The 70,938-nt window shown below is 50.6% G+C and overlaps 3 protein-coding genes across 3 annotated transcripts; all 3 read left to right on the forward strand.

Moving 5' to 3' along the window:
* Nucleotides 1-8,417: 8,417 nt before the first annotated feature.
* On the forward strand, nt 8,418-10,379 carry LOC311164975 (avidin-like; the record flags this gene model as incomplete). The annotated part of the gene is made up of 4 exons (XM_084224682.1): nt 8,418-8,514; nt 8,610-8,817; nt 9,205-9,325; nt 10,334-10,379. The coding sequence occupies exons 1-4, from the start codon at nt 8,440-8,442 to the stop codon at nt 10,377-10,379; spliced, it is 450 nt and encodes a 149-aa protein (XP_084080808.1). The 5' UTR covers nt 8,418-8,439.
* Nucleotides 10,380-36,005: 25,626 nt separating this feature from the next.
* LOC311165556 (avidin-like) lies at nt 36,006-38,044 on the forward strand. The gene is made up of 4 exons (XM_084225632.1): nt 36,006-36,096; nt 36,192-36,399; nt 36,777-36,897; nt 37,909-38,044. Exons 1-4 carry the CDS (start codon nt 36,022-36,024, stop codon nt 37,952-37,954), a joined length of 450 nt encoding a protein of 149 aa, XP_084081758.1. The 5' UTR covers nt 36,006-36,021; the 3' UTR covers nt 37,955-38,044.
* A 25,126-nt stretch (nt 38,045-63,170) lies between these two features.
* On the forward strand, nt 63,171-65,115 carry LOC311164976 (avidin-related protein 7-like; the record flags this gene model as incomplete). Its single annotated transcript, XM_084224683.1, has 4 exons — nt 63,171-63,245; nt 63,341-63,548; nt 63,936-64,056; nt 65,070-65,115. 4 exons carry the CDS (start codon nt 63,171-63,173, stop codon nt 65,113-65,115), a joined length of 450 nt encoding a protein of 149 aa, XP_084080809.1.
* Nucleotides 65,116-70,938: the final 5,823 nt, after the last annotated feature.

The raw sequence follows: 70,938 nt of genomic DNA on the forward strand, positions 1-70,938 counted from the left end.
CCCCCCTGCTTCCAACCATCCACTATCCGGAAGCTTCAACAGACCAGGATATCAGCACAGGGCCTGCAATGCCTCTCTGGCATTCAGAAGCCTAAGACAGAAAAGCCTAGTCACGATGAATGGACCTAAGAAGCTCCTCTTCTGCTTTCAGACCCTTGCTTATCTCTCTCTCAAACTAAAGGTCATTTTCCCATCGACTTCCACCGCTGGGCAATTTCTAAAACTCCTGTACGCAATATAAAGAGCTACTTTTGTCCAGTTCGACAGAAGAACTCTCCCTGAGAATCTTTACCGGAGACTTCAATAAAGACATCCCTATGGAAACTCATACAGCTTTCTCCTCTCTCTTCCTGCGTCCCATTGAGGCACTTAGCATGCTAAAGAGCTGAAATCACAAATGAGCTGATAATTTCTAAAGAGCTGATCTCACTAAAGAGCTGAGCTTGCTAAGGTTGCCTGTGGGCTGGGAGCTGCCTGGGAGCCCAGGCAGGCTGTGTGAACAGGACTGCACTATCCAGACCTGCAACTGCCAGCCAGGGACACCCTTAAACCCAGGTGAGGCACGCTTTAGGTTGGCATTCCCAGTTGGATGCTGGAACTCTGGCACTTCAGAAGAGAAGAATTCATTGTGAAAAGTCTCTGCCTCGCTTCACCAATACCCTGTGAAGGAAAGTCCTCTGTTATAAAAGAACTTCTCTGAAGGGCCATCAGTCGGCCCTCACAGCTGACATCTGGATGAGTGTTCGAGGAGACTGACAAGGCAGACCACCCCACCAGGAGGCCTTTGACCCACATCTGGCTGAAGAAATATAAGTTTTAAACCAGCCTTTATTGCGCGCATTTACCTTGAGTCCTTTTTTTGGTTTTTTTTTCTTTTTTATCTTTTTTCTGCAGGCAGGGAATTGGGAAATATGGGGTCAAAAACCAGTATATTAAATTGATTGCAGAACAAGAGACTTACATTTACTAATCCTAGAGCTCCCATCTCCTAACAACATTTCTTCCTCTAAAGGCAACCTCTCAAAAACTAACTTGAAAAAATTTATAAACTGGATTCTTTCCCACTTTTCAGATACTTACACACACACACACTATTACTTTAGACTCCTTTTGGGATACAGGTGGGACCAGGATATAGACCCTCCAAACTAATCAAGATTTTTCTCTGCACCCTGTGGGGATAGTTGGTCCGCCTATTCCCCGTCCCCCCTCTCGGACACAGCAAGCACGAATTCCGTTCCACCGGTTGTGCAACCCGCGGTATCCTGTGAGCACGCTTCCCCAGCGCTCTCTCCCAGTGTAACTGCGCCGGTTTCTATTGCGTCAGTGACACCCACCAGCCCTGCTGTCACTGCCCCCACCCCTGTCACAACCACCCCCATCCCTGCCAGCCTGCTCCAGCTCCAGTAAAGTGCACCGTGCACCCCGTACTGCCCGCCGTTGCAGGGGCACCCCATGCCAATCCCACCGCCTCCTCTACCCCACTTCTCCCTTGCCCCCATCCCCAGGCTTTGCAGCCACACGCCCACCCTCAGAGTCTCCTGAACGGAACCTCCAAGGTCCCGTACCGTGACACCCCACTTCCCTACGCACCTCAATATTAAAGACTGTTTCTTCAGCATTCAACTGCACCCCCAGGATGCTCCACAGTTTGCTTTCTTTGTTCCCTCTCTTAAAAGAGAGGCTTCACTCAAAAGAGATCATTGGCGTTTTCTTTCCCAAGGACCAGAGAACAGTCCCACAATATGCCTGTGGTGTGTTGCTCACATCCTGTCTCCTGTTTGGCACCTATTCCCAAATGCAATCATCCACCACTATAAGGATGATATCCTGCTCTGTGCATCAGAAAAACCTTACTTGAACAAAACAGTTCAAAAGACCATCAAAACCATAGAAAGGCCAGATTTGAGGACAAAATACCTTACCTTGGACTTACCTTGGAGCCCAGATCTGGGAAAGGACCATCGTACCCCAGCAGCTCGCCATCCAAGACCACCCAAAAACCCTGAGAGACTTACACAGTCTGTGCGCATCCATCAGCTGGGTACATGTCCTGCTAGGACTTACAATTGAGGACCTTGCTCCCCTGTTCAACCTTCTTTGTGGCAAGGAAGACGTGGACTCTCCATGCACTCTCAGAACAGAAGCCCGAGATGCCATCACCAAGGTCCAAGAGAAGCCCTGTCTTCATGCAAAGCCCATCGCTCTGAGCCCAGATGCCTTTCCAGTTGGTCATTCTGCAAAACACCTCGACTGTCTGGACTGATTTTCCAAAGGGACATTTAGCTTTGAGACCCTTTACTAGTACTGGAATGGATCTTTAGCAGCAACCAACCTACACAGACAGTTACTACCTTCCAAGAAATCATGGCACATCTGATAAAAAAAGCTAGAACTTGCCTCTGCTCTCTTGCAGGGTGTGAGTTCACATGCATATACTTGCCACTGACCTCTGGGGATCTGCAGCATTTGCTCCAGACCAATGAAAATCTCCAGTTTGCCCTAGGTAGCTACACAGGTCAAATTTCAAATTTCAACCCACAAGTCAGTAGTGACATGGAAGGAACCTAAGACCCAAAAATGGGAACCTAGCATCCAAATAGTGGAGGGATCTCCACAGATTGCAGAACTAGCAGCTGTTGTCAGAGCCTTTGAGAAATTCAAAGACGAGCCCTTTCATCTGGCCACAGATTCAGCTTACGTTGCTGGTATAGCTCTGAGAGCAGAAGGTGCTCTTCTCAAAGAGGTTTCCAATCCAAAGTTATACAATTGATTTCTACATTAACACGATCCATCTCCCACAGAAAGCAACCTTACCGTATAATGCATGTGAGGTCACACACTGGCCTCCCAGGTATTATCACAGACGGGAACAGGAAAGCAAATGCATTGGCCATGGCAATAGAAACTGCTAATGTCCCTAACATCTTGGCCCAGGCAAAGTTGTCACATGCATTTTTTCATTTCAAAATGTGCCTGCCCTTATCAGAGGGTTCAAGCTCTCAGAAGACCAAGCAAAAGCTCTTGTCGCCACATGCCTGAACTGTCCAAACTACCAGATACCATCTATGGGGATTGGAGTCAATCCCCGAGGTTTGAACAGCTGCCAGCTGTGGCAGACAGATGTGACTTGTCAGAACCCAGGACATCCCTCTGGCTGTCCTGAGCAGCCAAGACCCCTGCCAGGTGTCTCAGAGACCCAGGCACAGAGCCCAAGATGCCTGTGGTTTTGATTATGACCCATGGAGCAGGTTACCAATCTTAGATGAAGATGTGCAAGCCACAGCAAATTAAGTAGAATGATGTTGAATTTATCCCTGGGTGAAAAAGTAGATTTTGGGATTTCTAGAATGGGGGTTCAGAGGGCAAGATGGAGAGGTCTGGGCGTGTCCTGCCTTTCTCCTTCTTCTTCTTGGCCTCTGTCTTCTGCTGTGATGTTGGCACTTTTGGATTGGTTTAGAGTAGAAGCTCACTGTCTAGAAAGGGTGATAGGTATTGGAAAGTAATTGTAAATATTGTATATGTAGTTTTTAGTATAAAGACATAACAGCACGCCGGGGGCAGGCAGAGTGCCATGGACTGTCTAGCTGAATGGACCTCAGCTGGACAGGAGAAAAAATTTTATAAATAAGGAACAATAAACAACCTTGAGACCGAGATCTGCATAGCTCTGACTCCATCTTCGAGCACCGGGCTGGGAAAAGGGACTTTCTAACTTTTCTTGGAGTCACTCTGACCATTGGGAGGCCCTGAGACAGTGACTCACTTCCCACTTTTTGGGAGATCAAAATATGTGCACGTATCAGTCGACATGTTTTCTGGGGCAGTATTTGCATCATCACATCCAGGAGAAACTACACAGCACTCATAGAATATTTCCTCCTTGCCTTTGCTACCTTAGGAGTCCCTGAGGAGGTCAAACCAGATAATAGATGTGCCTATACCTCTCGTAAGTTAGAAGAGTTCTTCATTGAGTGGGGAATAGAACACAAGAAAGGCATGCCTGCAAATCCCACCGAACAATCCATCGTAGAAAGGACATATCAAACCCTCAAAAGAGTCCTCAATCAGCAGTTAAATCGTCTTGGTTTGGAACGACAGATACCTGCTAAAGGAGACAGGACCGTCCCCTAAAATGGAGAATGCAAACCTTCCCCACCCCTCCAAATTGCTATGAATATTAAAAAAGGGGCTCTCAGGCAAAAATATGGGAGCAGGAAATAACAGTTCTTTAATATGGAAGGGGAAAAAAATAAAAGGATAAAACGATGCAATATACTAGAACAACACTGTCAGAGTCAGAGCTCAACCTGACACCCTGTGGGTCAGGGTGTTGGTAGCAGTCCAGTTGGAAAAGATCTGCAGTCCTCCTGGAGTGTCAGGCGTGGTTCTGTTGGAGCAGGGGAGTCCTGTAGGAAAGGGGCGTATTCTTCCTCCGCAGATCCGTGGAAGTAGAAGCAGCTGCTGTTCCTCTGGGGAGTCCAGTGGAGAAGAGCCGTGTTGGTGTGTCAGAATCTTCCAGGCTATATCTGGGTAGGAAAGCTTGGCTCCTCCCTCTGGGTGGAGCATCTCACAATGGGATGCTATAGTTCCTATCAGTCATGTGGTGACATTCAATAGCCCCTTATCAGCAGATGTCCCCCTGTTGATTATGATCACTCAGGAAGAGAGATAAGGAGAATTGCCCACTTGACAGCAGACACTGCCATACAGATGGCAATAGAATACATCTTGCCTTGCAATCTGGAACACCATCTCAGTGTCAGCTACACTTATGGATGATGAATACTGGAGAACTCCAAGGACAATTCGTGGGGGTGATGTGATCTTGCTGTATTTGTTCCTTTACCAATCTTTTAAGGATATTTAATTTTTTCTCTGTTAAAGGCCAATGATCAATTAATATAGGATAAGCAGTTTTCCAGTTCAGCTTTCATGTGGCAGGTTTCAGTGTGGTTTCCATCACAGGCCCACTTCCAGTTCTGCTCCCCTTGGGACAGGGTGTCTCTCCCGCAGACGGTGAGAGGCTTCTGAACAACAAAAGGACGCACTCTTGCTGTCTTTCCTTCAGGACCTCTGATTTAGATTGTCTTTTGCTTTTCCCTCTCATCACTCCTGTGTCTGATACAGAAGAACAGGTATTGTTGTCACAGTCACCAGGCGTGCCAGGAACCCTGCCAAGAAGTTCCAGGTTCTCCTTGGCAGAAGTGTGGTGGCAGCAACAAACTTTCCTGGGAGCCCTGCCAGGGAGGGCTGAGGAAGAGAGCTCCACATCCCTAAGAACCAAACCCCCCTCCTCCACTGGAGGTAGTGGCTGAGGGATGTGTTGTATTGGTTACAGGAAGAAAGCCAGAGCCTGACAAATCACATCTCAATTGGGTTTTATTAGAATCATACAAATCGGGCTGATCTGGAGCTGCAGATCCCAAATTTGTATTTGGGACACTTTCCAATGGACTGTTACAGGTTCCACGCCTTATCCCTGCCCACGGGGATACAGCTGGAAAATTCTCAGCTCCAAGCTGTGATTTCAACACGCCGTTTTTCCCTCCCAGGAGCAAATGAGACAGGCTTACAAGGCTCCTAAATGATCTGTGTCTCCACAGAAACTTTCCTGAGCTCTCCCGCCTCCACCCCATGTATCTCTCTGGGCAGAGCCACCCTGGCCCCACTCATCTCCTGGCTGCCGCCCGCTGCCTCTGTCCTCCCCCCTTCCCGCTCCTCTGCAGGCAGACCCCAATCCAAAGCCCCTCCACCACCTGTAACCACAGGCTGGTGAACCAAAAGCAGTAAATCCCTGGAAGAGGCTTGGCGGTGGAATCTATACAAAATGAATTCTCAGAGCTACAAAGCAAATGGCCTGCCTGAGCCCGATCCAAGGGGGTGACTTCCTGGGAAGGGAAAACCGTGGCAGGGTGGACCCCACAGCCCCTCAGCCAGGCAGAGTGGATCCAGAATCCCCCAAAGCAGAACACCCCTGCACAACTTCAGAACAGATCCAGCCGCATCTTGTTTGGAAGAGGAACAAGGCACAGAAAGGGCAGCCCTTGTTTTGCACAGCCTCCCCAAGCTCTCATCTCTCACATCTGTTCAAATCCCAGGCTCCCCAGAACACAACCCCTGACCCCCCAGATTCTCGGGACAGAACGAAAATCCCAAACGCTTACCTGGGAAATCCGGGGCTGGGTGATTCCACGGAAGAATGGGAGGACGCCCGGCTGCAGCATCAATGACGCAGGGAATCTCAGAAGAACCAGAGGACACGACCAAAGCTCGATGCTGACCTGAATCCCCCTTCCCAGGGATTGAGGTGCTGTCCACACTGCCTGGAGAAACTCTGGACGTGCCAGAAGGGAAGGAACCCCAAACAAAACCCAAGATCCCCCCAGAAGAAGACGAAGGCCCAGCACCATTTAGATTTAAAGTCTCACAACCACATGTTCTGTTCTGGTAATCAAGAAAGTCTCTATTACAATCACTCTGTTTAAAACTCTCCATTAAAGCTCTGGAGATAGGCATTAGTTTGACCAAAGTCTCTTCCTTTTTGAGAGAGACTAGATGATCAATTTTCCAGGTTATCTGGAAAATCAAAGGTAAAAGCAGATTTCAAGTCTATATTTTGAGTATTCACTTTTATCCAGATTAATAAGTATTTCAGTTCCTGTTTTGAGATGTCAGAGCCTTCTTTATCCTGTAAAATTGTCTCAAAAAAGGTAAAAAAGGTCCCATTCTGATTTAGACAGATGATTTCCCACCTCATTGCCCAGGAGCACCTGAAGCTGCTACTTATTACTTACAGGGATATCAGCTACAGATGATGAAGGGGATGATCCATTCCTCCTATCAACAGCCTGGGCCTCCAGCAATGGCACTGTCCACTGCTTTCTTTTTTATTCTTCTAGTCTAACAATCTCCCTCACAGAGGGGCACCATTTATCGCCGGCCACGGGCTATGTACAAATCACAAACGGGATGGGACTGCTAGGAACAAGTCTTGAGCTGTTTTGGTTTTCAGCATCAGTCTCATTACACGGTTATGAGAATGGGAAGCTGCCATCAGCTCACATCCCAGGCAGCAGACCAAGAACTTCATGTTACAACTTACTTGAAGTTTTCTGACCAATCACAGAAAGCAAAAGCACATTGACAGTAGTTCCATCCAATCACTATAAGCACACATACCTCTTGTTAAAACAATCCTTGCTTGTTTCAAGTACAATACTTGCTTGTAAGCCTTACAACACAATGCACAGAGCTCCATTATTAAGCTTAGAACTTCCTAATATCATGCTAGATATACTTTTCTGCAGCTTAGGCAGTTATTCTAGACAAGCGTTAATACACAGACCATTGTTCTATTTGTCCTACTTTTCTACTTCTTACACAATGTTTCTGCTGACTTATCTTATGGCTACTGCTTAGCTCTAATCACAGTTCTGCTGGCTTTGAGGCCGGCCTTTTGCAGCTTTCCCAAAGCCTTCAGATTTTAAGGATTCCCACAGAAGAGCTAACCGTACCTTGCAAGACTGTCCAGTGTCAGCAGGCTGCTCAGGATTCATGGGGTCCTAGAGGCTGTCCTGCGGCTCCACAAAGGGTCTCCAGACACTTCCCGAGAGGATTCAACAGATCCTCGCGTGTTCACCCTCGGCTGGGAACTCCACCCCATTTCAGGGTCTTGGTTCTTCAGCTCCAGGCTGCAGCCAACGTCTGGGGTCACCACTTATTGTATTAGCGGTGACCATTGTGACAGGAAGGAATGATGAATCTGACTCCGTGTTCTCAGAAGGCTAATTTATTACTTTAGGATACCATATTAATAATTTATAATTTTAAGGTACGCTATTTTATGAAAGACTACACTAAACTCTACTAAAGCATACAGAAAGAATCCTTAGAGAATGCTGAAGAGATAATACTGAAAACTCGTGACTCTTTCCAGAGTCTCGTCACACCTTGCCACTGGTTGACCAATTAGTCAAAACTACTGACACCAGAAACCCAATGTAACGATCACTTGTTGGTGAACAATCCCCAACCACATTCCAAAGGAGCAAAACACAGGAAGAGCAAATGAGATAATTATTAGGTTCATTTTTCTCTGAGCCTTCTCAACTTCCCAGGAGAAATATCCTTGAAAAAGGGACTTTTCAGAAACTAGGAATGTGACACTGGAGGGGTACTGTGGCACCACATTACTGGAGCATCTCACCTGGACTGTCCACCTGCATTTATCTTGGAACAAAGGCATTCTGGGAATATCAGCTGTCACCAGCCCCTCTGATAGCTGATAAATTTGGGAACACCCAGATTGCACAACATCCTGTCCAGAGCTGCCATGCACCCATCTGGCAGCAATAAAAAGGAGAGGGAGCAGGAGCCTCAGCAGTGGCCTGCAAGGAGCACATCCCCAGGTTCATCAGCTGTCTGCCTGCTGCAGAGATGGTGCAAGCAACTCCCTTGCTCCTCGCGCTCTTCCTGGCCCTGGGGGCTCACGGCCTCCAGGGTACAGAGCAGGTACCATCAGGGCTGGGATGCACAGGGTGGGGTGGGCAGGGGGCTGCGGCTGCAGGCTGTGCTGTGCCACAAGTGCTGACTTCTTTCCTCTCCAGTGTAAGCTGACTGGGCAATGGGAGAATGACCTGGGCTCCAACATGACCATTTATGAAGTAGATGGAAACGGTGACTTCGCTGGCAAGTACCTCACAGCCGTGTCAGCTTCCACATTAAAGATCGAGGAATCACCACTGCTGGGATCCCAGCAGCTCCCATATCTGAGCCAGCCCACCTTTGGTTTCACAGTTCATTGGACCTTTTCAGGTACTTAAAATTAGCATCCTTGTTGTGTCCCCAGACCTCCCTTCTGCCCTCCCTGCAGTGTCCTTGCTGATTCCCTGCCTTCCCCTGTACTGTCCCCACTGCTCTCCCTTTCCTCCCCCTGGAGCTCCCTCATCCCTGTCCCTGGAGCTCCTCGGTTGCTGTCAGCTCCCAGTGCCAGGCTGCAGGAGAGGCAGCAGGGGCTGAGGCCTGCACTGCCTGCCCATGTCTGTGTGACACCCCAGCCCTCTGAGCCCTCCTGCTGCTTTCCCCATCCCCGCTGTCTCCAGAGGCCGGGGACAGCAGGGGTCTACTGTCCCCTGTGCTGGGGCAGCCACTGACCTGCCACCTCAGCCACGCTTCCCTCCACCTCCTGTCCTGTCCCCACAGCCTCCATCAGTGTTTTCACGGGCCAATGCTTTGTGGATGAGTATGGAAAGGAGGTTTTGAAGACCATGTGGCTGCTGAGATCACACGCAGGGAACCGTGGAGACGACTGGAAAGCCACCTTGTGAGCTCTCTGTCCCCTGTGCACTCCTGAGGGCTTGGGGCTGTCACAAATGAGTGGTTTAGGTCACTTAGGAGTCCTTCTCACAGGTGTTGGCAAAAGGAAGTTTAATATCTGTTTGCAAACACAGGACTTAGCAAAGCTCCATGCCAAGGTTCACTTGTTTGCTTTGTGCAGGGATAAAACAGAGGAAGGAAAAAATGGGTTAAAATCAATCTAGAATGATTTATATGGGGGCTGGAGATGGAAAAGGAGAAGAGAGACCCTTCAGATGAATCACAAAGTTCAGGGAGATACCCACTGCTTTCTAAACTACTGATGGATCTGAGCCGGGCCTGATTCCACTCTCAGACCTGCTCAATGGTTTCTGTCTAAAGGACGTGGCAGCACTTAACCATTGACTAATTTAACATTTGTAAGGTGATTAGGGAGGGTTTACCACAATTCCAGCAGAGATTTAATTATAGATCCAGGCTGGCACTGATGGGCCTCTCTTAGGAACGCTGTGGTAAAGTCATGGGATGATTGACCTTAGTCATCAGTCAGTCTCCATCCTGGATGTAGCTGAGATGATAATTACAGGAATTTTTCACAGTTCCAGTAATGATAACATTGTTGCACTTGGACTGTGGTTCAGGCAAGTAATTCCCCAAGCATTTTGAAGTATTGGTTTCCTTGATAAGATACCCGAAGGACTTGGTGTGCAAAGTGTGTGTGACAAGCTCAAGGGAAGCTTCACCTCCTGAGAGGCATTTCCAAAGCCAAAGGCCTAAGAAGGAATCCTGAATGGCCCGAGGGTGGGGATGAAGGCTGGTGCTCCCAGCCTGTGGTGCTCAGCACCTGGCAGAGCTGCTGCCAGTGTGAAAGTCAGGGAGGACAGGGTGCTTGTGCACAGCTTCCCTGGGTGTCCTGACAAGGTGCAAATGTTTTGGAAGGATACAGGACTGCTGGGTGGGCATTGGGCCACTCCCATGTCCCACCCTTACATTTCCTCTCTCTGTGTCCCCTCAGGGTTGGCTACAACACATTCTGGCGCAAGCAAGAGCTCATGGATTGAGGGCTGGTAGCACTGGAGCTCCCAGAGAAGAGGCAGTGCCAGGCTGTAGCCCATCCTCCTACTTCAGCACCTGCTTCAGCACCTCCTTAACACCTCCTTTAGCACCTCCCTTAGAACCTCCTTTAGTGCCTCCTCCAGCACCTGCTTCAGCACCTTCAGCACCTTTATTCTCCCAATAAAGCTTTTCTGCAAGCACACACTGTCTCCTCTCTTTCACAGATCAGTGCCCCTCTTCCCTTTCCTCAGTACTGGCCTCTCTGGCCACTGTCCCTGAAGGCCATTGTGTGACCCCTGCTGTGACCCTCCATGGCTTGGGCTCCTCTTTGTCAGCCCAGCCATCACATGGAGCTCCTTGGGACCCCAGCTGCTGCAGGCCAGCAGGACCCTGCTCAGCCTGGAGGCATGGCCCGTGGCCCATCTCCCACTGGGAGTCTGCAAACAGCTCCGTGTATGCTCTGCAAGGGGCAAGGACAGAGCTGGGAAGACCAGGGGCTTCCCCAGGGCAGGCAGAGCCAGCTGGGCACACCCAGCACAGCAAGAAGGCACCCCCAGGGCTGGGCACAGAGCTGCTGGGGCAGCGACATTGCAGGGCTGCAAGTGCTGGGCACAGCAGAGCGGCTGGAGGGGGATGCTGGCCCCAAGGCACACATCTCTGCAGCAGCAGCAGCAGCTGTCCCAAAGGCTCTGTCTCTCCCTGAGGTGAAGGCCTGAGCAGGCACCAAGGCAGGGCTCTGGGGACACTCACCAATGTCATACTGCAGGCTGATCTGCAGCTTGGGCCACAGCATGATGAGGGCAAAGGAGGCGTAGAAATGGACATCGTAGGTGTTGTACATCCGGTACTCCTGGCCTGGCAGGACAGGGCAGGTGGTGAGGGAAAGGAGACTGCCATGGGGAGGGGAGAAGGGGCAAAGCTCTACCCTGCACAGGGCCCTGCACAGGGTCATCTTTCCCAGCCCAGGCAGGGGCTCCCACTCAAAGAGGTTTTCATTCTCTACACCGAGCACCAGGCATGTGGGGAACACTCCGTGCCCTATCCTTCAGGGCTGCAAGGGCTTTTCCTGGGAACAGAACTGCTCCCTACGCACACTGGAGTGTGGAAAACATCCCCAAGGCAGGTTCAAAACACACCATGGCTACAGTAATGGGAGGGCTTGAGGCTGGAGAATGCCCCACATCCTTGTGAGTTACCTTCCAAATAAGCAAACCTTCCGTACTCCCGCAGGACAGGGAGGAGGTGGGAGAGCCCCGCCCCCGCCGGCCCCTGCAGGTCCTGGGCACAGCAATCAGGGGGCACCTCCATCCAGATGGTCCCTCCATCCGTCAGGAAGTAGAGCTCGTTGAACAGGGCTGACTTGTACCAGGAAGGCAGCTGGCTGCGGGAAAGAGGGAAGCTCAGCCTCGGAGGCCGAGGGCGTGATGCTCCTGTGGCAGCCAAGCCCAGGACGCCACTGGGAAGGTGCTCTCATCTGCCCTACCTGTTCTCCAGGATGGGATTCTGCCACGCTTCGATCTTCCTCTCCCACTCCTCGTAGTGTGTCATGCCATCACTGTCAAGAACAGCCCCAAAGCGGAATGAAAAACTTTCCAAGAACCACTGCAAGGACAAGTGTTGCATTGTGGTAATTTTCTAATAGACAAGCAATGGGAAGTTTGGATACAGCCTAAATTTGGGAACAAGCCACAGCATCCTGGGGAAATTCTGAACATCCAGGGAGGCTGGAGGAAAGAGCTCTGCTGTGGCTTCGGCGCCCAGAAGCAGCATGGCCACCCACTTGTCCTGCTCCCCCTGCAGCCACCCCAGGGTGGATGGAGGCACTCACCAGGGGGTGAATCCAGCCTGCCATCCTGCAGGAGGTCCTGCCACACCTCTCGACCCAATCCCGTGGGATTGAATGCCGTCACATGGGTGACTCCTGTGACAGCCTGAACAAGGCAAGAGCATCATCAGGGGCTGCTCCTTTGGAGGAGAAGATTCATGCTCTCCCCTCCCCAATACCACCAGCAGGACATGACACTCACTTCTCATGTGCTGCCCAGCAACTCTCAACTCCTTGCCTCAGCTGCTCTCCTGACACCATCCCCAAAGAGGGTGCCCTCAGGGAAGTCATGTCCCCACTCCTGGCGTCAGGCAAGTGCTGAGGAACGGTGCCAACCCCAAGCCCTTGCACCCCCATCCTCTGCCAGCTGCCTGCAGGCAGCACCCCACCATGCAGCAGGGCTGCACAGCCTCCCCAGCAGGAGCCACGGCAGTAGGGCCAGCCCTTTCCCTTCTCCCTGGCAGAGATGGCCAGGGTGAAGGGGTTCACGAGTGGGCAGTGGTGCAGCAGGACCCCAGCAACCCGCTGGCCGTCCTGCTGGAAGGTGAAGGGCTCGTTCCAGTGCCCGCCGCTGCCGGCCTCCTTCGCTCCCGGGCCGTTCTGCAGGCTGAACACGATGGACACCTCCACGTCCTCATCCCTCTCGTTCTCCACCTCCCAGATGAACACTCCCACTGGCAAGCTGGAGTCCTGGCACAGAAGCAGAATGCTGCCTACAGGGCTGCTGCTCCCCAGGCAGCTGTCCCAGCATCATTTCTCCCCTGATGGGGACACCATGCAGGATGCAGCGGCATCAAGAGCATCAGCAATAATAACTTGGTTTTGCAGTCTCTTGCCAAGCTGAGGAGCAGCAGCAGGAGCAGAGGAATTTGGGAGGAAGGCAAGAGAAAATTCCAAAGAGAAGCAGCCCTGGGCTGGCAAGCACCAGGCCGGGCAGCAGAGGGATGGAAAGCGCCCTGTAGGGCTCAGCCGGGTGTCTCATCACTCATCTGCTCGGCAGGCTGATATCGGCTCACGTGCTGCTGCAACGCCGGGGTAAGAGGAAGGTCAGATGTGTCAGCAGCACAGCTGCCACCCTCGCCTGGGGCTGGCAGCCGGCACGGGCAGCGCTGAGCCATCCCTTGCTGCAATGCCGAGCTCCCGCACGGCTGCGGGGCTTTCCCCGCCCGGAGCGCTGCTGAGTGCGGCCGTGGGGACACGCTGGGAAAGCGGCGAGCGAGCAGCTCTGCCCTCGGGAGCGGGGAAATGCTGGGAAAGGGGCTCACAAGCAGCTCTGCCCTCGGGAGCGGGGAAATGCTGGCAAAGGTGCTCACATGCAGCTCTGCCCTCGGGGATGCCGTCCCCGCCTTACCTTATAGTCATGGGGGATGACTGGCGAGACCTGCCGGCAGGTGAGCACCACCTGCTGCCCCGGCAGCTCGTAGACCAGCCAGGCACGGGGGTACAGGTCATGGTAAAAGGCGCAGTGGCCGCAGTAGCCCCAGTTCCAGCCCTGCAGGCTGCCGGTCTCTCCACCGACAAGACTTGCTGGTGAATGGTCTGCCCCTTGCACCGCAGGCACACTGTGAACTGTGGGGGAGAGGAGCACGGCAGGGGATGAGAGGAGCCCTGGGGCAGATGTTCCAAGCACTCAGGCTGCTGCAGTGACTGGCACTCCCCTCACAGACCTTGCTGCACGCTGTGCTTTGCAATGATTCCATTGTGGCAAAGGCCAGGGTTCAGCTGCCAGTCGCACAACACATCCCACCAACACTTTATCTTTTAGAACAGAAGAAAAAGTGATTGCAACTTTACACATGATATTTGCTGTCTTAAAAAGTCCTGTATGAATAGGTAAGTCAGCTGAGACTCGTTCAGTAAGTTCAAGGCTGTTGCTCTTCAGTGGCAAGAGGAGAATTGGCTGCAGACTCCTCGTGTCAGCTGGGATGCTCAGAGCAGCCGCTGGTGCTGCAACAGCTTAAAGGGAGAGGGGCAGTGCAGAACCATTGAGTTATTTACACCCCGTGGGCTGCTGTCACTGCAAAGCTTTCTGGTGGACATAGGCAGGCAAAGGCCTCAGCTGAGTGAAGGGAGGAGTGGCTTTGTCTGTTGGAAGGTAACAAACCACTTCACTGTGTGTTGGGAAATGAGAGGGGAGCTTCAGGTGACTTTGGCTGCTCATTCCCTCCTGTGTTTAACCCAGTGCTCCAGATTGCAAGGCAAGATGTATTCTATTGCCATCTGTATGGCAGCTGTCTTTGGTCAAGGGGACAGTTTTCCTTCTCTCTCTCTGAGTGATCACAGTCACTCCTCCCTGGGAGGGGACATCTGCTGATAACAGGCTATTGAATGTCACTGCATGCCTGAGAAGAACTACAGCATCCCATTGGGAGATGCTCTGTCCAGAGGGAGGAGCCAAGAATTGCTACCCAGATATAATCTGGAGACTCTGGAATAGCAGCATGGCTTCCCACTGGATTTCTCAGAGGAACAGCAGCTGCCTCTTCTTCCATTGGATATTCAGAGGAAGAATACAGCCTTTTCTACAGGACTCTCTGCTCCAACAGAACTGACACTCCAACAGCTCCTGACACTCCAGGAGGACTGCAGCCACATTTCCAACTGGACTGCCACCAATACCCTGACCAACAAGTGTCAGGTTGTGTTCTGACTCTGTCAGTATTGTTTTCATTTACTGCATTGTTTATTTTTTCTTTTCCCCTTCCCTATTAAAGAACTGTTATTTCCTGCTCCCATAATTTTTATTGCCTGAGAGCCCATTAATTTAAAATTTATAGCAATTTGAAGGGGTGGTGGGGGGGGGGTAATTTTTCTCCATTTCAGGGGAGGCTCCTGCCTTCCTTTGCAGGCACCAGTCTTTCCAAACCAAGACCCCCAGTGTGGGGCTGTGGCTGTGCCTGGGCTCCAGGCAGGGTGTGGCCCAGCCCTCCTGCAGTAAATCCCTCCTGCAGTTCCTCTTTGGGGAGGAAAGAGTAGATGTGGTGCAGTCCAGAATGTGGCCTGCCTTTGCCCAGCCTCAGCCTCGTGCTGCTGAAGGTGGCACTTGTCCCTGCTCTCTGGTGAGCTCTTTGCTGACTGCAGGTGGGACTGGTGAATTCCTCTCCTCTGTTGACACAACACTTCATGGATTTTTTTCCATGCATTTTGCTCCATTGCCTGGCTGGCATCACTCCTGTCTGTGAGCTCATTGACGTGGCCTTGGTGTGTGCACAAGTCAGCAATGCACAAGTCAGACATGCAACATAAGGACCGCCTGTGATCCAGTCCTGAAGAGAGTGTGCCCAAAAGCTTCTGCCAGAGAAGGGCACCCCAGCCCTTCACTGATTCTCACAGCATCTCCTGGCCTTATGTCCAGAGCCACACTGGGGAAAACTGTCTGCAGGGATGCTTGGCTTGAGCACAGAGAGAAGGGATTTGCTGCTTTTGCTTTGGACTGCCCAGCCTTCCCTGGCAAGGTCCTGCCTGGTGTCATCCCAGCCTCTGCTTGCCCTGACTCTGGTGTCACCAGACTGACAATGAGTGTCTGGCATGTCCCTGTGCTGTGCTGATGAGCCCCATGGCTCTTGTCTCTCTTGCCATTTGATGCTGTGGTTACTCCTGACTTCTGCAATGACATTTCCTGTCTTTATTGGCAATACCAAAATTGTTGCAAATGCTTTATTTATATTCAGCTGTGTGCAGGGGATTTTAATCTCATTGTAGTCCTCACTGTGCCGCTGCTCTGCTGCTTTTTGCTGAGCCTCTCAGGTTGTTTCCATGCTCAGGATCTGGATGATTGAGTTTGGTTTCTTTTTGTTTGCAGATTTGCAGCTTTCTTTTTGTTTACCTTATGGTTCTTTGTTCTCTTTTTCTATTCTGTATCTCAGTGTGATACTTCAGTCTATTCTGGTAAATATTTTTAATTCTTACCCAAATTTTTTGAAGTTTTTTTTCCTTACAGTCAGAGAGATATTTTTTGCTTTTTCCTGATAATCTTCTGAAAGAAGTGCTTAACCAGCAAGCACAGCTGACCTTTCAGAAGTTTTTAAATTTCCCTTGAGAGAAAAGTTTCAGACAGCAGCAGGGCACCTAAAGCAACCAGACAGAGAAAACCACCAGGGGTCATGTGTACCTCAGTCTGACCTCTTCATCCCCAGGCTGCCTCTTCTATCTCTCCAAGTTGCCCACTCTCAGTCACAACCGGTTGCATCATGATCCAATTGCAAAACTGAAAGGATTAGAGTACTCTTGGAATTCACTCAGACTAAGCTGTTGTTCCTTTTTCCTTGACCTGCAGCTGAATTTTTCTTGTACTTTCTTTCTCCAAAATTCCCAGCAATTACACAAAAAACCTGGACATTATCCACAACGTGGACTTGGCAGGTGCAAGATAAATTCTGATGCTGCCAGACTGGCTTGGCCATCATTTTTGCCTTTGGCAGAAAAACACCTCCAGCCTCACTGACCCTGGGCACTCCTTTGTCCACCTTTAGCCAGGGTCCCAGCTTTTGAAGGCATTGTGATGCTCCCTGTAGCTGGTGCAGAGGCTGAGAGAACCCTGCAGTGAAGGAGAAAGTGAGGTCCTCAAATAGTCCTTACCCTAAGGAACAAGCATGGTAACCAAAATCGTGATGAGGGTGGTCTGGTGTGCCAGGTCCCCTAAGGCCAAATTTCTAGAGTTGGGAGGGCTTTAACCAGGGACTGTGGGAGAGAAGCTGGTTTTGGAGATGCAAGAGCTGGATGAGCTGTCAGCCTCCCCAGGAGGAATGGGGAATGTAGTTCAACACCATTCTACCAAGCAGAATTTTCAAATGCTTTTGGGGGAAAGAGGCTTTTCCACTTCCTCCTGTTATTTTCCTGAGGTGCTATTTAGGGACATCTGACCCAGCAAGCAGTTGTGTCCCTTTTCCTCATGGAAAATTTATTCCTGCTCTAGACTGAGCCTGAAGGATCCACATGAGCACCAAGCCCAAAACCCCCATGTCTCTGCACTCGGGGCACTGATAGCCTGCAGGCCATCCCAGCCATCCCAAACTGCAGCTGGTACCTTGCCCAGAGGCACAGGAGACCTCTGTCCTGCGGGCATTGGGCTGGGTAAGGTGGGCTGCTGTCCTGCAGGGAAAGAAAAGGGTGTGGGTGAATGTGTGTGTGAGGATATTGCAGTGGTGCACTCAGGCACACGGATGCTGCAGTTGTCCTGGGGTGACACTGCACATACTGCCTGGCTCTGCCCCAGCAGGGCCTGTGGCAGATCCAATCCCCAGGGGAGACCCGGCTGCCTGGACAGGGACAATCTGAGCCTAAGGAGCAGGTCCTGGTCTGGTACCATGGCCCCCTCCCTGCTGGCGCCGGGGGCAGGCAATGGAGCACAGGAAAGGGGATAAATCAGTTCTTAATAAATCTGTGAGAGACAACTGCTCACTTTGAAAATTTAAAAAGGTTGATTAAACCTTAACAAAAATACAGCAAAGGACTACATAAGGAAAAAGCTGCAGCACTGGGAACTGCCCATCATGTACACCACGTGGCCAGCACATCTTCAATATGGATGCTCAGTCCTTTATATCCCTGGGCATTGCATCAGCCAGCCCTGGCCCCTCCTGAAATCTGTCAGTCAGCTCTTCTTTGCCATTTTTCAGTGGCGACTGCTTCCTTTACCTTGATTGGAGGCCAGGTGTTGCCATGCCACACCCCTTACGCACCAAGCTTTTCCATTCCCAACTACCCCATACAAGGGGCACAGGTGCAGCCTCTTTTCACCTGTGCCAGACAACCCTGGCTGTCTGAATGTAACAATACAGGGGGGAAGGGAACTATGGGGAGAAGAGAGGACATCTAAACTACAATAACATAACTATACATCACTAAAGCTTTTCTTAATATTCACACAAGAGGTATAGTTTAATTTTCATAGCATTTCGGAGAGGTGGGGAAGGTTTGCATTCTCCATTTCAGGGGAGGCTCCTGCCTCCATTAGCAGGCACTTGTCTTTTCAAACCAAGACAGATTGTGGTGCCCAACGTGCAGCTCGAGGGCACTTAAACAAAAAGGGAATAACAGTTCTTGAATAATCTGATTTTTTTGTGTGCGACTATAGAAACCTTGCTAGGCGACACCATGTAGTCCAGCGTTTGGGTGGCACGTGATCGTGGCTGAATTTCTCCCATTTGTAGGCCCTTATCTAAACATGGGTCCTATAACCAAGGCTACTGTGGCTATTATCTGGTTTTTCTTATGGCTGAATAAGGTGAGAAATTCATGGATGTTTAACTTCCTCTGGAAAAGCAGGCGCATGGATGCACAGCTATCACACACTAACTGTATGTTTTTGGGGTTACTTTAGTAATGGCACCTGCTGTAAAGAAATGACGCCAGGGTAAATCTTCTCCCAACCCCCCTTTAACCATCTTTTCAGGTCCGCCGCACCAGTTTTGGAAAGGATCAGACCCACTCTAAATATTAATGATATCATACAGTGTCTGGTGTTGCTGATAGGCCTGTTCTGTTTAGCATTTAGAGAGAGAGGGAGACTAACCTGGATAACTACCCTGACACCTACCCCAGAACCTAACATGCCACCAGAGTCTAGGGCTGCTGCTGCTCCAGAGCCTGACCCTACCCCACATCCCACCCCAGATGTGAACTACCCAGATTAGGCGGGAGGTCTGGTGAAAGAGATGCGTGAGATGGGCCAGATGCTGAAGAAATACACTTTCCCAGCCGGTGAGAAGCCCTCCCCCTGCCTTGAAGAGAGAGAGTTTAATAGTGCAGCAGCAGAACCCACAGATGTTACAACTGTCCAGGTTCCAGCTGAACTACAGAGGCAGTCACAGCCAGCAGCAGTTGCCCCTGTAGAAAAAAGGAGATCGAAGACAAAAGCAGAGCACCCAGATAGGGGAGGGCCCTCACAGCCCACAGGGGAGCCAGAGGTTGCAATCATCACCGAGTCCCCGACGTATGAAAGTCTCCGTAATCTACACAAAGACATTGTACGACGGGGACGTGAAGCTTATACAACCTGGCTTCTTCGGGTCTGGGATCTCAGGGGTACAGGTGTCCAGCTGGATGGTGGTGAAGCAAGGAATCTGGGATCCTTGACTCAGGTATCAATCAGATTTTTGTAAGGGAGCCAGGGTCCCTTTCCCTCTGGGAGCAGCTTTTAATAAGTGTCAGAGAGAAGTTTGTCCACAGAGAAAGAATGCAAGAGCAGCACCATAGAATGCGCTGGAAGACTCTTGAGGAAGGGATCCAACAACTGAGAGAACTGGCAGTATTGGAGGTACTCTTTAAGAGAGATAGACAGCACGATAATGACCCCGACCAGGTCAGATGCACAGGGCAAATGCTGTGGAGTCTGGCAAATCTAGGGCCATCTCAGTACACCACCTTCATTGCCATAATTAATGCTGATACCAACCGAGAGACAAATAAGCTTAAGAATTATGAAAGTATGATCAATGGCCCCATGCAAGCTCATGTCTCTGGCATGTTCCAAGAACTCAGAGAGGAGATGAAGGAGATGAGGGAGGCGGTGAGAAGGAACAATCCCCATATTGCACCAGTGTGCGTAACAGGCCCCAGATTCAGAGCCCAGCCTTCCCCAGCTAGAGAGAGAGGGTCCACCCCACGGGCTGACCTGTGGTTCTTTCTGCGGGACCATGGAGAAGATATGGGAAGGTGGGATGGAAAACCCACTTCTGTCCTGGCAGCACAGGTGCATCAACTCAAGGAGGGAAACACTAACCGAGGGAACTCCAGTAAAGTGAAGGTAGCCTCTACCTCTCATGACTGAGCTGCTGAGTATGATATGTCAGATCCCCTTGAGGGTACTTCTACCATGTATGCCCAGGAAAGAAATAATAACCAGGGTTAGAGGGGCCCTGCCTCTAGCCAGAGAGAGGCACAGGAAAATCGGATTTTCTGGATGGTGTGGATCCGATGGCCTGGCACATCAGAACCACAAAGATACAATGCTTTAGTTGATACTGGTGCGCAGTGTACCCTGATACCCTCAGGACATGTAGGGGGGTAACCTGTTTCCATTGCCGGGGTGACAGGGGGATCACAGCAATTGACCCTTTTAGAAGCCGAGATGAGCCTGACTAAGAAAGACTGAAAGAAACATCCTATTGTGACTGGCCCAGAGGCCCCATGTATTCTAGGCATAGACTTTCTCCGGAATGGCTATTACAAAGACCCAAAAGGACTCAGATGGGCTTTTGGCATAGCTGCTGTGGAGGCAGAAAACATTAAGCAGTTGAACACCTTGCCTGGACTGTCAGAAAACCCATCTGCAGTAGGTCTCCTGAATGTGGAAGAGCAACAAGTGCCAATTGCCACCTCGGCGGTGCACAGCCGGCAGTATCAGATCGAGATGCCGTGATTCCCATCCACAAAATGATCCGTAAACTGGAGAGCAAAGGGGTGGTCAGCAAGACCCACTCACCCTTCAAAAGTCCCATCTGGCCTGTGCACAAGTCTGAAAAAGAATGGAGATTGACTGTGGACTATCGTGGCTTGAATGAAGTGACTCCACCACTGAGCGCCGCTGTGCCGGACATGCTGGAACTCCAATACGAGCTGGAGTCCAAGGCAGCAAAATGGTACGCCACTGTTGACATTGCTAACGTGTTTTTCTCCATTCCTCTGTCAGCAGAATGCAGGCCTCAGTTTGCGTTCACCTGGAGGGGCGTGCAGTACACCTGGAACCGACTGCCCCAGGGGTGGAAGCACAGCCACACCCTTTGCCATGGACTGATCCAGACTGCTCTGGAAAAGGGTGAGGCTCCAGAACATCTGCAATACATTGATGACGTCATTGTGTGGGGGAACACGGCATTAGAAGTATTTCAGAAAGGAAAGAAAATCATCCAGATTCTGCTAGAAGCCGGTTGTGCCATCAAGAAGAGCAAAGTCAAGGAACCTGCCCAAGAGATCCAGTTCCTGGGAGTAAAGTGGCAAGATGGACGACGTCAGATTCCCACTGAGGTCATCAACAAGATCACCGCGATCTCTCCACCAATTAGCAAGAAAGAAACACAAGCTTTCCTGGGTGCCATAGGCTTTTAAAGGATGCACATTCCCAAGTATAGTCAGATTGTGAGCCCCCTTTGCCCGGTCAGCCGCAAGAAGAATGAGTTCCACTGGAGCCCTGAGCAACAACAAGCTTTTGCCCAGATCAAGCAGGAAATTGCTCATGCAGTAGCCCTTGGCCCAGTCAGGACGAGACCAGAGGTGAAGAACGTGCTCTACTCTGCAGGCGAGAACCATGGCTTGTCCTAGTGCCTTTGGCAAAAAGGTGCCGGGGGAGACCCGAGGCCGACCACTGGGATTTTAGAGTCGAAGCTACAGAGGGTCCGAAACCAACTACACTCCCACCGAAAAGGAAATCTTGGCTGCCTACGAAGGAGTTCAAGCCGCCTCAGAGGTGATTGTCACGGAAACACAACTCCTCCTGGCACCCCGACTACTGGTACTGGGGTGGATGTTCAAAGGAAAGGTTCCCACCACCCACCATGCCCCTGACGCTACATGGAGTAAATGGATTGCTCTGATCACACAGCATGCCCGTATTGGAAACCTGAGTCGCCCTGAGATATTAGAGATAATTACAAACTGAGCGGAAGGTGAAGACTTTAGTCTTGCTGATGAAGAGGAACAAGAGCAATTGACACGTGCCAAAGAAGCTCCACCGTACAACCATCTCCCAGCAGAGGAAACACGCTACGCTCTTTTCACTGATGGTTCCTGTCGCATCGTAGGGATGAACCGGAAGTGGAAAGCAGCCGTATGGAGCCCCACGCAAGTTGCTCAAGCTACTGAAAGAGAAAACAGATCAAGTCAACTTGCTGAACTCAAAGCTGTTTAGCTGGCCCTGGACATTGCTGAGATATAGAAATGGCCAAAGCTCTACCTTTATACTGATTTCTGGATGGCAGCCAATGCTCTGTGGGGCTGGCTGGAAAGGTGGAAAAAGGCCAACTGGCAGCGTAGGAGAAAACCAATCTGGGCTGCTGATGAATGGAAAGACATTGCCACTCAGTTAGAAAAGCTACCCGTGAAAGTGCGCCACGTAGATGCCCATGTCCCCAAAAGTCAAGTTAATGAAGAACACCGAAACAACAAACAGGTAGATCAGGCAGCAAAAATAGAGGTGTCAAAGATAGACTTAGATTGGCAACATAAGGAAGAATTGTGTCTAGCTTGATGGGCCCATGATGCCTCAAGTCATCAAGGCAGAGATGCCACCTATAAGTGGGCACGAGACCAAGGGGTGGATTTAACCAAAGACAGTATTTCTCAGGTTATCCATGACTGTGAGACAGGTGCTGCCATCAAGCAGGCCAAGCAAGTGAAGCCCCTGTGGTACGGTGGGCGGTGGTCAAAGTACAGGTATGGGGAGGCCTGGCAGATCGACTACATCGCACTGCCCCAGACACGCCAAGGCAAGCGCTACGTGCTGACCATGGTGGAAGCCACGACGGGATGGTTGGAGACCTACCCTGTGCCTCATGCCACCACCTGGAACACCATCCTGAGCCTTGAAAAGCAAGTCCTGTGGAGACATGGAACCCCTGAGAGAATTGAGTCAGACAATGGGACCCATTTCAAGAATGGCCTTATCAACACCTGGGCCAGGGAACATGCTATTGAATGGATATACCATATCCCCTATCATGTACCAGCTGCCAGGAAAGTTGAACGGTGCAATGGACTACTCCAGACTACCCTGAAGGCACTTGGAGGGGGGACTTTTAGAAATTGGGAAATGAACTTAGCAAAGGCCACCTGGATGGACAACACTAGAGGGTCCATCAATGGAGCTGGTCCTGCCCAGTCTGAACCCCTGCACACTGTAGATAGAGATAAAGTCCCTCTTGTACGCATGAAAAGTATTTTAGGAAAGACTGTTTAGATTACTCCCACCTCAGGCAAAGACAAACCCATCCGTGGAAGAGTTTTTGCTCAAAGACCTGGTTACACTTGGTGAGTAATGCAGAGAGCTAGAGAAAGCTGTTGTGTACAACAGGGAAACCTAGTCTTAAGTGAGAACTGTGTGTAAAGTTTCTTTGTGATGCCGATAGAAATAGAATAAGAGGTGGATAATGTTCCAGATTGCAAGGCAAGATGTATTCTATTGCCATCTGTTTAGCAGTTGTCTGGTGTCAAGTAGGCAATTCTCCTTATCTCTCTTCCTGAGTGATCATAATCAAGGTCCCTCAGCAGAGAGCATCTGCTGATAAGAAGCTATTGAATGTCACCACATGACTGATAAGAACTATAACATCCCATTGTGAGATGCTCCACCTAGAGGGAGGAGCCAAGCTTTCCTACCCAAACATAACCTGGAAGATTCTGACACACCAACGCGGCTCTTCTCAACTGCACTCCCCAGAGGAACAGCAGCTGCTTCTACTTCCACGGATCTGCGGAGGAAGAATACACCCCTTTCCTACAGGACTCCCCTGCTCCAACAGAACCACGCCTGACACTCCAGGAGGACTGCAGCTCCTTTTCCAACTGGACTGCTACCAACACCCTGACCCACAGGGTGTCAGGTTGAGCTCTGACTCTGACAGTGTTGTTCTACTGTATTGCATCATTTTATCCTTTTATTTTTTTTCCCCTTCCCTATTAAAGAACTGTTATTTCCTGCTCCCATATTTTTGCCTGAGAGACCCTTTTTCAAAATTCATAGCAATTTGGAGGGGTGGGGAAGGTTTGCATTCTCCATTACAGGGGAGGCTCCTGTCTCCTTTAGCAGGCACCTGTCTTTCCAAACCAAAGCACAAGTCCACAAGAAAATTAAGGCACAATGTAAGAATGTAATTAGCAACAGTTTGAATGGGTTGCTATGTATCTCTGTCATAAACTAACTTGAACTCTACGTATTGTACACAGGGAGTTGGGGGCTCCTCTGTTCAGCAGAGCTCAGTGGTGATACATACACACTGACACACACAAACACACACATCTGGTTTCTCAGGTGAGACAGCAGCCGAACGCACGGAGCTGTGCACCCAGAGCCGTGTTTCTGGGCGTGCTCAGCCTATGTCACCATGTAAGGGTATGTGCAGGGCTAGTAGACACACACAGGTATTTGTATACACGTATAGAGCCTTGGCATAGAGAGGTACCTGTTAGCAGCACACACTTGTACACACGCACGGAGCTGTGCACGCTCTGCTTGCACACACCAGCACACGAGTGCCACAGAGACACTCACCTAGGTACAGTCTCTACCAGCACACACATGCTCACAAACACAAGACTTGCTTGTACGTAGAACTTGTGTACATTAACACAAGCATGTAAATCTGTGTACACTAATATGGGTAATGTTCTCAACACATATATCTTACACAGAGCTATGTTTACACTTGCAGAGCCTTTGCACGCTCACAAATACAGGGCTGTCTACTAATAGTTATACTTGAGACGAAAACTTAACACACATGCACATAATAATGCACACAACATGCATACACTTTGGTACTTGTGTGTGTACTCAGAGCTGTGCATACCAGCACACACAGGTATTGCATGTGCAGATTCTCACACTTTGGTACACATGTACCCATAGATACACACTGGCACGTACGTGTAAAGCCCTCCCTAGAGCTCTTTTGGGAAGAGACTAGTAGGATGTTTACTGTTTGTTACCACCCTGCCACTTCTAGGTAGTATTTCACCCTCTGTGCCTTTGGGGTGGGATCAGACAGTGTTGTTTTAAAGGAAAGGGTAAAGAAAGACTCTGTTGGACTCTCATCCCCATCTCTCACCTTACAACGCCGGGAGGGCACAAAACGGAGCACTTTTTCTTGTTCAATGAAAATACAGAGGCACTTCCTAGCAGCGAGTGAAGGCTTTGAAATGAAGAGGTGCTAAACCCTCAAGCTTTCAATGTTTTCACGGCACACATCAACATGTCTTACCTTGTACCTCCACTCTTCCGAGGCCAAGTAGACTCGTTGCATCCTCTCGGGAGAGGCTAACAAAAAACTAAACCTAAGTCTCCTTCTTCCAGCCACTCAAACACGAAGCTATCTCTCCTCCCTTGCCAGGTAAGATTTTAAGAGCATTTCTGATCTAATGAGCAGCACTTAGAAACACAACACAAAACATTCCCATCAAGCTGGTCTTTTAACTGCCCAAACTATTTATCAGAATTAGGCAGGGCATCAAACCGCCCTCACAGAGAGAATCAGTTTGGCTCTGATACTACTAAGATGTCACGCTGCCTACAGCATTCCTGTGCAAAGTCTCTATTAGGCACCCGGAAACTGCTTTCCTTGGAAGCCTTGCAAGTTCACAAATGAAGTCATCCCAAACGCACTAATGATTGTGGCATGTCAGCAGATGCATCCCAACCCATCCAACAAGATCAATTACAACTGGATCTGCACACAAAACTGACAAGTGATGTAAAGCATCTAAATATGTGACAGCGAACAAGAAATCCCTACAAAATGCGCTGCTCAAAGAGTAAATAAATAGGTCATGGTATTCTCTACCCCTTTTACACCTCTGCTTTGAGATGACTACTAGTTCTCTTGACAGAACTTGTCTCTGTCATTAGTTAAAAGGAGAGAGGAAGGAAGAAGGAGAAAGGGAGAAAAAGAAAGAAGAAGCTTTGCCTTCCTCTTGGAAAGTAAAAGCAAATCATGTTCTCGGAATCCCAGTGGAAGCAGCTGCTAAGCCCCTCACACGTTGTTCCCGTGACTGCGCGGCTCTACACTGATGTATATCGCAGGGGAGTTTCTGCAGCTGGATGCCCTGGCCAGCCCCGCGGGGCGCAGCTGCCTCCCCCCACCCCAGCAGTCCTGAGCCGCCACCAGCTGTGGTGCCTCGATTACAACGATTTGTCACATGTCCTGCCTCTCGCTCAGCTTCAGGATTCAGCGAGACCTGCTGCTTGGGGATGGGTTAAAGGTCCCGTGGCAGTGCTGCCAGGCTGGCGACTGCTGTGATTTGCACACAACTGAGCCTGCTCACTACTCTGACTGCACCTTAGAGGGTGTCCCATCGCCAGCAGCCTGCACTGACAGACCTGCAGCTCCGAGCTCTAACGCCCCCATCCTCTCAGTGCCGAGTTCAAAGGCCCTCGGTGCCGGTGGTCCCGTGCCTTCAAACTCCTTTGGTCCATGAGCGCAGCCTTTGGTACCGGCAGCCCTGGGCTCCAGTGCATCTGATGGCCGTGGTCACCCTCAGCTGGGTCAGAACTGCTGAAAGCCACCGCGCCAGATGCTCTTGGCTCACTACCGCCCATGCAGGTGCCCAGCCTGGAAATCCTGCACACTCTGCCAAAGCCGCTGCCGGCAGCACTCCTGCTGCCTCCAGGCACCATCCCCCATGCAGCGTCCCAATCCCACGGCCGGCTCCCACAGAGGAGCTGCAGTGGACCTCGTGCTCCGGCCGGTCTCTGACTGCCAACAGTGCCGCGAACAACCTCAGCACCACGCCCCTGGTCTGGAAACTCTTCACATTCAGTGAGAGACACTGCCGACAGCCCTCCCGCTACCCATGGTCCCCTGCCGCCTCCAAGCACCATTTTCTGCTAAATGCCGATTTTCGCTATCACTTTAACATCAGGATTCTCAACGTGGTCACTATCAAGTGCTTTTGAGCTTTTAAAAATCCCTTAATCTCATGCCTCCCACCAAGCCAGGGGACTCTGCTTTTGTCTTTTATGCATCCTGCCCACTGCATTTCAGCCATTCTTTTCCACGCATTTCACCAGTTACCGGCTTCCCCCCTTCTTCTCATACGTGTTCCCCCCTGCTTCCAACCATCCACTATCCGGAAGCTTCAACAGACCAGGATATCAGCACAGGGCCTGCAATGCCTCTCTGGCATTCAGAAGCCTAAGACAGAAAAGCCTAGTCACGATGAGTGGACCTAAGAAGCTCCTCTTCTGCTTTCAGACCCTTGCTTATCTCTCTCTCAAACTAAAGGTCATTTTCCCGTCGACTTCCACCGCTGGGCAATTTCTAAAACTCCTGTACGCAATATAAAGAGCTACTTTTGTCCAGTTCGACAGAAGAACTCTCCCTGAGAATCTTTACCGGAGACTTCAATAAAGACATCCCTATGGAAACTCATACAGCTTTCTCCTCTCTCTTCCTGCGTCCACCTGAGGTACTTAGCATGCTAAAGAGCTGAAATCACAAATGAGCTGATAATTTCTAAAGAGCTGATCTCACTAAAGAGCTGAGCTTGCTAAGGTTGCCTGTGGGCTGGGAGCTGCCTGGGAGCCCAGGCAGGCTGTGTGAACAGGACTGCACTATCCAGACCTGCAACTGCCAGCCAGGGACACCCTTAAACCCAGGTGAGGCACGCTTTAGGTTGACATTCCCCGTTGGATGCTGGAACTCTGGCACTTCAGAAGAGCAGAATTAATTGTGAAAAGTCTCTGCCTTGCTTCACCAATACCCTGTGAAGGAAAGTCCTCTGTTATAAAAGAACTTCTCTGAAGGGCCATCAGTCGGCCCTCACAGCTGACATCTGGATGAGTGTTCGAGTAGACTGACAAGGCAGACCACCCCACCAGGAGGCCTTTGACCCACATCTGGCTGAAGAAATATAAGTTTTAAACCAGCCTTTATTGCGCGCATTTACCTTGAGTCCTTTTTTTGGTTTTTTTTTCTTTTTTATCTTTTTTCTGCAGGCAGGGAATTGGGAAATATGGGGTCAAAAACCAGTATATTAAATTGATTGCAGAACAAGAGACTTACATTTACTAATCCTAGAGCTCCCATCTCCTAACAACATTTCTTCCTCTAAAGGCAACCTCTCAAAAACCACTTGAAAAAATTTATAAACTGGATTCTTTCTCACTTTTCAGATACTTACACACACACACACTATTACTTTAGACTCCTTTTGGGATACAGGTGGGACCAGGATATAGACTCTCCAAACGAATCAAGATTTTTCTCTGCACCCTGTGGGGATAGTTGGTCCGCCTATTCCCCGTCCCCCCTCTCGGACACGGCAAGCACGAAGTCCGTTCCACCGGTTGTTCAACCCGCGGTATCCTGTGAGCACGCTTCCCCAGCGCTCTCTCCCAGCGTAACTGCGCCGGTTTCTATCGGGTCCATGACACCCACCAGCCCTGCTGTCACTGCCCCCACCCCTGTCACAACCACCCCCATCCCTGCCAGCCTGCTCCAGCTCCAGTAAAGTGCACCGTGCACCCCGTACTGCCCGCCGTTGCAGGGGCACCCCATGCCAATCCCACCGCCTCCTCTACCCCACTTCTCCCTTGCCCCCATCCCCAGGCTTTGCAGCCACACGCCCACCCTCAGAGTCCCCTGAACAGAACCTCCAAGGTCCTGTACGGTGACACCCCACTTCCCTACGCACCTCAGTATTAAAGACTGTTTCTTCAGCATTCAACTGCACCCCCAGGATGCTCCACAGTTTGCTTTCTTTGTTCCCTCTCTTAAAAGAGAGGCTCCACTCAAAAGAGATCATTGGCGTTTTCTTTCCCAAGGACCAGAGAACAGTCCCACAATATGCCCGTGGTGTGTTGCTCACATCCTGTCTCCCGTTTGGCACCTATTCCCAAATGCAATCATCCACCACTATAAGGATGATATCCTGCTCTGTGCATCAGAAAAACCTTACTTGAACAAAACAGTTCAAAAGACCATCAAAACCATAGAAAGGCCAGATTTGAGGACAAAATACAGTACACCAACCATGGACTTACCTTGGAGTCCAGATCCGGGAAAGGACCATCGTACCCCAGCAGCTCGCCATCCAAGACCACCCAAAAACCCTGAGAGACTTACACAGTCTGTGCGCATCCATCAGCTGGGTACATGTCCTGCTAGGACTTACAACTGAAGACCTTGCTCCCCTGTTCAACCTTCTTTGTGGCAAGGAAGACGTGGACTCTCCATGCACTCTCAGAACAGAAGCCCGAGATGCCATGACCAAGGTCCAAGAGAAGCCCTGTCTTCATGCAAAGCCCATCGCTCTGAGCCCAGCTGCCTTTCCAGTTGGTCATTCTGCAAAAACACCTCGACTCTCTGGACTGATTTTCCAAAGGGACATTCAGCTTTGAGACCCTTTACTAGTACTGGAATGGATCTTTAGCAGCAACCAACCTACACAGACAGTTACTACCTTCCAAGAAATCATGGCACATCTGATAAAAAAAGCTAGAACTTGCCTCTGCTCTCTTGCAGGGTGTGAGTTCACATGCATATACTTGCCACTGACCTCTGGGGATCTGCAGCATTTGCTCCAGACCAATGAAAATCTCCAGTTTGCCCTAGGTAGCTACACAGGTCAAGTTTCAAATTTCATCCCACAAGTCAGTAATGACATGGAAAGAACCTAAGACCCAAAAATGGGAACCTAGCTGTCCGGGCTCGCTGTTATTTGTCTCTGCCCAGACAAGGGTGAGATGGGCTTGCTTCCCGGGCTCCAAAAGACAAGGCTGGACTCTCAGGTTCGGTCTTCAAGGTTGTTTATTATTTCTTATCTACAAAAATTTTCTTTCTGCCCAGCCGGGGTCCGACTAGCAAGGCAGCCAAAGGCACTCTGACTGCCCACAGGGCGGTCGCATCTTTTTATAACAAAGTCTACGTAAACTATATTTATCTTTTGTCTCCAATACTTATCATTTTTATTACTAAGTGTACCTTTACTATAAACCTATCAAAAATACCTACGTCACACAGAAAATGGAAGACAAGAAGAAGGAGGAAGAACCATGTGGCAGGCCCCAACTCCCTCCATCTTGTTTTTCCAACCCCCTTGTACCAAAATCTTAAAAACTGTACTTTGACCTATAAATGTTCTATTTCTATATCTTTTACACACCAGTGATTCTTATATCCCCACATATAGGTGGTACATCTCTCAAAGGGTCAAAGTTGAGCCACCAGGTACTTTTAGCAACATCCCAAGGCTCCCGAGCTCCCCAAGGGTTCTCTCGGTAGCTCTGGCCCTCAGGAGAGGTGCGCCGAGTTCCCACACCTAGCATCCAAATAGTGGAGGGATCTCCACAGATTGCAGAACTAGCAGCTGTTGTCAGAGCCTTTGAGAAATTCAAAGACGAGCCCTTTCATCTGGCCACAGATTCAGCTTATGTTGCTGGTATAGCTCTGAGAGCAGAAGGTGCTCTTCTCAAAGAGGTTTCCAATCCAAAGTTATACAATTGATTTCTACATTAACACGATCCATCTCCCACAGAAAGCAACCTTACCGTATAATGCATGTGAGGTCACACACTGGCCTCCCAGGTATTATCACAGACGGGAACAGGAAAGCAAAGGCATTGGCCATGGCAATAGAAACTGCTAATGTCCCTAACATCTTGGCCCAGGCAAAGTTGTCACATGCATTTTTTCATTTCAAAATGTGCCTGCCCTTATCAGAGGGTTCAAGCTCTCAGAAGACCAAGCAAAAGCTCTTGTCGCCACATGCCTGAACTGTCCAAACTACCAGATACCATCTATGGGGACCGGAGTCAATCCCCGAGGTTTGAACAGCTGCCAGCTGTGGCAGACAGATGTGACTTGTCAGAACCCAGGACATCCCTCTGGCTGTCCTGAGCAGCCAAGACCCCTGCCAGGTGTCTCAGAGACCCAGGCACAGAGCCCAAGATGCCTGTGGTTTTGATTATGACCCATGGAGCAGGTTACTAATCTTAGATGAAGATGTGCAAGCCACAGCAAATTAAGTAGAATGATGTTGAATTTATCCCGGGGTGAAAAAGTAGATTTTGGGATTTCTAGAATGGAGGTTCAGAGGGCAAGATGGAGAGATCTGGGCGTGTCCTGCCTTTCTCCTTCTTCTTCTTGGCCTCTGTCTTCTGCTGTGATGTTGGCACTTTTGGATTGGTTTAGAGTAGAAGCTCACTGTCTAAAAAGGGTGATAGGTATTGGAAAGTAATTGTAAATATTGTATATGTAGTTTTTAGTATAAAGACATAACAGCACGCCGGGGGCAGGCAGAGTGCCATGGACTGTCTAGCTGAATGGACCTCAGCTGGACAGGAGAAAAAATTTTATAAATAAGGAACAATAAACAACCTTGAGACCGAGATCTGCATAGCTCTGACTCCATCTTCGAGCACCGGGCTGGGAAAAGGGACTTTCTAACTTTTCTCAGGGTCACTCTACCAACAAGAGGCCCAGAGACAGTGACTCACTTCCCACCTTTTGGGAGATCAAAATATGTGCACGTATCGGTCAACATGTTTTCTGGGGCAGTATTTGCATCATCACATCCAGGAGAAACTACACAGCACACATAAAATATTTCCTCCTTGCCTTCGCTACCCTAGGAGTCCCTGAGGAGGTCAAACCAGATAATAGATGTGCCTATACCTCTCATAAGTTAGAAGAGTTCTTCATTGAGTGGGGAATAGAACACAAGAAAGGCATGCCTGCAAATCCCACAGAACAATCCATCGTAGAAAGGACATATCAAACCCTCAAAAGAGTCCTCAATCAGCAGTTAAAAGTGTCTTGGTTTGGAACGACAGATACCTGCTAAAGGAGACAGGACCGTCCCCTAAAATGGAGAATGCAAACCTTCCCCACCCCTCCAAATTGCTATGAATTTTAAAAAAGGGGCTCTCAGGCAAAAATATGGGAAAAGGAAATAACAGTTCTTTAATAGGGAAGGGGAAAAAAATAAAAGTATAAAACGATGCAATACAGTAGAACAACACTGTCAGAGTCAGAGCTCAACCTGACACCCTGTGGGTCAGGGTGTTGGTAGCAGTCCAGTTGGAAAAGGAGCTGCAGTCCTCCTGGAGTGTCAGGCGTGGTTCTGTTGGAGCAGGGGAGTCCTGTAGGAAAGGGGTGTATTCTTCCTCCGCAGATCCGTGGAAGTAGAAGCAGCTGCTGTTCTTCTGGGGAGTCCAGTGGAGAAGAGCCGTGTTGGTGTGTCAGAATCTTCCAGGTTATATCTGGGTAGGAATGCTTGGCTCCTCCCTCTGGGCAGAGCATCTCACAATGGGATGCTATAGTTCCTATCAGTCATGTGGTGACATTCAATAGCCCCTTATCAGCAGATGTCCCCCTGTTGATTATGATCACTCAGGAAGAGAGATAAGGAGAATTGCCCACTTGACAGCAGACACTGCCATACAGATGGCAATAGAATACATCTTGCCTTGCAATCTGGAACACCATCTCAGTGTCAGCTACACTTATGGATGACGAATACTGGAGAACTCCAAGGACAATTCGTGGGGGTGATGTGATCTTGCTGTATTTGTTCCTTTACCAATCTTTTAAGGATATTTAATTTTTTCTCTGTTAAAGGCCAATGATCAATTAATATAGAATAATCAGTTTTCCAGTTCAGCTTTCATGTGGCAGGTTTCAGTGTGGTTTCCATCACAGGCCCACTTCCAGTTCTGCTCCCCTTGGGACAGGGCGTCTCTCCCGCAGACGGTGAGAGGCTTCTGAACAACAAAAGGACGCACTCTTGCTGTCTTTCCTTCAGGACCTCTGATTTAGATTGTCTTTTGCTTTTCCCTCTCATCACTCCTGTGTCTGATACAGAAGAACAGGTATTGTTGTCACAGTCACCAGGCGTGCCAGGAACCCTGCCAAGAAGTTCCAGGTTCTCCTTGGCAGAAGTGTGGTGGCAGCAACAAAGTTTCCTGGGAGCCCTGCCAGAGAGGGCTGAGGAGGAGAGCTCCACATCCCTAAGAACCAAACCCCCCCTCCTCCACTGGAGTTAGTGGCTGAGGGATGTGTTGTATTGGTTACAGGAAGAAAGCCAGAGCCTGACAAATCACGTCTCAATTGGGTTTTATTAGAATCATACAAATCGGGCTGATCTGGAGCTGCAGATCCCAAATTTGTATTTGGGACACTTTCCAATGGACTGTTACAGGTTCCACGCCTTATCCCTGCCCACGGGGATACAGCTGGAAAACTCTCAGCTCCAAGCTGTGATTTCAACATGCCGTTTTTCCCTCCCAGGAGCAAATGAGACAGGCTTACAAGGCTCCTAAATGATCTGTGTCTCCACAGAAACTTTCCTGAGCTCTCCCGCCTCCACCCCATGTATCTCTCTGGGCAGAGCCACCCTGGCCCCACTCATCTCCTGGCTGCCGCCCGCTGCCTCTGTCCTCCCCCCTTCCCGCTCCTCTGCAGGCAGACCCCAATCCAAAGCCCCTCCACCATCTGTAACTGGAGGCTGGTGAACCAAAAGCAGTAAATCCCTGGAAGAGGCTTGGCGGTGGAATCTATACAAAAAGAATTCTCAGAGCTACAAAGCAAATGGCCTGCCTGAGCCCCATCCAAGGGGGTGACTTCCTGGGAAGGGAAAACCGTGGCAGGGTGGCCCCCCACAGCCCCTCAGCCAGGCAGAGTGGATCCAGAATCCCCCAAAGCAGAACACCCCTGCACAACTTCAGAACAGATCCAGCCGCATCTTGTTTGGAAGAGGAACAGGGCACAGAAAGGGCAGCCCTTGTTTTGCACAGCCTCCCCAAGCTCTCATCTCTCACATCTGCTCAAATCCCAGGCTCCCCAGAACACAACCCCTGACCCCCCAGATTCTCGGGACAGAACGAAAATCCCAAACGCTTACCTGGGAAATCCGGGGCTGGGTGATTCCACGGAAGAATGGGAGGACGCCCGGCTGCAGCATCAATGACGCAGGGAATCTCAGAAGAAACAGAGGACACGACCAAAGCTCGATGCTGACCTGATTCCCCCTTCCCAGGGATTGAGGTGCTGTCCACACTGCCTGGAGAAACTCTGGAGGTGCCAGAAGGGAAGGAACCCCAAACAAAACCCAAGATCCCCCCAGAAGAAGACGAAGGCCCAGCACCATTTAGATTTAAAGTCTCACAACCACATGTTCTGTTCTGGTAATCAAGAAAGTCTCTATTACAATCACTCTGTTTAAAACTCTCCATTAAAGCTCTGGAGACAGGCATTAGTTTGACAAAAGTCTCTTCCTTTTTGAGAGAGACTAGATGATCAATTTTCCAGGTTATCTGGAAAATCAAAGGTAAAAGCAGATTTCAAGTCTATATTTTGAGTATTCACTTTTATCCAGATTAATAAGTATTTCAGTTCCTGTTTTGAGATGTCAGAGCCTTCTTTATCCTGTAAAATTGTCTCAAAAAAGGTAAAAAAGGTCCCATTCTGATTTAGACAGATGATTTCCCACCTCATTGCCCAGGAGCACCTGAAGCTGCTACTTATTACTTACAGGGATATCAGCTACAGATGATGAAGGGGATGATCCATTCCTCCTACCAACAGCCTGGGCCTCCAGCAATGGCACTGTCCACTGCTTTCTTTTTTATTCTTCTAGTCTAACAATCTCCCTCACAGAGGGGCACCATTTATCGCCGGCCGCGGGCTATGTACAAATCACAAATGGGATGGGACTGCTAGGAACAAGTCTTGAGCTGTTTTGGTTTTCAGCATCAGTCTCATTACACGGTTATTAGAATGGGAAGCTGCCATCAGCTCACATCCCAGGCAGCAGACCAAGAACTTCATGTTACAACTTACTTGAAAAGTTTTCTGACCAATCACAGAAAGCAAAAGCACATTGACAGTAGTTCCATCCAATCACTATAAGCACACATACCTCTTGTTAAAACAATCCTTGCTTCAAGTACAATACTTGCTTGTAAGCCTTACAACACAATGCACAGAGCTCCATTATTAAGCTTAGAACTTCCTAATATCATGCTAGATATACTTTTCTGCAGCTTAGGCAGTTATTCTAGACAAGCGTTAATACACAGACCATTGTTCTATTTGTCCTACTTTTCTACTTCTTACACAATGTTTCTGCTGACTTATCTTATGCCTACTGCTTAGCTCTAATCACAGTTCTGCTGGCTTTGAGGCCAGCCTTTTGCAGCTTTCCCAAAGCTTTCAGATTTTAAGGATTCCCACAGAAAAGCTAACCGTACCTTGCAAGACTGTCCAGTGTCAGCAGGCTGCTCAGGATTAACGGGGTCCTAGAGGCTGTCCTGCGGCTCCACAAAGGGTCTCCAGACACTTCCCGAGAGGATTCAACAGATCCTCGCGTGTTCACCCCCGGCTGGGAAATCCACCCCATTTCAGGGTCTTGGTTCTTCAGCTCCAGGCTGCAGCCAACGTCTGGGGTCATCACTTATTGTATTAGCGGTGACCATTGTGACAGGAAGGAATGATGAATCTGACTCCGTGTTCTCAGACGGCTAATTTATTATTTTATGATAATATATTATTAATTTATTATTTTATGATACTATGTTATATGAAAGACTACACTAAACTCTACTAAAGCATACAGAAAGAATCCTTAGAGAATGCTGAAGAGATAATACTGAAAACTCGTGACTCTTTCCAGAGTCTCGTCACACCTTGCCACTGGTTGACCAATTAGTCAAAACTACTGACACCAGAAACCCAATGTAACGATCACCTGTTGATAAACAATCCCCAACCACATTCCAAAGGAGCAAAACACAGGAAGAGCAAATGAGATAATTATTAGGTTCATTTTTCTCTGAGCCTTCTCAACTTCCCAGGAGAAATATCCTTGAAAAAGGGACTTTTCAGAAACTATGAATGTGACACTGGAGGGGTACTGTGGCACCACATTACTGCAGCATCTCACCTGGACTGTCCACCTGCATTTATCTTGGAACAAAGGCATTCTGGGAATATCAGCTGTCACCAGCCCCTCTGATAGCTGATAAATTTGGGAACACCCAGATTGCACAACATCCTGGCCAGAGCTGCCACGCACCCATCTGGCAGCAATAAAAAGGAGAGGGAGCAGGAGCCTCAGCAGTGGCCTGCAAGGAGCACATCCCCAGGTTCATCAGCTGTCTGCCTGCTGCAGAGATGGTGCAAGCAACTCCCTTGCTCCTCGCGCTCTTCCTGGCCCTGGGGGCTCACGGCCTCCAGGGTACAGAGCAGGTACCATCAGGGCTGGGATGCACAGGGTGGGATGGGAAGGGGGCTGTGGCTGCAGGCTGTGCTGTGCCACAAGTGCTGACTTCTTTCCTCTCCAGTGTAAGCTGACTGGGCAATGGGAGAATGACCTGGGCTCCAACATGACCATTTATGAAGTAGATGGAAATGGTGACTTCGCTGGCAAGTACCTCACAGCCGTGTCAGCTTCCCCATTAAAGATCAAGGAATCACCACTGCTGGGATCCCAGCAGCTCCCATATCTGAGCCAGCCCACCTTTGGTTTCACAGTTCATTGGACCTTTTCAGGTACTTAAAATTAGCATCCTTGTTGTGTCCCTTCTGCCCTCCCTGCAGTGTCCTTGCTGATTCCCTGCCTTCTCCTGCACTGTCCCCACTGCTCTCCCTCTCCTCCCCCTGCAGCTCCCCCATCCCTGTCCCTGGAGCTCCTCGGTTGCTGTCAGCTCCCAGTGCCAGGCTGCAGGAGAGGCAGCAGGGGCTGAAGCCTGCACTGCCTGCCCATGTCTGTGTGACACCCCAGCCCTCTGAGCCCTCCTGCTGCTTTCCCCATCCCTGCTGTTTCCAGAGGCCGGGGACAGCAGGGGTCTACTGTCCCCTGTGCTGGGGTAGCCACTGACCTGCCACCTTGGCCACGCTTCCCTCCACCTCCTGTCCTGTCCCCACAGATACCATCACTGTTTTCACGGGCCAGTGCTTTGTGGATGAGTATGGAAAGGAGGTTTTGAAGACCATGTGGCTGCTGAGATCACACGCAGGGAACCGTGGAGACGACTGGAAAGCCACCTTGTGAGCTCTCTGTCCCCTGTGCACTCCTGAGGGCTTGGGGCTGTCACAAATGAGTGGTTTAGGTCACTTAGGATTCCTTCTCACAGGTGTTGGAAAAAGGAAGTTTAATATCTGTTTGCAAACACAGGACTTAGCAAAGCTCCATGGCAAGGTTCACTTGGTTGCTTTGTGCAGGGATAAAACACAGGAAGGAAAAAATGGGTTAAAATCAATCTAGAATGATTTACATGGAGGCTGGAGATGGAAAAGGAGAAGAGAGACCCTTCAGATGAATCACAAAGTTCAGGGGGGTACCCACTGCTTTCTAAACTACTGATGGATCTGAGCCGAGACTGATTCCGCTTTCAGTCTCAGACCTGCTCAATGGTTTCTGTCTAAAGGATGCAGCACTTAACCATTGGCTAATTTAACATTTGTAAGGTGATTAGGGAGGGTTTACCACAATTCCAGCAGAGATTTAATTATAGATCCAGGCTGGCACTGATGGGCCTCTCTTAGGAACGCTGTGGTAAAGTCATGGGATGATTGACCTTAGTCATCAGTCAGTCTCCATCCTGGATGTAGCTGAGATGATAATTACAGGAATTTTTCACAGTTCCAGTAATGATAACATTGTTGCACTTGGACTGTGGTTCAGGCAAGTAATTCCCCAAGCATTTTGAAGTATTGGTTTCCTTGATAAGATACCCGAAGGACTTGGTGTGCAAAGTGTGTGTGACAAGCTCAAGGGAAGCTTCACCTCCTGAGAGGCATTTCCAAAGCCAAAGGCCTAAGAAGGAATCCTGAATGGCCCGAGGGTGGGGATGAAGGCTGGTGCTCCCAGCCTGTGGTGCTCAGCACTTTGCAGAGCTGCTGCCAGTGTGAAAGTCAGGGAGGACAGGGTGCTTGTGCACAGCTTCCCTGGGCGTCCTGACAAGGTGCAAATGTTTTGGAAGGATACAGGACTGCTGGGTGGGCATTGGGCCACTCCCATGTCCCACCCTTACATTTCCTCTCTCTGTGTCCCCTCAGGGTTGGCTCCAACAAATTCTGGCGCAAGCAAGAGCTCATGGATTGAAGGCTGGCAGCACTGGAGCTCCCAGAGAAGAGGCAGTGCCAGGCTGTAGCCCATCCTCCTACTTCAGCACCTGCTTCAGCACCTCCTTAACACCTCCTTTAGCATCTCCCTTAGAACCTCCTTTAGCGCCTCCTCCAGCACCTGCTTCAGCACCTTCATCACCTTTATTCTCCCAATAAAGCTTTTCTGCAAGCACACACTGTCTCCTCTCTTTCACAGATCAGTGCCCCTCTTCCCTTTCCTCAGTACTGGCCTCTCTTGCCACTGTCCCTGAAGGCCATTGTGTGACCCTGCTGTGACCCTCCATGGCTTGGGCTCCTCTTTGTCAGCCCAGCCATCACATGGAGCTCCTTGGGACCCCAGCTGCTGCAGGCCAGCAGGACCCTGCTCAGGCTGGAGGCATGGCCCGTGGCCCATCTCCCACTGGCATTCTGCAAACAGCTCCATGTCTGCTATGCAAGGGACAAGGACAGAGCTGGGAAGACCAGGGGCTCCCCCAGGGCTGGCAGAGCCAGCTGGGCACACCCAGCACAGCAAGAAGGCACCCCCAGGGCTGGGCACAGAGCTGCTGGGGCAGCGACATTGCAGGGCTGCAAGTGCTGGGCACAGCAGAGCGGCTGGAGGGGGATGCTGGCCCCAAGGCACACATCTCTGCAGCAGCAGCAGCAGCAGCTGTCCCAAAGGCTCTGTCTCTCCCTGAGGTGAAGGCCTGAGCAGGCACCAAGGCAGGGCTCTGGGGACACTCACCAATGCCATGCTGCAGGCTGATCTGCAGCTTGGGCCACAGCATGATGAGGGCAAAGGAGGCGTAGAAATGGACATCGTAGGTGTTGTACATCCGGTACTCCTGGCCTGGCAGGACAGGGCAGGTGGTGAGGGAAAGGAGACTGCCATGGGGAGGGGAGAAGGGGCAAAGCTCTACCCTGCACAGGACACAGGGGCATCTTTCCCAGCCCAGGCAGGGGCTCCCGTTCAAAGAGAGTTTCATTCTCTACACCGAGCACCAGGCATGTGGGGAACACTCCGTGCCCTATCCTTCAGGGCTGCAAGGGCTTTTCCTGGGAACAGAACTGCTCCCTACGCACACTGGAGTGTGGAAAACATCCCCAAGGCAGGTTCAAAACACACCATGGCTACAGTAATGGGAGGGCTTGAGGCTGGAGAATGCCCCACATCCTTGTGAGTTACCTTCCAAATAAGCAAACCTTCCGTACTCCCGCAGGACAGGGAGGAGGTGGGAGAGCCCCGCCCCCGCCGGCCCCTGCAGGTCCTGGGCACAGCAATCAGGGGGCACCTCCATCCAGATGGTCCCTCCATCCGTCAGGAAGTAGAGCTCGTTGAACAGGGCTGACTTGTACCAGGAAGGCAGCTGGCTGCGGGAAAGAGGGAAGCTCAGCCTCGGAGGCCGAGGGCGTGATGCTCCTGTGGCAGCCAAGCCCAGGAGGCCACTGGGAAGGTGCTCTCATCGGCCCTACCTGTTCTCCAGGATGGGATTCTGCCACGCTTCGATCTTCCTCTCCCTCTCCTCATAGTGTGTCATGCCATCACTGTCAAGAACAGCCCCAAAGCGGAATGAAAAACTTTCCAAGAACCACTGCAAGTACAATGTTACATTGTGGTAATTTTCCAATAGACAAGCAATAAGAAGTTTGGATACAGCCTAAATTTGGGAACAAGCCACAGCATCCTGGGGAGATTCTGAACAGCCAAGGAGGCTGGAGAAAAGAGCTCTGCTGTGGCTTGGGTGCTCAGAAGCAGCATGGCCACCCACCTGTCCTGCTCCCTCTGCAGCCGCCCCAGGGTGGATGGAGGCACTCACCAGGGGGTGAATCCAGCCTGCCATCCTGCAGGAGGTCCTGCCACACCTCTCGACCCAATCCCGTGGGATAGAATGCCGTCACATGGGTGACTCCCGTGCCAGCCTGAACAAGGCAAGAGCATCATCAGGGGCTGCTCCTTTGGAGGAGAAGATTCATGCTCTCCCCTCCCCAATACCACCAGCAGGACATGACACTCACTTCTCATGTGCTGCCCAGCAACTCTCAACTCCTTGCCTCAGCTGCTCTCCTGACACCATCCCCAAAGAGGGTGCCCTCAGGGAAGTCATGTCCCCACTCCTGGCGTCAGGCAAGTGCTGAGGAACGGTGCCAACCCCAAGCCCTTGCACCCCCATCCTCTGCCAGCTGCCTGCAGGCAGCACCCCACCATGCAGCAGGGCTGCACAGCCTCCCCAGCAGGAGCCACGGCAGTAGGGCCAGCCCTTTCCCTTCTCCCGGGCAGAGATGGCCAGGGTGAAGGGGTTCACGGGTGGGCAGTGGTGCAGCAGGACCCCAGCAACCCGCTGGCCGTCCTGCTGGAAGGTGAAGGGCTCGTTCCAGTGCCCGCCGCTGCCAGCCTCCTTCGCTCCCGGGCCGTTCTGCAGGCTGAACATGATGGACACCTCCACGTCCTCATCCCTCTCGTTCTCCACCTCCCAGATGAACACTCCCACTGGCAAGCTGGAGTCCTGGCACAGACACAGAATGCTGCCTGCAGGGCTGCTGCTCCCCAGGCAGCTGCCCCAGCATCATTTCCCCCCCGATGGGGACACCACGCAGGATGCAGCTGCCCCAAGAGCACCGGCAATAATAACTTGTTCTGTGAAATGTCACTGGGCTGCTTCTAGCTGGATAGCGAGGACAGTGCAGGAACAAGGCGCCTCGGGCAAGCAGTCTCGGGCCAGGCAGCTCAGCCTTCTGGATGCCGCGTGTCTGAGCCCTAAGTGCCCTACAGCCTTGGCTACCTTAGCAAGCTCAGTGATTATCAGCTCTTAGTCATTTTCAGCTCTTTTCTAGTCTCAGCTCTTAGCTTGCTAAGGAGCTCGGCCAGCAGTGGCTTCCACAAAAGCAGACGGGGAGAGAGAGAAGGCAGCCCCAGTGATTCCACGATGGTTTTATTTGCAGGGTTCACGAAGGGTTCTGTCGGCAGCTCTTCTACCAGAATGGGCTACATTAGCCTCTTATATAGGGTTAGGGGGGCTCAGGAACTGACCACTTGTAAGGGTTAGGGAGAACGGCCTATGGGGTCACAGAGATATAAGCTAGGCCTGGAGGACCTCAGTGAAGACTTCAGGCTTAGCTACTATGATTTAGGATTCCCTTATCTCTAAGCCTCCACACTCCATGGGGCTCTAGCCATCTCAGCATCTGCTACGTTGGTCTTGCAGTCTCTTTCCAAGCTGAGGAGCAGCAGCAGGAGCAGAGGGATTTGGGAGGAAGGCAAGAGAAAATTCCAAAGAGAAGCAGCCCTGGGCTGGCAAGCACCTGGCCAGGCAGCAGAGGGATGGAAAGCGCCCTGTAGGGCTCAGCCGGGTGTCTCATCACTCATCTGCTCGGCAGGCTGATACCGGCTCACGTGCTGCTGCAACGCCGGGGTAAGAGGAAGGTCAGACGTGTCAGCAGCACAGCTGCCACCCTCGCCTGGGGCTGGCAGCCGGCACGGGCAGCGCTGAGCCATCCCTTGCTGCAATGCCGAGCTCCCGCACGGCTGCGGGGCTTTCCCCGCCCGGAGCGCTGCTGAGTGCGGCCGTGGGGACACGCTGGGAAAGCGGCGAGCGAGCAGCTCTGCCCTCGGGAGCCGGGAAATGCTGGGAAAGGGGCTCACAAGCAGCTCTGCCCTCGGGAGCGGGGAAATGCTGGCAAAGGCGCTCACAAGCAGCTCTGCCCTCGGGAGCGGGGAAATGCTGGCAAAGGCGCTCACAAGCAGCTCTGCCCTCGGGAGCGGGGAAATGCTGGCAAAGGCGCTCACAAGCAGCTCTGCCCTCGGCGATGCCGTCCCCGCCTTACCTTATAGTCATGGGGGATGACGGGCGAGACCTGCCGGCAGGTGAGCACCACCTGCTGCCCCGGCAGCTCGTAGACCAGCCAGGCACGGGGGTACAGGGCATGGTAAAAGGCGCAGTGGCCGCAGTAGCCCCAGTTCCAGCCCTGCAGGCTGCCGGGTCTCTCCACCGACAAGACGTGCTGGTGAATGGTCTGCCCCTTGCACCACAGGCACACTGTGAACTGTGGGGGAGAGGAGCACGGCAGGGGATGAGAGGAGCCCTGGGGCAGATGTCCCAGCCACCCTGGCTGCTGCAGTGACTGGCACTCCCCTCACAGACCTTGCTGAACGTTGTGCTTTGCAATGATTCCATAGTGGCAAAGGCCAGGGTTCAGCTGCCAGCGGCACAACACACCCCACCAACACTTTATCTTTTAGAACAGAAGAAAAAGTGATTGCAACTTTATACATGATATTTGCTGTCTTAAAAAGTCCTATATAAGTAGGTAAGGCAGCTGAGACTTGTTCAGTAACTTCAAGGCTGTTGCTCTTCAGTTGCAAGAAGAGAATTGGCTGCAGACTCCTCATGTCAGCTGGGATGCTCAGAGCCGCCGCTGGTGCTGCAACACCTTAAAGGGAGAGGGGCAGTGCAGAACCATTGAGTTATTTACACCCCGTGGGCTGCTGTCACTGCAAAGCTTTCTGGTGGACATGGGCAGGCAAAGGCCTCAGCTGAGTGAAGAGAGGAGTGGCTTTGTCTGTTGGAGGGTGACAAACCACTGCACTGTGTGTTGGGAAATCAGAGGAGAGCTTCAGGTGACTTTGGCTGCTCATTCCCTCCTGTGTTTAACCCAGTGCTCCAGATTGCAAGGCAAGATGTATTCTATTGCCATCTGTATGGCAGCTGTCTTTGGTCAAGGGGACAGTTTTCCTTCTGTCTCTCTCTCTGAGTGATCACAGTCACTCCTCCCTGGGAGGGGACATCTGCTGATAACAGGCTATTGAATGTCACTGCATGCCTGAGAAGAACTACAGCATCCCATTGGGAGATGCTCTGCCCAGAGGGAGGAGCCAAGAATTGCTACCCAGATATAATCTGGAGACTCTGGAATACCAGCATGACTTTCCACTGGATTTCTCAGAGAAAGAGCAGCTGCCTCTTCTTCCATTGGATATTCAGAGGACGAATACAGCCTTTTCTACAGGCCTCTCTGCTCCAACAGAACCACACCTGACACTCCAGAAAGACTGCAGCCAAATTTCCAAGTGGACTTCCACCAACACCCTGACCCACAAGGTGTCAGGTTGTGTTCTGACTCTGTCAGTATTGTTTTAGTTTACTCCATTGTTTATTTTCTCTTTGTTTCCCTATTAAAGAACTATTATTGCCTGCTCCCATAATTTTTATTGCCTGAGAGCCCCTAAATTTAAAATTTATACCAATTTGAAGTGGGGGGTGGGTGTAATTTTTCTCCATTTCAGGGGAGGCTCCTGCCTTCCTTTGCAGGCACCTGTCTTTCCAAACCAAGACACCAGGTGTGGGGCTGTGGCTGTGCCTGGGCTCCAGGCAGGGTGTGGCCCAGCCCTCCTGCAGTAAATCCCTCCTGCAGTTCCTCTTTGGGGAGGAAAGAGTAGATGTGGTGCAGTCCAGAATGTGGCCTGCCTTTGCCCAGCCTCAGCCTCGTGCTGCTGAAGGTGGCACTTGTCCCTGCTCTCTGGTGAGCTCTTTGCTGACTGCAGGCGGGACTGGTGAATTCCTCTCCTCTGTTACCACAACATTTCATGGTTTTTTTTCCATGTATTTTGCTCCATTGCCTGGCTGGCATCACTCCTGTCTGTGAGCTCATTGACATGGCCTTGGTGTGTGCACAAATCAGCAGTCAGACATGCAACATAAGGACCGCCTGTGATCCAGTCCTGAAGAGAGTGTGCCCAAAAGCTTCTGCCAGAGAAGGGCACCCCAGCCCTTCACTGATTCCCACAGCATCTCCTGGCCTTATGTCCAGAGCCACACTGGGGAAAACTGTCTGCAGGGATGATTGGCTTGAGCACAGAGAGAAGGGATTTGCTGCTTTTGCTTTGGACTGCCCAGCCTTCCCTGGCAAGGTCCTGCCTGGTGTCATCCCAGCCTCTGCTTGCCCTGACTCTGGTGTCACCAGACTGACAATGAGTGTCTGGCATGTCTCTGGGCTGTGCTGATGAGCCCCATGGCTCTTGTCTCTCTTGTCATTTGATGCTGTGGTTACTCCATGACTTCTGCAATGACATTTCCTGTCTTTATTGGCAATACCGAAATTGTTGCAAATGCTATATTTATATTCAGCTGTGTGCAGGGGATTTTAATCTCATTGTAGTCCTCACTGTGCCGCTGCTCTGCTGCTTTTTGCTGAGCCTCTCAGGTTGTTTCCATGCTCAGGATCTGGATGGTTGAGTTTGGTTTCTTTTTGTTTGCAGATTTGCAGCTTTCTTTTTGGTTACCTTGTGGTTCTTTGTTCTCTTTTTCTGTTTTCACAACAGCTTGCTCAGTGTGATACTTCAGTCTATTCTGGTAAATATTTTTAATTCTTACCCCAGTTTTTTGATTATGTTTTTCCTTCTAGTCAGAGAGAAGTTTTTGCTTTTTCCTGATAATCTTCTGAAAGAAGTGCTTCACCAGCAAGCACAGCTGACCTTTCAGAAGCCTTTAAATTTCCCTTAAGAGAAAAGTTTCAGGTACCTGCAGCCAGACACAGAAAACCACCAGGGGTCATGTGTATCTCAGTCTGACTTCTTCATCCCCAGGCTGCCTCTTCTCTCTCTCCAAGTTGCCCACTCTCAGTCCCAACCAGTTGCATCATGATGCAATTGCAAAACTGAAAGGATTAGAGTACTTTTGGAACTTTGGAACTCACTCAGACTAAGCTGTTGTTCTTTTTTCCTTGATCTGCAGCTGAATTTTTCTTGTACTTTCTTTCTCCAAAATTCCCAGCAATTACACAAAAAACCTGGACATTATCCACAACGTGGACTTGGCAGATGCAAGATAAATTCTGATGCTGCCAGACTGGCTTGGCCATCATTTTTGCCTTTGGCAGAAAAACACCTCCAGCCTCACTGACCCTGGGCACTCCTTTGTCCACCTTTAGCCAGGGTCCCAGCTTTTGAAGGCATTGTGATGCTTCCTGTAGCTGGTGCAGAGGCTGAGAGAACCCTGCAGTGACGGAGAAAGTGAGGTCCTCAAATAGTCCTTACCCTAAGGAACAAGCACTAGTAACCAAAATCGTGATGAGGGTGGTCTGGTGTGCCAGGTCCCCTAAGGCAAAATTTCTGGAGTTGGGAGGGCTTTAACCAGGGACTGTGGGAGGGAAGCTGGTTTTGGAGATGCAAGAGCTGGATGAGCTGTCAGCCTCCCCAGGAGGAATGGGGAATGTAGTTCAACACCATTCTACCAAGCAGAATATTCAAACGCTTTTGGGGGAAAGAGGCTTTTCCACTTCCTCCTGTTATTTTCCTGAGGTGCTATTTAGGGACATCTGGCCCAGCAAGCAGTTGTGTCCCTTTTCCTCATGGAAAATTTGTTCCTGCTCTAGACTGAGCCTTAGGGATCTACAGGAGCACCAAGCCCAAAACCCCCATCTCTGTGCACTCGGGGCACTGATAGCCTGCAGGCCATCCCAGCCATCCCAAACTGCAGCTGGTACCTTGCCCAGAGGCACAGGAGACCTCTGTCCTGCAGGCATTGGGCTGGGTAAGGTGGGCAGCTGTCCTGCAGGGCAAGAAAAGGGTGTGGGTGAATGTGTGTGTGAGGATATTGCAGTGGTGCACTCAGGCACACGGATGCTGCAGTTGTCCTGGGGTGACACTGCACATACTGCCTGGCTCTGCCCCAGCAGGGCCTGTGGCAGATCCAATCCCCAGGGGAGACCCGGCTGCCTGGACAGGGACAATCTGAGCCCAAGGAGCAGGTCCTGGTCTGGTACCATGGCCCCCTCCCTGCTGGTGCCGGGGGCAGGCAGTGGAGCACAGGAAAGGGGATAAATCAGTTCTTAATAAATCTGTGAGAGACAACTGCTCACTTTGAAAACTTAAAAAGGTTGATTAAACCTTAACAAAAATACAGCAAAGGACTACATAAGGAAAAAGCTGCAGCACTGGGAACTGCCCATCATGCACACCACGTGGCCAGCACATCTTCCATATGGATGCTCAGTCCTTTATATCCCTGGGCGTTGCATCAGCCAGCCCTGGCCCCTCCCGAAATCTGTCAGTCAGCTCTTCTTTGCCATTTTTCAGTGGAGACTGCTTCCTTTAACTTGATTGGAGGCCAGGTGTTGCCATGCCACACCCCCTACGCACCAAGCTTTTCCATTCCCAACTGCCCCATACAAGGGGCACAGGTGCAGCCTCTTTTCACCTGTGCCAGACAACCCTGGCTGTCTGAATGTAACAATACAGGGGGGAAGGGAACTATGGGGAGAAGAGAGGACATCTAAACTACAATAACATAACTATACATCACTAAAGCTTTTCTTAATATTCACACAAGAGGTATAGTTTAATTTTCATAGCAATTCGGAGAGGTGGGGAAGGTTTGCATTCTCCATTTCAGGGGAGGCTCCTGCCTCCATTAGCAGGCACCTGTCTTTTCAAACCAAGACAGATTGTGGTGCCCAACGTGCAGCTCGAGGGCACTTAAACAAAAAGGGAATAACAGTTCTTGAATGATCTGATTTTTTTGTGTGTGACTATAGAAACCTTGCTAGGCGACACCATGTGATCCAGCGTACCCTGGTTTGGGTGGCACGTGATCGTGGCTGAATTTCTCCCATTTGTAGGCCCTTATCTAAACATGGGTCCTATAACCAAGGCTACTGTGGCTATTATCTGGTTTTTCTTATGGCTGAATAAGGTGAGAAATTGATGGATTTTTAACTTCCTCTGGAAAAGCAGGTGCATGGTTGCACAGCTATCACACACTAACTGTATGTTTTTGGGGTTACTTTAATAATGGCACCTTCTGTAAGGAAATGACATCGGGGGAAATCTTCTCCCAACCCTTTAACCATCTTTTCAGGTCTGCCCCACCAGTTTTGGAAAGGATCAGATCCACTCTAAATATTAATGATGACAGACAGTGGCTGGTGTTGCTGATAGGCCTGTTCTTTTTAGCATTTAGAGAGAGAGGGAGACTAACCTGGATAACTACCCTGACATCTACCCCAGAACCTAACATGCCACCAGAGTCTAGGGCTGCTGCTGCCCCAGAGCCTGACCCTACCCCACATCCCACCCCAGATGTGAACTACCCAGATTAGGTGGGAGGTCTGGTGACAGAGATGCGCAAGATGGGCCAGATGTTGAAGAAATACACTTTCCCAGCCGGTGAGAAGCCCTCCCCCTGCCTTGAAGAGAGAGAGTCTAATAGTGCAGCAGCAGAACCCACAGATGTTACAACTCTCCAGGTTCCAGCTGAACTGCAGGGCAGTCAGAGCCAGCAGCAGTTGTCCCTGTAGAAACAAGGAGATAGAAGACAAAAGCAGAGCACCCAGATAGGGGAGGGCCCTCACAGCCCACAGGGGAGCCAGAGGTTGCAATCATCACCAAGTCCCCGACGTATGAAAGTCTCCGTAATCTGCACAAAGACATTGTACGACGGGGACCTGAAGCTTATACAACCTGGCTTCTAAAAAAAAAAAAAAAGACTGAAAGAAACATCCTATTGTGACTTGCCCAGAGGCCCCATGTATTCTAGGCATAGACTTTCTCCAGAATGGCTATTACAAAGACCCAAAAAGACTCATATGGGCTTTTGGCATAGCTGCGGTGGAGGCAGAAAACATTAAGCAGTTGAACACCTTGCCTGGACTGTCAGAAAACCCATCTGCAGTAGGTCTCCTGAATGTGGAAGAGCAACGAGTGCCAATTGCCACCTCAGCGGTGCACAGCCGGCAGTATCAGATCGAGACGCCATGATCCCCATCCACAAAATGATCCGTGAGCTGAAGAGCCAAGGGGTGGTCAGCAAGACCCACTCACCCTTCAACAGTCCCATCTGGCCTGTGCACAAGTCTGACAAAGAATGGAGATTGACTGTGGACTATCGTGGCTTGAATGAAGTGACTCCACCACTGAGCGCTGCTGTGCCGGACATGCTGGAACTCCAATACGAGCTGGAGTCCAAGGCAGCAAAATGGTACGCCACTGTTGACATCACTAACGTGTTTTTCTCCATTCCCCTGGCAGCAGAATGCAGGCCTCAGTTTGCTTTCACCTGGAGGGGCGTGCAGTACACCTGGAACTGACTGCACCAGGGGTGGAAGCACAGCCCCACCATTTGCCATGGACTGATCCAGACTGCTCTGGAAAAGGGTGAGGCTCCAGAACATCTGCAATACATTGATGACGTCATTGTGTGGGGGAACATGGCAGTAGAAGTATTTCAGAAAGGAAAGAAAATCATCCAGATTCTGCTAGAAGCCGGTTGTGCCATCAAGAAGAGCAAAGTCAAGGAACCTGCCTGAGAGATCCAGTTCCTGGGAGTAAAGTGGCAAGATGGACGACGTCAGATTCCCACTGAGGTCATCAACAAGATCACCGCGATCTCTCCACCAACTAGCAAGAAAGAAACACAAGCTTTCCTGGGTGCCATAGGCTTTTAAAACTTGCACATTCCCGAGTATAGTCAGATAGTGAGCCCCCTTTACCTGGTCACCTGCAAGAAGAACAAGTTCCACTGGAGCCCTGACCAACAACAAGCTTTTGCCCAGATCAAGCAGGAAATTGCTCATGCAGTAGCCCTTGGCCCAGTCAGGACGAGACCAGAGGTGAAGAACGTGCTCTACTCTGCAGCCAAGAACCATGGCTTGTCTTAGAGCCTTTGGCAAAAAGGTGCCGGGGGAGACCCGAGGCCGACCACTGGGATTTTAGAGTCGAAGCTACAGAGGGTCCGAAACCAACTACACTCCCACAGAAAAGGAAATCTTGGCTGCCTACGAAGGAGTTCAAGCCGCCTCAGAGGTGATTGTCACGGAAACACAACTCCTCCTGGCACCCCGACTACTGGTACTGGGGTGGATGTTCAAAGGAAAGGCTCCCACCACCCACCATGCCCCTGACACTACATGGAGTAAATGGATTGCTCTGATCACACAGTGCGCCCGTATTGGAAACCTGAGTCGCCCTGAGATATTAGAGATAATTGCAAACTGGCCGGAAGGTGAAGACTTTAGTCTTGCTAATGAAGAGGAACAAGAGCAATTGACACGTGCCAAAGAAGCTCCACCGTACAACCATCTCCCAGCAGAGGAAACACGCTACGCTCTTTTCACTGATGGTTCCTGTCGCATCGTAGGGATGAACCGGAAGTGGAAAGCAGCCGTATGGAGCCCCACGCAAGTTGCTCAAGCTACTGAAAGAGAAAAGAGATCAAGTCAACTTGCTGAACTCACAGCTGTTCAGCTGGCCCTGAACATTGCTGAAAGAGAAAAATGGCCAAAGCTCTACCTTTATACTGATTCCTGGATGGCAGCCAATGCTCTGTGGGGCTGGCTGGAAAGGTGGAAAAAGGCCAACTGGCAGTATAGGAGAAAACCAATCTGCGCTGCTGATGAATAGAAAGACATTGCCACTCAGTTAGGAAAGCTACCCGTGAAAGTGGGCCACGTAGATGCCCACGTCCCAGAAAGTCAAGCTAATGAAGAACACCGAAACAACAAACAGGTAGATCAGGCAGCAAAAATAGAGGTGTCAAAGATAGACTTAGATTGGCAACATACGGAAGAATTGTTTCTAGCTTGATGGGCCCATGATGCCTCAAGTCATCAAGGCAGAGATGCCACCTATAAGTAGGCACGAGGCCGAGGGGTGGATTTAACCAAAGACAGTATTTCTCAGGTTATCCATGACTGTGAGATGTGTGCTGCCATCAAGCAGGCCAAGCAAGTGAAGCCCCTGTGGTACGGTGGGCGATGGTCCAAATACAGGTATGGGGAGGCCTGGCAGATCGACTACATCGCACTGCCCCAGACACGCCAAGGCAAGCGCTACGTGCTGACCATGGTGGAAGCCACCACGGGATGGTTGGAGACCTACCCTGTGCCTCATGCCACCACCTGGAACACCATCCTGAGCCTTGAAAAGCAAGTCCTGTGGTGACATGGAACCCCTGAGAGAATTGAGTCAGACAATGGGACCCATTTCAAGAATGGCCTTATCAACACCTGGGCCAGGGAACATGCTATTGAATGGATATACCATATCCCCTATCATGTACCAGCTGCCGGGAAAGTTGAATGGTGCAATGGACTACTCCAGACTACCCTGAAGGCACGTGGAGGGGGGACTTTTAGAAATTGGGAAATGAACTTAGCAAAGGCCACCTGGATGGACAACACTAGAGGGTCCATCAATGGAGCTGGTCCTGCCCAGTCTGAACCCCTGCACACTGTAGATAAAGTCCCTCTTGTACGCATGAAAAGTATTTAGGAAAGACTGTTTAGATTACTCCCACCTCAGGCAAAGACAAACCCATCCGTGGAAGAGTTTTTTCTCAAAGACCTGGTTACACTTGGTGAGTAATGCAGAGAGCTAGAGAAAGCTGTTGTGTACAACAGGGAAACCTAGTCTTAAGTGAGAACTGTGTGTAAAGTTTCTTTGTGATGCCGATAGAAATAGAATAAGGGGTGGATAATGTTCCAGATTGCAAGGCAAGATGTATTCTATTGCCATCTGTTTAGCAGTTGTCTGGTGTCAAGTAGGCAATTCTCCTTATCTCTCTTCCTGAGTGATCATAATCAAGGTCCCTCAGCAGAGAACATCTGCTGATAAGAAGCTATTGAATGTCACCACATGACTGATCTATAACATCCCGTTGTGAGATGCTCCACCTAGAGGGAGGAGCCAAGCTTTCCTACCCAAATATAACCTGGAAGATTCTGACACACCAACACGGCTCTTCTCCACTGGACTCCCTAGAGGAACAGCAGCTGCTTCTACTTCGACGGATCTGTGGAGGAAGAATACACCCCTTTCCTACAGGACTCCCCTGCTCCAACAGAACCACGCCTGACACTCCAGGAGGACTGCAGATCTTTTCCAACTGGACTGCTACCAACACCCTGACCCACAGGGTGTCAGGTTGAGCGCTGACTCTGACGGTGTTGTTCTAGTGTATTGCATCATTTTATCCTCTTATTTTTTTTCCCCTTCCCTAATAAAGAACTGTTTTTTCCTGCTCCCATATTTTTGCCTGAGAGCCCCTTTTTTAAAATTCATAGCAATTTGGAGGGGTGGGGAGGGTTTGCATTCTCCATTTCAGGGGAGGCTCCTGTCTCCTTTAGCAGGCACCTGTCTTTCCAAACCAAGGCACAAGTCTACAACAAAATTAAGGCACAATGTGAGAATGTAAATAGCAACAGTTTGAATGGGTTGCTTCGTATGTCTGTCATAAACTAAGTTGAACTCTACATATTGCACACAGGGAGTTGGGGGCTCCTCTGGTCAGCAGAGCTCAGTGGTGATACATACACACTGACACACACAAACACACACATCTGTTTTCTCAGGTGAGACAGCAGCCGAACGCACAGAGCTGTGCACCCAGAGCCGTGTTCCTGGGCGTGCTCAACCTATGTCACCATGTAAGGGAATGTGCAGGGCTAGTAGACACACACAGGTATTTGTACACATGTATAGAGCCTTGGCATAGAGAGGTACCTGTTAGCAGCACACACTTGTACACACGCACGGAGCTGTGCACGCTCTGCTTGCACACACCAGCACACGAGTGCCACAGAGACACTCACCTAGGTACAGTCTCTACCAGCACATGCTCACAAACACAAGACTTGCTTGTACGTAGAACTTGTATACATTAACACAAGCATGTAAATCTGTGTACACTAATATGGGTAATGTTCTCAACACATATATCTTACACAGAGCTATGTTTACACTTGCAGAGCCTGTGCACGCTCACAAACAAAGGGATGTCTACTAATAGTTATACTTGAGAGGAAAACTTAACACACATGCACATAATAATGCACACAACATGCATACACTTTGGTACTTGTGTGTGCACTCAGAGCTGTGCATACCAGCACACACAGGTATTGCATGTGCAGATTCACACACTTTGGTACACATGTACCCAAAGATACACAGTGGCACATACGTGTAAAGCCCTCCCTAGAGCTCTTTTGGGAAGAGACTAGTAGGATATTTAGTGTTTGTTACCACCCTGCCACTTCTAGGTAGTATTTTACCCTCTGTGCATTTGGGGTGGGATCAGACAGTGTTGTTTTAAAGGAAAGGGTAAAGAAAGACTGTGTTGGGCTCTCATCCCCATCTCTCACCTTACAATGTCAGGAGGGCACAAAACGGAGCACTTTTTCTTGTTCTGTTCTCCTGCCATAACAATGAAAATAGGGAGGCACTTCCTAGCAGGGAGTGAAGGCTTTGAAATGAAGAGGTGCTAAACCCTCAAGCTTTCAATGTTTTCACGGCACACATCAACACGCCTTACCTTGTACCTCCACTCTTCCGAGGCCAAGTAGACTCGTTGCATCCTCTCGGGAGAGGCTAACAAAAAACTAATTCTAAGTCTCCTTCTTCCAGCCACTCAAACATGAAGCTATCTCTCCTCCCTTGCCAGGTAAGATTTTAAGAGCATTTCTGATCTAATGAGCAGCACTTAGAAACACAACACAAAACATTCCCATCAAGCTGGTCTTTTAACTGCCCAAACTATTTATCAGAATTAGGCAGGGCATCAAACCGCCCTCACAGAGAGAATCAGTTTGGCTCTGATACTACTAAGATGTCACGCTGCCTACAGCATTCCTGTGCAAAGTCTCTATTAGGCACCCGGAAACTGCTTTCCTTGGAAGCCTTGCAAGTTCACAAATGAAGTCATCCCAAACGCACTAATGATTGTGGCATGTCAGCAGATGCATCCCAACCCATCCCACAACATCAATTACAACTGGATCTGCACACAAAACTGACAAGTGATGTAAAACATCTAAATATGTGACAGCGAACAAGAAATCCCTACGAAATGCGCTGCTAAAGAGTAAATAAATAGGTCATGGTATTCTCTACCCCTTTTACACCTCTGCTTTGAGATGACTACTAGTTCTCTTGACAGAACTTGTCTCTGTCATTAGTTAAAAGGAGAGAGAAAGGAAGAAGGAAAAAGGGAGAAAAAGAAGAAGCTTTGCCTTCCTCTTGGAAAGTAAAAGCAAATCATGTTCTCGGAATCTCAGTGGAAGCAGCTGCTAAGCCCCTCACATGTTGCTCCCGTGACTGCGCGGCTCTACGCTGATGTATATCGCAGGGGAGTTTCTGCAGCTGGATGCCCTGGCCAGCCCCGCGGGGCGCAGCTGCCTCCCCCCACCCCAGCAGTCCTGAGCCGCCACCGGCTGTGGTGCCTCGATTACAACGATTTGTCACATGTCCTGCCTCTCGCTCAGCTTCGGGATTCAGCGAGACCTGCTGCTTGGGGATGGGTTAAAGGTCCCACGGCAGGGCTGCCAGGCTGGTGACTGCTGTGATTTGCACACAACTGAGCCTGCTCACTACTCTGACTGCACCTAAGAGGGTGTCCCATCACCAGCAGCCTGCACTGACAGACCTGCAGCTCCGAGCTCTAACGCCCCCATCCTCCCAGTGCCGAGTTCAAAGGCCCTCGGTGCCGGTGGTCCTGTGCCTTCAAACTCCTTTGGTCCATGAGCGCAGCCTTTGGTACCGGCGGCCCTGGGCTCCAGTGCATCTGATGGCCGTGGTAACCCTCAGCTGGGTCAGAACTGCTGAAAGCCACCGCGCCAGATGCTCTTGGCTCACTACCGCCCATGCAGGTGCCCAGCCTGGAAATCCTGCACACTCTGCCAAAGCCGCTGCCAGCAGCACTCCCGCTGCCTCCAGGCACCATCCCCCATGCGGCGTCCCAATCCCACGGCCGGCTCCCACAGAGGAGCTGCAGTGGACCTCGTGCTCCGGCCGGTCTCTGACTGCCAACAGTGCCGCGAACAACCTCAGCACCACGCCCCTGGTCTGGAAACTCTTCACATTCAGTGAGAGACACTGCCGACAGACCTCCCGCTACCCATGGTCCCCTGCCGCCTCCAAGCACCATTTTCTGCTAAATGGCGATTTTCGCTATCACTTTAACATCAGGATTCTCAACGTGGTCACTATCAAGTGCTTTTGAGCTTTTAAAAATCCCTTAATATCATGCCTCCCACCAAGCCAGGGGACCCTGCTTTTGTCTTTTATGCATCCTGCCCACTGCATTTCAGCCATTCTTTTCCACGCATTTCACCAGTTACCGGCTTCCCCCCTTCTTCTCATACGTGTCCCCCCCTGCTTCCAACCATCCACTATCCGGAAGCTTCAACAGACCAGGATATCAGCACAGGGCCTGCAATGCCTCTCTGGCATTCAGAAGCCTAAGACAGAAAAGCCTAGTCACGATGAATGGACCTAAGAAGCTCCTCTTCTGCTTTCAGACCCTTGCTTATCTCTCTCTCAAACTAAAGGTCATTTTCCCGTCTACTTCCACCGCTGGGCAATTTCTAAAACTCCTGTACGCAATATAAAGAGCTACTTTTGCCCAGTTCGACAGAAGATCTCTCCCTGAGAATCTTTACCGGAGACTTCAATAAAGACATCCCTATGGAAACTCATACAGCTTTCTCCTCTCTCTTCCTGCGTCCACCTGAGGTACTTAGCATGCTAAAGAGCTGAAATCACAAATGAGCTGATAATTTCTAAAGAGCTGATCTCACTAAAGAGCTGAGCTTGCTAAGGTTGCCTGTGGGCTGGGAGCTGCCTGGGAGCCCAGGCAGGCTGTGTGAACAGGACTGCACTATCCAGACCTGCAACTGCCAGCCAGGGACACCCTTAAACCCAGGTGAGGCACGCTTTAGGTTGGCATTCCCAGTTGGATGCTGGAACTCTGGCACTTCAGAAGAGCAGAATTCATTGTGAAAAGTTTCTGCCTTGGTTTGTCAATAAACCCTGAAGCAAAGTCCTTTGTTTTAGAAGAAATTTTCTGAAGGGCCATCAGTTGGCCCTCACAGTTGACATCTGGACGAGTGTCTGAGGAGACTGACAAGGCAGACCACCCCACCAGGAGGCCTTTGACCCACATCTGGCTGAAGAAATGCAAGTTTTAAAATGGCCTTTATTGCGTGCATTTACCTTGAGTCCTTTTTTTCTTTTTTTTCCTTTTTATCTCTTTTTTCTGCGGGCAAGGAATCGGGAAATATGGGGATGGGGTCAAAAACCAGTACATTAAATCGATTGCAGAACAAGAGGCTTATATTCACTAATCCTAGAGCTCCCATCTCCTAACGACATTTCTTCTTCTAAAGGCAACCTCTCAAAAACTAACTTGAAAAAATTTATAAACTGGATTCTTTCTCACTTTCACTTACACACACACACACTATTACTTTAGACTCCTTTTGGGATACAGGTGGGACCAGGATATAGACCCTCCAAACTAATCAAGATTTTTTTCTGCACCCTATGGGGATAGTTGGTCCGCCTATTCCCCGTCCCCCCTCTCGGACACGGCAAGCACGAATTCCGTTCCACCGGTTGTGCAACCCGCGGTATCCTGTGAGCACGCTTCCCCAGCGCTCTCTCCCAGCGTAACTGGACCGGTTTCTATCGGGTCCATGACACCCACCAGCCCTGCTGTCACTGCCCCCACCCCTGTCACAACCACCCCCATCCCTGCCAGCCTGCTCCAGCTCCAGTAAAGTGCACCGTGCAGCCCGTACTGCCCGCCGTTGCAGGGGCACCCCATGCCAATCCCACCGCCTCCTCTACCCCACTTCTCCCTTGCCCCCATCCCCAGGCTTTGCAGCCACACGCCCACCCTCAGAGTTCCCTGAACAGAACCTCCAAGGTCCCGTACGGTGACACCCCACTTCCCTACGCACCTCAGTATTAAAGACTGTTTCTTCAGCATTCAACTGCACCCCCAGGATGCTCCACAGTTTGCTTTCTTTGTTCCCTCTCTTAAAAGAGAGGCTCCACTCAAAAGAGATCATTGGCGTTTTCTTTCCCAAGGACCAGAGAACAGTCCCACAATATGCCCGTGGTGTGTTGCTCACATCCTGTCTCCCGTTTGGCACCTATTCCCAAATGCAATCATCCACCACTATAAGGATGATATCCTGCTCTGTGCATCAGAAAAACCTTACTTGAACAAAACAGTTCAAAAGACCATCAAAACCATAGAAAGGCCAGATTTGAGGACAAAATACAGTACACCAACCCATGGACTTACCTTGGAGTCCAGATCCGGGAAAGGACCATCGTACCCCAGCAGCTCGCCATCCAAGACCACCCAAAAACCCTGAGAGACTTACACAGTCTGTGCGCATCCATCAGCTGGGTACATGTCCTGCTAGGACTTACAACTGAGGACCTTACTCCCCTGTTCAACCTTCTTTGTGGCAAGGAAAACGTGGACTCTCCATGCACTCTCAGAACAGAAGCCCGAGATGCCATCACCAAGGTCCAAGAGAAGCCCTGTCTTCATGCAAAGCCCATGGCTCTGAGCCCAGCTGCCTTTCCAGTTGGTCATTCTGCAAAAACACCTCGACTCTCTGGACTGATTTTCCAAAGGGACATTCAGCTTTGAGACCCTTTACTAGTACTGGAATGGATCTTTAGCAGCAACCAACCTACACAGACAGTTACTACCTTCCAAGAAATCATGGCACATCTGATAAAAAAAGCTAGAACTTGCCTCTGCTCTCTTGCAGGGTGTGAGTTCACATGCATATACTTGCCACTGACCTCTGGGGATCTGCAGCATTTGCTCCAGACCAATGAAAATCTCCAGTTTGCCCTAGGTAGCTACACAGGTCAAGTTTCAAATTTCATCCCACAAGTCAGTAATGACATGGAAAGAACCTAAGACCCAAAAATGGGAACCTAGCTGTCCGGGCTCGCTGTTATTTGTCTCTGCCCAGACAAGGGTGAGATGGGCTTGCTTCCCGGGCTCCAAAAGACAAGGCTGGACTCTCAGGTTCGGTCTTCAAGGTTGTTTATTATTTCTTATCTACAAAAATTTTCTTTCTGCCCAGCCGGGGTCCGACTAGCAAGGCAGCCAAAGGCACTCTGACTGCCCACAGGGCGGTCGCATCTTTTTATAACAAAGTCTACGTAAACTATATTTATCTTTTGTCTCCAATACTTATCATTTTTATTAGTAAGTGTACCTTTACTATAAACCTATCAAAAATACCTACGTCACACAGAAAATGGAAGACAAGAAGAAGGAGGAAGAACCATGTGGCAGGCCCCAACTCCCTCCATCTTGTTTTTCCAACCCCCCTGAACCAAAATCTTAAAAACTGTACTTTGACCTATAAATGTTCTATTTCTATATCTTTTACACACCAGTGATTCTTATATCCCCACATATAGGTGGTACATCTCTCAAAGGGTCAAAGTTGAGCCACCAGGTACTTTTAGCAACATCCCAAGGCTCCCGAGCTCCCCAAGGGTTCTCTCGGTAGCTCTGGCCCTCAGGAGAGGTGCGCCGAGTTCCCACACCTAGCATCCAAATAGTGGAGGGATCTCCACAGATTGCAGAACTAGCAGCTGTTGTCAGAGCCTTTGAGAAATTCAAAGACGAGCCCTTTCATCTGGCCACAGATTCAGCTTATGTTGCTGGTATAGCTCTGAGAGCAGAAGGTGCTCTTCTCAAAGAGGTTTCCAATCCAAAGTTATACAATTGATTTCTACATTAACACGATCCATCTCCCACAGAAAGCAACCTTACCGTATAATGCATGTGAGGTCACACACTGGCCTCCCAGGTATTATCACAGACGGGAACAGGAAAGCAAAGGCATTGGCCATGGCAATAGAAACTGCTAATGTCCCTAACATCTTGGCCCAGGCAAAGTTGTCACATGCATTTTTTCATTTCAAAATGTGCCTGCCCTTATCAGAGGGTTCAAGCTCTCAGAAGACCAAGCAAAAGCTCTTGTCGCCACATGCCTGAACTGTCCAAACTACCAGATACCATCTATGGGGACCGGAGTCAATCCCCGAGGTTTGAACAGCTGCCAGCTGTGGCAGACAGATGTGACTTGTCAGAACCCAGGACATCCCTCTGGCTGTCCTGAGCAGCCAAGACCCCTGCAGGGTGTCTCAGAGACCCAGGCACAGAGCCCAAGATGCCTGTGGTTTTGATTATGACCCATGGAGCAGGTTACTAATCTTAGATGAAGATGTGCAAGCCACAGCAAATTAAGTAGAATGATGTTGAATTTATCCCTGGGTGAAAAAGTAGATTTTGGGATTTCTAGAATGGAGGTTCAGAGGGCAAGATGGAGAGATCTGGGCGTGTCCTGCCTTTCTCCTTCTTCTTCTTGGCCTCTGTCTTCTGCTGTGATGTTGGCACTTTTGGATTGGTTTAGAGTAGAAGCTCACTGTCTAAAAAGGGTGATAGGTATTGGAAAGTAATTGTAAATATTGTATATGTAGTTTTTAGTATAAAGACATAACAGCATGGCAGAGTGCCATGGACTGTCTAGCTGAATGGACCTCAGCTGGACAGGAGAAAAAATTTTATAAATAAGGAACAATAAACAACCTTGAGACCGAGATCTGCATAGCTCTGACTCCATCTTCGAGCACCGGGCTGGGAAAAGGGACTTTCTAACTTTTCTCAGGGTCACTCTACCAACAAGAGGCCCAGAGACAGTGACTCACTTCCCACCTTTTGGGAGATCAAAATATGTGCACGTATCGGTCAACATGTTTTCTGGGGCAGTATTTGCATCATCACATCCAGGAGAAACTACACAGCACACATAAAATATTTCCTCCTTGCCTTAGCTACCCTAGGAGTCCCTGAGGAGGTCAAACCAGATAATAGATGTGCCTATACCTCTCATAAGTTAGAAGAGTTCTTCATTGAGTGGGGAATAGAACACAAGAAAGGCATGCCTGCAAATCCCACAGAACAATCCATCGTAGAAAGGACATATCAAACCCTCAAAAGAGTCCTCAATCAGCAGTTAAAAGTGTCTTGGTTTGGAACGACAGATACCTGCTAAAGGAGACAGGACCGTCCCCTAAAATGGAGAATGCAAACCTTCCCCACCCCTCCAAATTGCTATGAATTTTAAAAAAGGGGCTCTCAGGCAAAAATATGGGAAAAGGAAATAACAGTTCTTTAATAGGGAAGGGGAAAAAAAATAAAAGTATAAAACGATGCAATACAGTAGAACAACACTGTCAGAGTCAGAGCTCAACCTGACACCCTGTGGGTCAGGGTGTTGGTAGCAGTCCAGTTGGAAAAGGAGCTGCAGTCCTCCTGGAGTGTCAGGCGTGGTTCTGTTGGAGCAGGGGAGTCCTGTAGGAAAGGGGTGTATTCTTCCTCCGCAGATCCGTGGAAGTAGAAGCAGCTGCTGTTCTTCTGGGGAGTCCAGTGGAGAAGAGCCGTGTTGGTGTGTCAGAATCTTCCAGGTTATATCTGGGTAGGAATGCTTGGCTCCTCCCTCTGGGCAGAGCATCTCACAATGGGATGCTATAGTTCCTATCAGTCATGTGGTGACATTCAATAGCCCCTTATCAGCAGATGTCCCCCTGTTGATTATGATCACTCAGGAAGAGAGATAAGGAGAATTGCCCACTTGACAGCAGACACTGCCATACAGATGGCAATAGAATACATCTTGCCTTGCAATCTGGAACACCATCTCAGTGTCAGCTACACTTATGGATGACGAATACTGGAGAACTCCAAGGACAATTCGTGGGGGTGATGTGATCTTGCTGTATTTGTTCCTTTACCAATCTTTTAAGGATATTTAATTTTTTCTCTGTTAAAGGCCAATGATCAATTAATATAGAATAATCAGTTTTCCAGTTCAGCTTTCATGTGGCAGGTTTCAGTGTGGTTTCCATCACAGGCCCACTTCCAGTTCTGCTCCCCTTGGGACAGGGTGTCTCTCCCGGTGACGGTGAAAGGCTTCTGAACAACAAAAGGACGCACTCTTGCTGTCTTTCCTTCAGGACCTCTGATTTAGATTGTCTTTTGCTTTTCCCTCTCATCACTCCTGTGTCTGATACAGAAGAACAGGTATTGTTGTCACAGCCACCAGGCGTGCCAGGAACCCTGCCAAGAAGTTCCAGGTTCTCCTTGGCAGAAGTGTGGTGGCAGCAACAAAGTTTCCTGGGAGCCCTGCCAGAGAGGGCTGAGGAGGAGAGCTCCACATCCCTAAGAACCAAACCCCCCTCCTCCACTGGAGTTAGTGGCTGAGGGATGTGTTGTATTGGTTACAGGAAGAAAGCCAGAGCCTGACAAATCACGTCTCAATTGGGTTTTATTAGAATCATACAAATCGGGCTGATCTGGAGCTGCAGATCCCAAATTTGTATTTGGGACACTTTCCAATGGACTGTTACAGGTTCCACGCCTTATCCCTGCCCACGGGGATACAGCTGGAAAACTCTCAGCTCCAAGCTGTGATTTCAACATGCCGTTTTTCCCTCCCAGGAGCAAATGAGACAGGCTTACAAGGCTCCTAAATGATCTGTGTCTCCACAGAAACTTTCCTGAGCTCTCCCGCCTCCACCCCATGTATCTCTCTGGGCAGAGCCACCCTGGCCCCACTCATCTCCTGGCTGCCGCCCGCTGCCTCTGTCCTCCCCCCTTCCCGCTCCTCTGCAGGCAGACCCCAATCCAAAGCCCCTCCACCATCTGTAACTGGAGGCTGGTGAACCAAAAGCAGTAAATCCCTGGAATAGGCTTGGCGGTGGAATCTATACAAAAAGAATTCTCAGAGCTACAAAGCAAATGGCCTGCCTGAGCCCGATCCAAGGGGGTGACTTCCTGGGAAGGGAAAACCGTGGCAGGGTGGCCCCCCACAGCCCCTCAGCCAGGCAGAGTGGATCCAGAATCCCCCAAAGCAGAACACCCCTGCACAACTTCAGAACAGATCCAGCCGCATCTTGTTTGGAAGAGGAACAGGGCACAGAAATGGCAGCCCTTGTTTTGCACAGCCTCCCCAAGCTCTCATCTCTCACATCTGTTCAAATCCCAGGCTCCCCAGAACACAACCCCTGACCCCCCAGATTCTCGGGACAGAACGAAAATCCCAAACGCTTACCTGGGAAATCCGGGGCTGGGTGATTCCACGGAAGAATGGGAGGACGCCCGGCTGCAGCATCAATGACGCAGGGAATCTCAGAAGAAACAGAGGACACGACCAAAGCTCGATGCTGACCTGATTCCCCCTTCCCAGGGATTGAGGTGCTGTCCACACTGCCTGGAGAAACTCTGGAGGTGCCAGAAGGGAAGGAAGCCCAAACAAAACCCAAGATCCCCCCAGAAGAAGACGAAGGCCCAGCACCATTTAGATTTAAAGTCTCACAACCACATGTTCTGTTCTGGTAATCAAGAAAGTCTCTATTACAATCACTCTGTTTAAAACTCTCCATTAAAGCTCTGGAGACAGGCATTAGTTTGACAAAAGTCTCTTCCTTTTTGAGAGAGACTAGATGATCAATTTTCCAGGTTATCTGGAAAATCAAAGGTAAAAGCAGATTTCAAGTCTATATTTTGAGTATTCACTTTTATCCAGATTAATAAGTATTTCAGTTCCTGTTTTGAGATGTCAGAGCCTTCTTTATCCTGTAAAATTGTCTCAATTTTAAAAAAGGTCTCAATTTTAAAAAAGGTCCCATTCTGATTTAGACAGATGATTTCCCACCTCATTGCCCAGGACCACCTGAAGCTGCTACTTATTACTTACAGGGATATCAGCTACAGATGATGAAGGGGATGATCCATTCCTCCTACCAACAGCCTGGGCCTCCAGCAATGGCACTGTCCACTGCTTTCTTTTTTATTCTTCTAGTCTAACAATCTCCCTCACAGAGGGGCACCATTTATCGCCGGCCGCGGGCTATGTACAAATCACAAACGGGATGGGACTGCTAGGAACAAGTCTTGAGCTGTTTTGGTTTTCAGCATCAGTCTCATTACACGGTTATGAGAATGGGAAGCTGCCATCAGCTCACATCCCAGGCAGCAGACCAAGAACTTCATGTTACAACTTACTTGAAAAGTTTTCTGACCAATCACAGAAAGCAAAAGCACATTGACAGTAGTTCCATCCAATCACTATAAGCACACATACCTCTTGTTAAAAAAATCCTTGCTTCAAGTACAATACTTGCTTGTAAGCCTTACAACACAATGCACAGAGCTCCATTATTAAGCTTAGAACTTCCTAATATCATGCTAGATATACTTTTCTGCAGCTTAGGCAGTTATTCTAGACAAGCGTTAATACACAGACCATTGTTCTATTTGTCCTACTTTTCTACTTCTTACACAATGTTTCTGCTGACTTATCTTATGGCTACTGCTTAGCTCTAATCACAGTTCTGCTGGCTTTGAGGCCGGCCTTTTGCAGCTTTCCCAAAGCCTTCAGATTTTAAGGATTCCCACAGAAAAGCTAACCGTACCTTGCAAGACTGTCCAGTGTCAGCAGGCTGCTCAGGATTCACGGGGTCCTAGAGGCTGTCCTGCGGCTCCACAAAGGGTCTCCGGACACTTCCCGAGAGGATTCAACAGATCCTCGCGTGTTCACCCTCGGCTGGGAACTCCACCCCATTTCAGGGTCTTGGTTCTTCAGCTCCAGGCTGCAGCCAACGTCTGGGGTCATCACTTATTGTATTAGCGGTGACCATTGTGACAGGAAGGAATGATGAATCTGACTCCGTGTTCTCAGACGGCTAATTTATTACTTTAGGATACCATATTAATAATTTATAATTTTAAGGTACGCTATTTTATGAAAGACTACACTAAACTCTACTAAAAAATAGAGAAAGAATCCTTAGAGAATGCTGAAGAGATAATACTGAAAACTCGTGACTCTTTCCAGAGTCTCGTCACACCTTGCCACTGGTTGATCAATTAGTCAAAACAACTGACACCAGAAACCCAATGTAACGATCACCTGTTGGTAAACAATCCCCAACCACATTCCAAAGGAGCAAAACACAGGAGGAGCAAATGAGATAATTATTAGGTTCATTTTTCTCTGAGCCTTCTCAACTTCCCAGGAGAAATATCCTTGAAAAAGGGACTTTTCAGAAACTAGGAATGTGACACTGGAGGGGTACTGTGGCACCACATTACTGGAGCATCTCACCTGGACTGTCCACCTGCATTTATCTTGGAACAAAGGCATTCTGGGAATATCAGCTGTCACCAGCCCCTCTGACAGCTGATAAATTTGGGAACACCCAGATTGCACAACATCCTGGCCAGAGCTGCCACGCACCCATCTGGCAGCAATAAAAAGGAGAGGGAGCAGGAGCCTCAGCAGTGGCCTGCAAGGAGCACATCCCCAGGTTCATCAGCTGTCTGCCTGCTGCAGAGATGGTGCAAGCAACTCCCTTGCTCCTCGCGCTCTTCCTGGCCCTGGGGGCTCACGGCCTCCAGGGTACAGAGCAGGTACCATCAGGGCTGGGATGCACAGGGTGGGGTGGGCAGGGGGCTGCGGCTGCAGGCTGTGCTGTGCCACAAGTGCTGACTTCTTTCCTCTCCAGTGTAAGCTGACTGGGCAATGGGAGAATGACCTGGGCTCCAACATGACCATTTATGAAGTAGATGGAAACGGTGACTTCGCTGGCAAGTACCTCACAGCCGTGTCAGATTCCCCATTAAAGATCGAGGAATCACCACTGCTGGGATCCCAGCAGCTCCCATATCTGAGCCAGCCCACCTTTGGTTTCACAGTTCATTGGACCTTTTCAGGTACTTAAAATTAGCATCCTTGTTGTGTCCCCAGACCTCCCTTCTGCCCTCCCTGCAGTATCCTTGCTGATTCCCTGCCTTCCCCTGTACTGTCGCCACTGCTCTCCCTCTCCTCCCCCTGGAGCTCCCTCATCCCTGTCCCTGGAGCTCCTCGGTTGCTGTCAGCTCCCAGTGCCAGGCTGCAGGAGAGGCAGCAGGGGCTGAAGCCTGCACTGCCTGCCCATGTCTGTGTGACACCCCAGCCCTCTGAGCCCTCCTGCTGCTTTCCCCATCCCTGCTGTTTCCAGAGGCCGGGGACAGCAGGGGTCTACTGTCCCCTGTGCTGGGGTAGCCACTGACCTGCCACCTTGGCCACGCTTCCCTCCACCTCCTGTCCTGTCCCCACAGCCTCCATCAGTGTTTTCACGGGCCAGTGCTTTGTGGATGAGTATGGAAAGGAGGTTTTGAAGACCATGTGGCTGCCGAGATCACACGCAGGGAACCGCAGAGACGACTGGAAAGCCACCTTGTGAGCTCTCTGTCCCCTGTGCACTCCTGAGGGCTTGGGGCTGTCACAAATGAGTGGTTTAGGTCACTTAGGAGTCCTTCTCACAGGTGTTGGCAAAAGGAAGTTTAATATCTGTTTGCAAACACAGGACTTAGCAAAGCTCCATGGCAAGGTACACTTGGTTGCTTTGAGCAGGGGTAAAACATAGAAGGAAAAAATGGGTTAGAATCACTCTAGAATGATTTATATGGGGGCTGGAGATGGAAAAAGAGAAGAGAGACCCTTCAAGTGAATCACAAAGTTCAGGAAGGTACCCACTGCTTTCTAAACTACTGATGGATCTGAGCCGAGACTGATTCCACTCTCAGTCTCAGACCTGCTCAATGGTTTCTGTCTAAGGGACGTGGCAGAACTTAACCATTGACTAATTTAACATTTGTAAGGTGATTAGGGAGGGTTTACCACAATTCCAGCAGAGATTTAATTATAGATCCAGGCTGGCACTGATGGGCCTCACTTAGGAACACTGTGGTAAAGTCATGGGATGATTGACCTTAGTCATCAGTCAGTCTCCATCCTGGATGTAGCTGAGATGGTAATTACAGGAATTTTTCACAGTTCCAGTAATGATAACATTGTTGCACTTGGACTGTGGTTCAGGCAAGTAATTCCCCAAGCATTTTGAAGTATTGGTTTCCTTGATAAGACACCCGAAGGACTTGGTGTGCAAAGTGTATGTGACAAGCTCAAGGGAAGCTTCACCTCCTGAGAGGCATTTCCAAAGCCAAAGGCCTAAGAAGGAATCCTGAATGGCCCGAGGGTGGGGATGAAGGCTGGTGCTCCCAGCCTGTGGTGCTCAGCACTTGGCAGAGCTGCTGCCAGTGTGAAAGTCAGGGAGCACAGGGTGCTTGTGCACAGCTTCCCTGGGCGTCCTGACAAGGTGCAAATGTTTTAGAAGGATACAGGACTGCTGGGTGGGCATTGGGCCACTCCCATGTCCCACCCTTACATTTCCTCTCTCTGTGTCTCCTCAGGGTTGGCTACAACACATTCTGGCGCAAGCAAGAGCTCATGGATTGAGGGCTGGTAGCACTGGAGCTCCCAGAGAAGAGGCAGTGCCAGGCTGTAGCCCATCCTCCTACTTCAGCACCTGCTTCAGCACCTCCTTAACACCTCCTTTAGCACCTCCCTTAGAACCTCCTTTAGTGCCTCCTCCAGCACCTGCTTCAGCACCTTCAGCACCTTTATTCTCCCAATAAAGCTTTTCTGCAAGCACACACTGTCTCCTCTCTTTCACAGATCAGTGCCCCTCTTCCCTTTCCTCAGTACTGGCCTCTCTTGCCACTGTCCCTGAAGGCCATTGTGTGACCCCTGCTGTGACCCTCCATGGCTTGGGCTCCTCTTTGTCAGCCCAGCCATCACATGGAGCTCCTTGGGACCCCAGCTGCTGCAGGCCAGCAGGACCCTGCTCAGCCTGGAGGCATGGCCCGTGGCCCATCTCCCACTGGCATTCTGCAAACAGCTCCGTGTCTGCTCTGCAAGGGGCAAGGACAGAGCTGGGAAGACCAGGGGCTTCCCCAGGGCAGGCAGAGCCAGCTGGGCACACCCAGCACGGCAAGAAGGCACCCCCAGGGCTGGGCACAGAGCTGCTGGGGCAGCGACATTGCAGGGCTGCAAGTGCTGGGCACAGCAGAGCGGCTGGAGGGGGATGCTGGCCCCAAGGCACACATCTCTGCAGCAGCAGCAGCAGCAGCAGCTGTCCCAAAGGCTCTGTCTCTCCCTGAGGTGAAGGCCTGAGCAGGCACCAAGGCAGGGCTCTGGGGACACTCACCAATGTCATGCTGCAGGCTGATCTGCAGCTTGGGCCACAGCATGATGAGGGCAAAGGAGGCGTAGAAATGGACATCGTAGGTGTTGTACATCCGGTACTCCTGGCCTGGCAGGACAGGGCAGGTGGTGAGGGAAAGGAGACTGCCATGGGGAGGGGAGAAGGGGCAAAGCTCCTCCCTGCACAGGGCCCTGCACAGGGGCATCTTTCCCAGCCCAGGCAGGGGCTCCCGTTCAAAGAGGGTTTCATTCTCTACACCGAGCACCAGGCATGTGGGGAACACTCCGTGCCCTATCCTTCAGGGCTGCAAGGGCTTTTCCTGGGAACAGAACTGCTCCCTACACACACTGGAGTGTGAAAAACATCCGCAAGGCAGGTTCAAAACACACTATGGCTACAGTAATGGGAGGGCTTGAGTTTGGAGAATGCCCCATATCCTTGTGAGTTACCTTCCAAATAAGCAAACCTTCCGTACTCCCGCAGGACAGGGAGGAGGTGGGAGAGCCCCGCCCCCGCCGGCCCCTGCAGGTCCTGGGCACAGCAATCAGGGGGCACCTCCATCCAGATGGTCCCTCCATCCGTCAGGAAGTAGAGCTCGTTGAACAGGGCTGACTTGTACCAGGAAGGCAGCTGGCTGCGGGTAAGAGGGAAGCTCAGCCTCGGAGGCCGAGGGCGTGATGCTCCTGTGGCAGCCAAGCCCAGGAGGCCACTGGGAAGGTGCTCTCATCTGCCCTACCTGTTCTCCAGGATGGGATTCTGCCACGCTTCGATCTTCCTCTCCCTCTCCTCATAGTGTGTCATGCCATCACTGTCAAGAACAGCCCCAAAGCGGAATGAAAAACTTTCCAAGAACCACTGCAAGGACAAGTGTTGCATTGTGGTAATTTTCCAATAGACAAGCAATAGGAAGTTTGGATACAGCCTAAATTTGGGAACAAGCCACAGCATCCTGGGGAGATTCTGAACAGCCATGGAGGCTGGAGGAAAGAGCTCTGCTGTGGCTTGGGTGCTCAGAAGCAGCATGGCCACCCACTTGTCCTGCTCCCCCTGCAGCCGCCCCAGGGTGGATGGAGGCACTCACCAGGGGGTGAATCCAGCCTGCCATCCTGCAGGAGGTCCTGCCACACCTCTCGACCCAATCCCCTGGGATTGAATGCCGTCACATGGGTGACTCCCGTGCCAGCCTGAACAAGGCAAGAGCATCATCAGGGGCTGCTCCTTTGGAGGAGAAGATTCATGCTCTCCCCTCCCCAATACCACCAGCAGGACATGACACTCACTTCTCATGTGCTGCCCAGCAACTCTCAACTCCTTGCCTCAGCTGCTCTCCTGACACCATCCCCAAAGAGGGTGCCCTCAGGGAAGTCATGTCCCCACTCCTGGCGTCAGGCAAGCGCTGAGGAACGGTGCCAACCCCAAACCCTTGCACCCCCATCCTTTGCCAGCTGCCTGCAGGCAGCACCCCACCATGCAGCAGGGCTGCACAGCCTCCCCAGCAGGAGCCACGGCAGTAGGGCCAGCCCTTTCCCTTCTCCCGGGCAGAGATGGCCAGGGTGAAGGGGTTCACGGGCGGGCAGTGGTGCAGCAGGACCCCAGCAACCCGCTGGCTGTCCTGCTGGAAGGTGAAGGGCTCGTTCCAGTGTCCGCCGCTGCCGGCCTCCTTCGCTCCCGGGCCGTTCTGCAGGCTGAACATGATGGACACCTCCACGTCCTCATCCCTCTCGTTCTCCACCTCCCAGATGAACACTCCCACTGGCAAGCTGGAGTCCTGGCACAGAAGCAGAATGCTGCCTACAGGGCTGCTGCTCCCCAGGCAGCTGCCCCAGCATCATTTCTCCCCCAATAGGGACACCACGCAGGATGCAGCGGCCAGAAGAGCACCGGCAATAATAACTTGTTCTGTGAAATGTCACTGGGCTGCTTCTAGCTGGATAGCGAGGTCAGTGCAGGAACAAGGTGCCTCGGGCAAGCAGTCTCGGGCCGGGCAGCTCAGCCTTCCGGACGCCGGGTGTCCGAGCCCTAAGTGCCCTACAGCCTTGGCTACCTTAGCAAGCTCAGTGATTATCAGCTCTTAGTCATTTTCAGCTCTTTTCTAGTCTCAGCTCTTAGCTTGCTAAGGAGCTCGGCCAGCAGTGGCTTCCACAAAGCAGACGGGGAGAGAGAGAAGGCAGCCCCAGTGATTCCACGATGGTTTTATGTGCAGGGTTCACGAAGGGTTCTGTCGGCAGCTCTTCTACCAGAATGGGCTAAGGTAGCCTCTTATATAGGGTTAGGGGGGCTCAGGAACTGACCACTTGTAAGGGTTAGGGAAAATGGCCTATGGGGTCACAGAGATATAAGCTAGGCCTGCAGGACCTCAGTGAAGACTTCAGGCTTAGCTACTATGATTTGGGATTCCCTTATCTCTAAGCCTCCACACGCCTTGGGGCTCTAGCCATCTCAGCATCTGCTACATTGGTCTTGCAGTCTCTTGCCAAGCTGAGGAGCAGCAGCAGGAGCAGAGGGATTTGGGAGGAAGGCAAGAGAAAATTCCAAAGAGAAGCAGCCCTGGGCTGGCAAGCACCAGGCCGGGCAGCAGAGGGATGGAAAGCGCCCTGTAGGGCTCAGCCGGGTGTCTCATCACTCATCTGCTCGGCAGGCTGATACCGGCTCACGTGCTGCTGCAACGCCGGGGTAAGAGGAAGGTCAGACGTGTCAGCAGCACAGCTGCCACCCTCGCCTGGGGCTGGCAGCCGGCACGGGCAGCGCTGAGCCATCCCTTGCTGCAATGCCGAGCTCCCGCACGGCTGCGGGGCTTCCCCCGCCCGGAGCGCTGCTGAGTGCGGCCGTGGGGACACGCTGGCAAAGGCGCTCACAAGCAGCTCTGCCCTCGGGAGCGGGGAAATGCTGGGAAAGGCGCTCACAAGCAGCTCTGCCCTCGGGAGCGGGGAAATGCTGGCAAAGGCGCTCACAAGCAGCTCTGCCCTCGGGAGCGGGGAAATGCTGGCAAAGGCGCTCACAAGCAGCTCTGCCCTCGGGGATGCTGTCCCCGCCTTACCTTATAGTCATGGGGGATGACGGGCGAGACCTGCCGGCAGGTGAGCACCACCTGCTGCCCCGGCAGCTCGTAGACCAGCCAGGCACGGGGGTACAGGGCATGGTAAAAGGCGTAGTGGCCGCAGTAGCCCCAGTTCCAGCCCTCCAGGCTGCTGGGTCTCTCCACCGACAAGACTTGCTGGTGAATGGTCTGCCCCTTGCACCACAGGCACACTGTGAACTGTGGGGGAGAGGAGCACGGCAGGGGATGAGAGGAGCCCTGGGGCAGATGTCCCACCCACCCTGGCTGCTGCAGTGACTGGCACTCCCCTCACAGACCTTGCTGCACGCTGTGCTTTGCAATGATTCCATTGTGGCAAAGGCCAGGGTTCAGCTGCCAGCAGCACAACACACCCCACCAACACTTTATCTTTTAGAACAGAAGAAAAAGTGATTGCAACTTTACACATGATATTTGCTGTCTTAAAAAGTCCTATATGAATAGGTAAGTCAGCTAAGACTTGTTCAGTAACTTCAAGGCTGTTGCTCTTCAGTGGCAAGAGGAGAATTGGCTGCAGACTCCTCGTGTCAGCTGGGATGCTCAGAGCAGCTGCTGGATCTGCAACACCTTAAAGGGAGAGGGGCAGTGCAGAACCATTGGGTTATTTACACCCCGTGGGCTGCTGTCACTGCAAAGCTTTCTGGTGGACATGGGCAGGCAAAGGCCTCAGCTGAGTGAAGGGAGGAGTGGCTTTGTCTGTTGGAGGCTGACAAACCACTGCACTGTGTGTTGGGAAATCAGAGGGAAGCTTCAGGTGACTTTGGCTGCTCATTCCCTCCTGTGTTTAACCCAGTGCTCCAGATTGCAAGGCAAGATGTATTCTATTGCCATCTGTATGGCAGCTGTCTTTGGCCAAGGGGACAGTTTTCCTTCTCTCTCTCTCTGAGTGATCACAATCACTCCTCCCTGGGAGGGGACATCTGCTGATAACAGGCTATTGAATGTCACTGCATGCCTGAGAAGAACTACAGCATCCCATTGGGAGATGCTCTGCCCAGAGGGAGGAGCCAAGAATTGCTACCCAGATATAATCTGGAGACTCTGGAATACCAGCATGGCTTCCCACTGGATTTCTCAGAGAAAGAGCAGCTGCCTCTTCTTCCATTGGATATCCAGAGGACGAATACAGCCTTTTCTACAGGACTCTCTGCTCCAACAGAACCACACCTGACACTCCAGAAAGACTGCAGCCACATTTCCAACTGGACTTCTACCAACACCCTTACCAACAAGGTGTCAGGTTGTGTTCTGACTCTGTCAGTATTGTTTTAGTTTACTGCATTGTTTATTTTCTCTTTGTTTCCCTATTAAAGAACTATTATTGCCTGCTCCCATAATTTTTATTGCCTGAGAGCCCCTAAATTTAAAATTTATACCAATTTGAACGGTGGGGTGGGTAATTTTTCACCATTTCAGGGGAGGCTCCTGCCTTCCTTAGCAGGCACCTGTCTTTCCAAACCAAGACACCAGGTGTGGGGCTGTGGCTGTGCCTGGGCTCCAGGCAGGGTGTGGCCCAGCCCTCCTGCAGTAAATCCCTCCTGCAGTTCCTCTTTGGGGAGGAAAGAGTAGATGTGGTGCAGTCCAGAATGTGGCCTGCCTTTGCCCAGCCTCAGCCTCGTGCTGCTGAAGGTGGCACTTGTCCCTGCTCTCTGGTGAGCTCTTTGCTGACTGCAGGTGGGACTGGTGAATTCCTCTCCTCTGTTGCCACAACACTTCATGGATTTTTTTCCATGCATTTTGCTCCATTGCCTGGCTGGCATCACTCCTGTCTGTGAGCTCATTGACGTGGCCTTGGTGTGTGCACAAGTCAGCAGTGAACAACTCAGACATGCAACATAAGGACCGCCTGTGATCCAGTCCTGAAGAGAGTGTGCCCAAAAGCTTCTGCCAGAGAAGGGCACCCCAGCCCTTCACTGATTCCCACAGCATCTCCTGGCCTTATGTCCAGAGCCACACTGGGGAAAACTGTCTGCAGGGATGCTTGGCTTGAGCACAGAGA

This window comes from Fringilla coelebs (assembly GCF_963513975.1).
Source record: "Fringilla coelebs genome assembly, chromosome: Z".
Lineage (NCBI taxonomy): Eukaryota > Metazoa > Chordata > Aves > Passeriformes > Fringillidae > Fringilla > Fringilla coelebs.

Excerpts from the sequence above, each read along its gene's own strand:
- LOC311165556 (XM_084225632.1), top strand. The coding sequence starts at position 36,022 with ATGGTGCAAGCAACTCCCTTGCTCCTCGCGCTCTTCCTGGCCCTGGGG. Across the intron at positions 36,097-36,191 it reads GCCTCCAGGGTACAGAGCAG|TGTAAGCTGACTGGGCAATG; the intron begins GTACCATCAGGG and ends TTTCCTCTCCAG. Across the intron at positions 36,898-37,908 it reads GACGACTGGAAAGCCACCTT|GGTTGGCTCCAACAAATTCT; the intron begins GTGAGCTCTCTG and ends GTGTCCCCTCAG.